General features: G+C 44.0%; 2 protein-coding genes across 3 annotated transcripts in view; both read left to right on the top strand.

The window, feature by feature from the left end:
* CLEC3A (C-type lectin domain family 3 member A) overlaps nucleotides 1-5,528 on the top strand; it is a 9,706-nt gene extending 4,178 nt beyond the window's left edge. Inside the window, exon 3 of the mRNA XM_006122433.4 lies at nucleotides 1-5,528. This exon is cut by the window's left edge and continues 732 nt beyond it. The gene's annotated coding sequence lies outside the window, so the exon portion shown is untranslated.
* Nucleotides 5,529-23,210: 17,682 nt separating this feature from the next.
* Nucleotides 23,211-66,819, top strand: LOC102445422 (uncharacterized). 2 transcript variants are annotated; one of them, XM_075940024.1, is made up of 5 exons: nucleotides 23,211-24,406; nucleotides 37,827-38,003; nucleotides 40,026-40,232; nucleotides 54,519-54,616; nucleotides 57,172-57,295. In XM_075940024.1, coding segments are annotated over exons 1-5 (948 nt in total). In that variant the 5' UTR covers nucleotides 23,211-23,941; the 3' UTR covers nucleotides 57,173-57,295. The 2 variants fall into 2 exon arrangements, with proteins under 2 accessions (XP_075796139.1, XP_006122502.1); XM_006122440.4 differs by lacking the exon at nucleotides 54,519-54,616 and adding an exon at nucleotides 62,139-66,819 and having other exon boundaries at nucleotides 23,221-24,406; nucleotides 57,172-57,385.
* The last annotated feature ends 5,270 nt before the right edge of the window (nucleotides 66,820-72,089 follow it).

Below are 72,089 nucleotides of genomic sequence, written 5' to 3'. Positions count from 1 at the left end.
AGTAAATATCTCTATAGATTAGTCTTTGCTTAAACTCCATGCAGCACTCTGGTCAATATATATGGAAGTTCCATACATAGAATGTTCACAAGCGCGTGAAGATTGCTAGCAAGAGGCTATGGAAGCTTAAATAGGACTTTAGTGCAGTGGAACTCAACAACGTGGCTCTGAAATGAGATGTTGATCTAAAGGAAGAACAAATGAATAAAAGCTAATGTTATTCTGAAAGATTATGGAGTTTAAAATGACACTTTTCTAGAAAATGGGGAAAATACTTCCACCAGTGAATGAGACATCAGCCTGACTAGAAATGTTTGCTTCCACTTAGATTGTTTGTATTCTTTTTAAATGTAATGCATGTTGTTTAGAATGTTCTTCTGCCCATTCTGAAATTTAATGTCAGGGCGAGAGTATGCTTTTAGCTTGCCCTCCATAATAAGGAGCAGAGAACAAGCATACCACCCAGAAGGAGCAGTTTGCTCAAAAACATATTGACTTCTGAGGCTCCGTGATTGCATTGCAGAGGAGTAATTTATAGCACCCTTTTGTAGGTAGGTTGATAGGAAACCAGTTCCATTGCTTGGCATATAGGGATGGAAGAGCCATGGATTCACCTGTAGGCCATGGATTCACCTGTATTACATGGAAATATCTAGGGCACAGCCTCTGCACCCACCCACGGATGAGCCTGGCAATTAACACAGCCCAAAGAGAGGGGGACTCTAAGGCTACGTCTACACTGTTGGCTTTTGCCAGCAGAGAGTATGCTAATGAAGTGCTCATTAGCAACTTTTTGCGCTTCATTTGTATAATCTCTGCCCAAAGCTTTTTGCGCAAGAGGTTTTTGCACAAAAACTAGCAGTGTAGATGGAACCATTTTGTGGGGAAAAAAACCCTTTTGCATAAGATCCTTATGCCTCAAAAAAGGAGATATGCAGATCTTGCGCAAAAGGGGTTGGGTTTTTTTTGCACAAAACTGATCCATCTACACTGTTAGCTTTTGTGCAAAAACCTCTTACACAAAAAGCCTCGGACAGAGATTATGCAAATGAAGCATGAGAAGTTGCTAATGAGCACTTCATTAGCATACTCTCTGCAGGCAAAAGCCAGCAGTGTAGATGTAGCCTAAGATCCTACCTACATCTCTGTGAGCCTCATTAGTCAGGGGACAATCTAGCCACATTAAATGCTAGCTGTGAAACTGTTTTGTATGTATTGGTCATTCAAAAGATATTGTCCTTGTGCTTCTGCTCTGACTTGCTTACATGCAAATTTCCAGTTAAAGCACCTGATGTTTTCAGCGTGGAAGAATTACACTTTTTTTTGGCTGTTCTTAATCTTTCAAAAGAGCTGTGAATAGTGAATAACTTCTATTCATTTAGAGAAATGCAAACCAAAGAAAAAAAGAAGACAGCCATATACTTTTCTTTGCAATCACGCAAATACTACAATCCAATGAAGTTTGCAAATCATCTCTTGCATCCTAAAATCTGTTACTTGGAAGTCAACTCTTAGTTTTCCTTTTAATTGTACAATACATCTTTAATTGCCAATAAATCAAACACTATCGGGTTTTTGTTTTTGAGAACACGCAGATGTACAATCAGCACTTCAAAAATATACAAGGTTACATGCATTGTGGTTCTGTAAACATTGCGTACACATCTTGTACAAGAGAGAATTCCATCAACATCTGTGAATTCCATCTCAAGAGGCATTGACAAGATGGTATTCAGACACAGATTAGATTTGGGACAGGGCTTAGATTCATGTTCAAAGCCAAATCTGGGCTAATGAGTTTGTCACCAAAATCTTGTAAGCCTCTGGCCCAAAATACTAGAAATCATGAGAGTTCAGCTCTTCTTGTGACATTTTTGTCATCTTGAGTTCAGTTTCTCATGTGACTTCAGCAGCATCAAATACAGAAAATAGGCCACTTCTGAATTCAGATCAACTCAAGAACTAAAAGCATTGTAGCAGATGTGGGGTCAGTGATCCAGGATAAAGAATCCATTTCCAGTTGTGCCACCATTAGCATTTGTAAGTGGAAGCTGATAGCTCTGGATAAATGTTTTGTTCATCCACAGATCTCTCTAGCCAGCAAGGGTCAAGGTCACATAATTACTCACAAAGTAATCACCATTAGGCTGATTTTTACCCGGCCAGGAGATCACCAAAGATAATGCATGGTACTGCAGGAAATGGTGCACCACTCTTTGATAGGTTCACTCTTCCCATTGATCTAGCACTCCAAATGGACACTAGAGGACATATCAGTGGGATCATATTCCAGGTAAAATGCTATGCCAAAACCCTGACCACATCTAATCATTTGCTGCCCATCACCCTTATCAGAAGAGTAACAAAAATCAATGTGAGTTCCACAGGCAGATTTCACTGTGGATCATTAGCTAATTAAACTCTCCCGCAGTATCAATCAAATAAGCTTTTTTCTTCTTCTTCCCCTGTTGTGTTGTGTTGTGTGTACTGTCAAACAACTGCCTGCTTCCATTCCAGTAGTGGCCAATGATGCCTGCACATATGGAACCATTTAATACATCTATAGTTATTCTGACTGCACCTTCATTGGTGAAATAATTATTTCTCTAGATGAGGAACCTTCAATAGATGCTTGATTGTCCACCTTGCTAGCCAGCCTCCAAATTAACTTGCTTTGCTCCCATAATTTATCAGGACACTCTACACTCTACTAGCATCTTAGAAGATGCTACAATCCTCATTTGGTTTTGTGATGTAAATAAATGGAGAGCCTGTCAGTAGTTTGATTTGGTCTTGTGAGTGCCTATTCATTGGGTTAGTTATTATAGTTTTTCCAGATATATTTATATAATTAAGTTCAACATGTAATTTCACCACAGTTTTAGAAACCTAGTCACATGTGCAGTAGCACAACTATCTACCAAATTCCAAGGGGTTATTCTTTATTTTGACTCAATTTCCATCCATTTACTTTTGATAGCAGCAATATAAACTGACTGTGGACACCACGGGGGACATTTTTCTACATATAGCCTGTTTATTTGTTTAACAAAGTGTGTGACATAAGTGCCAATTAATTACTTCAAAAAGTTAGAGCTTGTATGAAAGACTCACACTTAGATGATTTGTCTAATAACTGGAATGTCTGAAGTAGACCAGAAAGAGAGGGTGAAAAGGCAGGTCAAAGAGGATGGAATGGTTGGCAGGAAGTTGAGGGTGAGCAGCAGGAAGTGGGCAGGGGAAGGAGAGGAGCAGGACAAAGGAGGAATTGGAAAAGATGGAGAGGAGGAAACAGAGTGATGGTAAGAGTCAACTAGTGGTAACTGGATCAAATCAAAGACTATTCCTCTTCCCCTATTCATTCACATCCATGAATGGGTCACTTGCTGAGCTGCACAGAGCTTTGCAGATGTGGCTCTAGAGAGCAGTGACTACAGAGTCCTAGAAGGACCTTGTTAAGTAGCACAGAGGATCCTCTTCTATTGCCCCCAGCCTCACTCCTCCACCCAGACTACCGCATCCTGCAGACACTATTAAGCAAAGGCACAGAGATGAGTACCGTCCTATCTGCACAGAAAACAGAGCCAGAGTTCACCTCTTTGCTCCTCTCTCTCCAAGAGGGCTAGCGTGGCCTCAAGAAGGGTCTGAGAGCACTAACAAGACACAAGCTGCCACATTCCTCTGCCTTTCCTCTAACTGTGATCATGGAACATATTGCATGGAGCCAGAGTGACGTGATGGTAGGCGCTGAGTGTTTGATGCCTGATGAGGAAACAACCTGTCCCAGATGGTGTGAATGACTGAGAGCCCAAAAGGGGAATGTATTTCCTAACCAAGTAGCCTAAGCTCTATGCTGTAGCTGCAGAATTGAAGAAGACTCCACTTTTATCCCACAATGATGAGTGAAATGGAGAAAGCTCCCAAAGCAACACTCTGTGCTTGGGTTCAAGGTAAAAGGGACAAGATGGTGAGCAGCAGGAACAGCATTGAGCCACAGGCCTTGAGTAGTCATGGTACAGTGGGACTCACACTTGTCTTTATATAATCACAGCTTGGGGAACACTGACATAAATCCCACTCTCTTTGAAAGAGAGGGTAAAGCTCTTTTGAAGAATTCTTATCCCAAGTACTCAGATGCTACTGGGACGGAATCTGTAGAAGCATCTTGACAGACAAAATAACTAGCCATCACACATGTAACCATCAGCTTCATGTAGCATGGAGACTCTAATTGACTATTTCTTCCCCTTTTTCCCACTCCCTATCCCTTATTTATTTTGAAACTGGATCTTTAATAACTCCATTCATCTGAAGAAGTGGGTTGTGCCCACAAAAGCTCATGATACCATCTACATGTTTTGTTAGTCTTTAAGGTGATCCATGACTATTTGTTGTTTTTTAAGTTTAGCCACCAGACAGGCGGGGGAAATTATCCATTTACAAATTTCTTTTTTTCCAACTTTTCTATGCTTTAAATAGTTTGATTCTTCATCTATGGTTGCTAAGAATAATTAATTGCAAAGCATTAATTAACTTTTTATTTTACTTTGATTATTAGTGAAATAATTTAACACAAAAATAAAAACAAGGAAACTATTGATGCCTGGTTAAAGAAAATCAAAATGGGACAAATAGAATATCAGATTCAACACAATATAAAACTATTTCCAAGTCATGTAGTGATCATGCAACTTCTGTTCTTCATGTTCAAAAAATGAGACCAGCCTTTTAAGAATTTAGCTTTTGTTTTATCATACATATAATCACTTCAAAGTTATTTTCATTTCAAAATGTTGGAAATGGAACAATGAATAGTTTTTTTTAGTATTTTTTTAATGTTCACCATTTGTATTGCAAATGTTAATGAACTCATAGACATTTTGGCTACATCTACATTGCACTTTCTTGCACAAGAACGTATGAAATGAGGCATGGCGATGAATATTGCCGCACCTTATTTTCATACTTAATGAGCCTCCATTTTTGCTCAAGGGGCTTTTGCACAAGGAGGAGCAGTCTACAGTGCTCCTTCTTGCGCAAAAACCCTCTCTTCCGCAAGAGCCATTCTGCCTGGAAATAAGCGGCAAAATGGCTCTTGTGCAAAAGCCCCTTGCGCAAAAATGGCAGCTTATTAAGTATGCAAATGAGGTGTGGCGATATTCATCCCCGTGCCTCATTTGCATATTTTCTTACACAAGAGAGCTCAATGTAGACATAGCCTTTGTGTTTGCCCAAAACAACCATGGTCTCTGGTAAATGAGACATCTTAATAATTGTTTCGATAAAAATTGCAAAAATAGGCCCCCTTTTTATGAAAAAATTGACAGTCAACAATTATTAAATGTTATTTCTGAAAACAGGCCATTTTAAAATAAAACATGCTTTTGTTTGAAAAATGTTGGCTACCTATAATCTGTATCTATATTTGATTTTATATACAATATGAGTGTATGTCAAGATTCTCAGTATTTCTTTCATCCAGCAGAGGTCCATCTTTCCTTACTGAAACCCAGACAGAGTTTCAGACTAGTTACATACACACAGAGGGAGAGAACTACCAGTTCCCTCAGATGATTTTTTACTTCAATATAATCAAATGTAGATTTGGTTAACAGTACATGACAGAGACTGAAAACCGAACAAATGTAATAATTGAAAATGGCTTTGGGGGCCTGTGAAACCCATGACCACAGAGAACGTAAGTCTTGAATTTAAGATGGACTGTGGGTCTGTGATAGTCTGAACTCAGTGATTGGGGTGGGGAGGGGGCTGTCATCTTCATATGAATTATTAAAATTGCCTTGGTATCTCAGTCAGAGGCAGGACCCTATTGTGCCACTAAGGACAAAAACACCACTCCTGTGCCAAACAGCTTATACTCCCTCTTTCTTCTCCCTACTGGTTTCATAACCTCTGGATCTGGATTCATCCCCTAACCAGACCTTCCAATCATTAATAATTTGCTTTCTCACATCTCACCTGTAATCCCACTGCTGTTTTTCTTCCAGATTCCCCTTCTGCTGCCTTCCCCCTGATTCCAAACTCTGATGCTTCCTGCTCCCTTGCACACGGTTGTACAGCACCTTGCATAATGGGGCCCTGACCGTCTTTGCAGCTCCCAGGTGCTCCCATAATATAAACACAGACACGATCACTGTGTTTTGATCCCTGTCAGAGCAGCGCCTAATAGTTGGTTAAACAGTAATTTCCCAGTGATGATTTTCCTTAGATGGCAGACCTGGCAATTAGCTGTTTCCTTGGGTTGGCGGGCATTCAATATGGTACATATTTTGTAACTGTTAAGTAACTTACAATAAAAGTAATCAAGATCTGGAGTAGAAATTGCAGTAGTGACACCTAGTGGTCACTACAGAATAAGGTAGTTCATACCTTGTAAAAAATGCCACATGATCTCCGAAGTAACGCCAGTAACAAGCACTGCTAAAACAGCTTTTTCTCCCCCCTTTCTAATTGAATGCTAAAAAAAATCAGTTCTGTTTAATGCAGCGACCCACCTGTTATTACATTAAGAAGGAATCCATATTTTAGGAGTCTTCATTAACACCTAATTAAATGGTCCCGAAAGCAAATTGTTTGACTTATTTCTAGTTCATTTAACTGATGATGTCGCATGTTCAACCTATGTTATGAGACTTTGCTTAGACTGGACCCTTGTGTGGACAGCCAGGCCAATGCAAGAAACGCAGCATCAGGCATACTCTTGACAGGTCTATGAGCCCAGATACACGTGGCAGGTTCTCAAGAGGGCCAGTTCTGGGAAGAGATGGGAACTTCTCTTATCTGTTCTGCCAGCCAGTGTAATTTGAGGACACCACGTAGCCAAAGGGTTAGTTAGAGGTGCACAGGCTCTGAGTAACTATAAATAGCCCAGTTGTGGATATAGGGTTGTGTAGTGGCAGGACAGAACAGAAGCAGTGATATGGGGATGGGGTATATGGAGGAGCAATAACTAATTGTACAGCTCTTTAACAATGTGTTGTGCAGACCCTGGAATGGCAGCAAATAGAAGGGGCATGAGCCACAATCACTTTCTCACTGGACCGCAGCATTTAGTGCCAGGCCTGTGCTATGATCCTTCCTCAGCTTGTCCTCAGATAGGGAAAGCACTGCCTCTAAGTTCATGCATGGGACAGAGAGGAGGAAGCCTATGCTGCAGCCAACATCTGCCCCAGATACATTGAATTGGCTCATACTACACAGGCAGCTGGAGGCATTCTACAGACACAGATGCCCAAGACTGGCTAATTTGGTGCTCCAAGCGAAGATGGAATTTGGCTTCTTTCAGGCCCCTTCTCCCAAACACAACCCTAAATCCCTTACTCTGACTACATTAGTGCTCTGTGCTGCACCAGGTGGCACAAATTGTTATCTGCAGCTTTCCTACCTTAGGTTCTTCACACACACCCCTACCTTTCTCAGCAACCCATTTGTTTACTAGCTAGTCTTATCTTGTATCACCCGACTCTTTTATGTCTTGTGTCTTCTTCCTTGTTCTCCCTATTTCCCGCCTTTCTCTCATCCTTCTCCATAACCTTAATATGTGCCCAGCAGGCTGCTGAGAAGGGAACTTGACTGGAACCCAAATATGGTTCCTTTTGCAGCCAGATGCAGTACTGTCCCACCGTGCTAGCTAGGCACATGTAAACGCTGTTACATACAGGTGCTGGGAAGATTCTCTTTCACCTCCAGACTGCATCCCTCTGTTGGCAGAGGGATGCAGTCTGGATGTAGTCTTTGGGATATTTGCAGTTGGACTAAACAGAAAAGGACAGTACAAAAGTGAAAGGCATTGGGACTGGTGAAGAGTATCACAGAGTCCCCCCTTAGGACTAAGGGTTATTTTTTAACTCTCATCCTAAACTCAGCCAGCATCTTAAATCACCCTCCTCACTTAGAAATTCAGAATTCAGTGGGACATTCCACTAGGCTGGCTTTGGCTGCAGTAGCATCTGCTGGGTGGATGTCCAGATGTAATGGATTTCAGTACAAATAGTCTGCAAAGTAGAAAGGAGTCTAGGGGGTTCTAGTGAGAATGAACCTGGGAACCCAGAGTAGGAAGCCATTTTGCAAATTCTGAATTTCAGGATTCTTGCTTGTAATATTCAGTTTAAACTTTCCTCTGCAATAAAAAAAACAGCACTGTAGGCCACAGTAGCAGCTGTGCTAGGGTATATGGTCCTTCAGTGTCATCTGGAAGGGATGTGACAGCCCTCTTATGTCCCTCCCTGTTGGGGTCTGTAGAAAAAAAGGCCCACAAAGCAGTATGGGGCTTGGGATATTAATCCAAGGTTACTAGTTTGAAGCATGTCCCTGAGCTCTGTCAATCAGATACAGATGTGACTAGAAAGCCTCAAAGCCTTTAAAAGGAACTTTAGTCACATGACAGTAACTGGAGATAGGTGTTTGCTAGTGGGAGAGGGGAGCAATTGTGTGTGCTGAAGATGCCAGAATTGCTGTCTGCCTCAGGACAAACTGTTGAGTTGCATGAAGGGCATATGGCCTGAGGCTTAAACAGTTTGTGTTTTTTACTCTGAACAAGGAATCTGTGAGCAGCCCAGAAACTGGGGGTTATTTTGCATAATATGGGACTCCTTTGAACTGTCTCTTAACACATCTTGGCACAGACCCATCCTGCTCCTCATATGCTTCTCAAGGAATCTCTTGCTAAGATTTCATGAAGCCATCTCCTTACTTCACCACTAGCAATGAAATGAAAGCAAAGGGCAGCCAGTAATCAGCCATCTTCTCCACAGAGATTGCTCCAGCTGACATGATTCTGAAGATCAGATTTTTTAAATAAAAAGAAGAATGTGCTGACATGCAATCCTAAGGCTATTTATGCCCTCCCTGATTTCTATGCTGTTGCCTTTATATAGATGAATGCAGAATCTGGCCTATGGAAAATGGCTCAATCTGTGATTCTTCTGGAATTGGTCCCTGGGGGGAAGAAAAAGAGTAAAACTTAAATATTTATATTGTCTCTTTTAAAAGAGCTCTGCTAAGCTGTGCTGTTTATTTTTTTAAAATCCTTTGTGGCTTGCAATTATTCTTGAGGGTTTGGAACTGTTTCCTATTGACTGTCTATTTAGAAGACTGAGAGGTTTTTTTTTGTTTGTTTTTTTTTCCTGAGTTTCCTTCACAAAGCATTATCCCAATGTAGTTTCTTTTTTGTTAACTTCCTTGTCTGTGATCAGTTCAGTTAACAAGGCAAGTAATGTCAGACCTCAAATACTACACTGAAGAGTGCCCTAGAAACATTATATTGCATAATTGGGGGCTGGTTCCTTTCTCTCTTACAATGATGTAAATGGGGAAAGACTCCATGGATGCCAATGGGCCTGTCTCTTGGTTTCCTTTTCCTTACATTCAAAGCAGGCATTGAAGTGAGGAATAAAGGTGTATTTAAGCAACTTTGAACTCCCTATATTCTGAAGCAGTCTGGGTCAGCTCAGCTCCTGGTGTAAGTTAAAATAGCAGGTGGACTCTGAGAAGTAAGAGGACAGCTGTGCCAGAGTGAAGGCCAGCCAGTCCCCTCTCCCAGCCTCAATACACACCTGCATCAGTGACTGGGAGCAGGGTCAGCCCAGAGACCTTATGCTGCTCTTAGTACAAGGGTGCATTCAAAGGTTTGTTGTCTCGCCTTTGTGCTTCCATTAGGGATGCAAAGGTTTAACCGGTTAACTAGTAAGCACTGCCTTACCAGCACGCTTACCAGGGTAACCAAGTAACCGACACCTGGCCTGCTGGGGCAGTCCCCTGCCTGTGGCACGCTGTGTGTGGGGGAAGGGAGGGGGTAGCTGCTCCAGCCTTGCTGGCCCACTGTGCTGCAGCCGGGGGGGCTGCTCCAGCTACCCCCCTACAGCACAGTGGGGCTATGTCTACACTCTTGGCTTCTTGCGTGAGTAATATGCAAATGAGGCTAAGCATGGAATATCGCCGAGCCTCATTTGCATACCTAATGAGCCACCATTTTTTTCAGAAGAGGCTCTTGCGCAAAAAAAACCTCTTGTGCAATGCCATTACACCTATTACTTGACAGGAAGAACAGCATTGCGCAAGAGGGTTTTTCTTGCGCAAGAAGGGGCAGTGTAGAGGCTCCTTCTTGCACAAGAGCCTCTTCTGAAACAAAGGTGGCTCATTAGGTATGCAAATGAGGCTCAGCGATATTCCACGCTTAACCTCATTTGCATATTACTCGCGCAAGAAGCCGCGAGTGTAGACATAGCCTGGCTGTTTAACTGGTTAAGCCTATAGTTTAACTGGTGAGCGATTTGCATGGGATTTTATATCCTTAGCTGCCATTGCAGCATGAAGTGACCTTCAGGGTCAGAGAATCAGCACAATGAGGGTGTGGTTCTGAGCAACTTGGTAAAACGCTTGGTACATCTACACAGCAGTGCTATTTCGGAATAACTGACATTATTCCAAAATAACACAGTCTGCATGTACACTACAAGCAGTTACTTCGACATAATGTCAAAATAATGTTGAACTGGAGGACTTCTTACTCTGACTCCTGTAACCCTCATTGTACAAGGAGTAAGGGAAGTCGGAGGAAGGGTGTTCTTCCTTGGACTTCCTGCTGTGTAGGCAGCGCCAAAAGCCGAATTAAGCTATTTAGTCTTAGGCTAAGCAATTGACGCAGCTCAAGTTGCGTAGCTTACTTCGGCTTTAGCCCTGCAGTGTAGACGTGCCCTTTGTGTCTTCTTGTCAGAGGCCTGTGAGGTTCTGGTGCTGACATGAAACAAGGAGAAAACTGGCAGCTTTGAACAAGCTTTGCTCTGAGTTTTGGGGCTATGATCTCTTTGAAAGGCATGTTTGTAGAAGGGCCAGTGAATGGCCTGTGTTCAGTACTGGCTTAATGAACGGGATTGAATCATTGTAGTAGCAGTGGCTATTGTGGCATCTTATTGTTACCTCACAGCATCAAAGAGCAAGCTGCTGGTCTATTCAGGGTGTCCAATGGAAGAGAGGAAAGCTTCTGCCAAGCAGAGTATGTGCTAACAAAAGCAATTGACTTAGGTGTGATGGTCTGTGCCATAGGGAGAGGTAGGTATATAAGCCAGGGCCCCCTTCCCAAGAGCCTCCCACAAGAGAACAGTCCTTGCTCTCCTGGTGCTCTTGGGGTCTCTGCTCCTCACCTAGAACAAGGTGACAAACAGGTAATGGAGAGAGATGGGGAGTGGGTAGGGTTCAAAGAAAAGGATCAGCATGTATGCAGGAGCGTTCTGCTGCAGCCTAATGAAGAGACAACCTTCCACATGCATGGAGCAGTCCCCAGAGAGCAGAGACATACCTTCCAGTGGTTGTACCTACGCAATATAGCCCCATATAGTCCCCCTAAATAAGGCCATTTCCACAAGTCATGTGCTTCAGCCCACATCTAATCCGCAAAGCACCTTTGAGTACATGCTGGCTAAGGTGGGTTTGCTGAAATTGGGGGCAGAGTACTAAGAAAGAAAATAGCTTTATCCAGACCTGAAAACCAGTAAATGCTCTCTGCACAAGAGCCCTTCCAGGGAAATGCAGCATGGAAAATTCTGCACAAATAGATCAAGTTGTCCGGGTAGCAAAAGAATATAGGTAGCTCTGCTGTATAAATGTTTCCAAACAAAGCTGGCACCACCACTTGTAAAAGCAGAGTTTGAAAATCCCCTGCTGCTTCAAATAAATAATATGCTGTTGTGATGAGCTGGAGTCTCTCTATAAGGCCGCTGGATCACCAAGCTGTCAGTGATTAATAAACTCCTCAAACAAAACACTCTTCACTTAGCAACTGTAACATGAGTCATAGTTTTGAAAATATTTCCCAGGATATTTAAGCTTCTCTTCAGCTTCCCACTCATCCTTAAAAGGAATGAATTAAAGTAATGTTACCCGCAATTCCAGTTGGGCACCAAGTGATACGTTTTTGCACCCAGCATGTGCCTACCTGGTGCGTGTAGCTGTTTTTGTTTTGTGGAAAGAGGACCCCTTTTGCAACACAAGTAAATTTAATAAAAATAGCACAGTCTCAGAAGAGTAGGCATGTTAGTGTGCATCTGCAAGAACAACGAGGAGACCTGTGGCACGTTAAAAACTAACCCGTATTTGGACATAAGCTTTCATGGGTAAAACCCACTTTGTTCTATGCATCTGACAAAGTGTTTTTTAACCACTAAAACTTTTACCCAAACAAATCTGTTAATCTTTAAGGTGCCCTGGGACACCATTTATTTTTAAAAGTAGCTGAAATTTTCTTTATTGGTTAAAAATGTGCCCCTGAAATCAAGGAAAAGCCTCCCACGGACTTAAATGATCAGACCTCCTCTTCTCCCTGCCATTCCCACTAGCTTTTGACCACTTCTGAATAGAAAACCAGACAGAATGAATACAGCCATCCTTAAAAACTGGGATTTTCCAACGCACCCTAAGGAAATTAGGTGCCCAAATCATTTTGAAATTCAAAGAGGCGGGTGCCTACCTTTTTATGACTCCTCTGAAAATCCCAGCCTTAATGAAACCACTGGAAGTATCAAAATTCTGCTCACCAAATATGCAGAATTTGGCTAAATCTGGCTTAACATCCCCCATGTAAGTGCAGGGGAACCATATTGATTGCAATAGTGTTACTCTGGGTTTACATTGGTGGGGCTAAGGACAGAATTTGCCCTGTACATTTGAGTACAGCCACAAAATTAATTTTTGTTCATGAACTAAAGTAGGACTGGACCCTAATTCTCTGCAAATGAACAGCTGGTAAAAGTAGCCACAGTGTTACATGTTATACCCATAAGCTTCCTATGTTCAAAATTAATTTAGAAACCTAACTTCAGCATTTCTTTTTCTGTCCATTGTTAAGCCTTATTTTCAGTCCTTCTGCCTCCACCCCTCACATTCCCTCTGTAACTTATACATAGCTGAGCACACACACACACACACAAAATCTTTTACCCACAAGTGTAAAGTCTAACTGTGAGAATCAGGTTTTCTTGAATTCCAGCCCATTTTGTCTTCCAGATATCTTTATACAGAGGTTGAAAGTAACTAAGTAGAAATACTTCATTACATTACTCAAGTAAATTTTTTTGGTATTTGTCCTTTACTCAAGTAATTTATTTTTGTGATACTTTGACTTTTACTTAAGTAAGTTTGGTTTTTTTTAAAGAAAATAGTGTGCTTTTTACTCCACTTTAATTTCTGGAAGTGCTTAGTTACTCACTACTTCCAGCAACCCACTGACAGTTGTGCAAGCCAACATTCTGATTTGCTAAAACACAGCCACATGCGTATGGGTGCCATTTAGAGGGGGCTACATACCAAGTTTGAACCCTTGGATTTCATATTTGAGGTCTGCTTAAAGCTGCATGCCCTGGCTCCAAATAGAGTTTGAGGGCTTGCAGCTTTGCCTTTGGGGCAGGGAGTTTGTTATAAAAAGAGGGAGGCAGGTGAATAAGAATAATAAAAGACTGGTCATGCTAAAATTTGACACTTTGCGCGGGGGGGGGGGGAGGCTCAACTAAGACTCTAGTTATCTCACCCATACAAAGATAGCTTCCCCAATTATCACCTCTAATATCATTAGCTCACAGACATTTACCTTCCCCACCCCTGCATCCCCCTTCTGTTCTGAAATTTGATTTGTCCTTTTCATATGTGTTCTTTTTTTTTAATTGTATCCTTTGGTATATATGGTTGTGACTATTTTCTTCCACTATTTGATCTGAGGAAGTGGGTCTGGCCCACGAAAGCTCATCATCTAATAAACCATCTTGTTAGTCTTTAAAGTGCTACATAGTCCTGTATTTTGCTTCACAACACTAGGTAACTGAGCAACACAATAGCAGATAGAATTCAGTGTTAAGTGCAAAGTGGAAAAGTATATCCCAACTATGCACACAAAAAGGATGGGATCTAAAATAGCTGTTACCATTCAAGAAAGTGATAGAAATGTAGCCATGATCTGAGGAAGTGGGTCCGGCCCACGAAAGCTCATCACCTAATAAACCATCTTCTTAGTCTTTAAAGTGCTACATAGTCCTGTTTTTTGTTTCATTCAAGAAAGAGACCTTGGAATCATTGCAGATAGTTATCTGCTCGATGTGCAGTGCAGACTAAAAAGCTAACAGAATATTGAGAATCATTAGGAAAGGAATAGATAAGACAGAAAATAACATATTGCTTCTATATAAAGTCATGGTATGCCCACATCTTGAATAGAGCATGCAGATCTGGTCACCCCATCTAAAAAAAGATGTATTGGATTTGGAAAAGATACAGAAAAGGTAAGGAAAAGCTTCCATATGAGGATAGATTAACAAGACTGGACTTTTCAGTTTGGAAAAGAAATGACTAAAGGATGGAGGGGATATATTAGAGATGTAGAAAATCACAAATGATGTGGAAAAATAGAATAAAGAAATGTTATTTACTCCTTCACTAACATAACACAAGAACTAAATTAAATTTATAGACAGCAAATTTACACCAAAGTATTTCTTCACAGTCAACCTGTGGAGCTCTTTGCCAGGAGATGGTGGAAAGGTTCAAACAGTAACAGGGTTCCAATAAGAAGAAAATAAGTTCAAGGAGAGGGGCGGTCCATCAATGGCTACTAGCCAGAATGGGTAGGAATAGTGTCCCTAGCCTCTGTTTGCCAGAAGCTGGGACTGGTCAACGGGGGATGGATCATTTGATGATTGCCTCTTCTGTTGATGCCTTCTGAAGCATCTAGCATTGGCCACTGTTGGAAGAGAGGATACTGGGCTATTTGGATCATTGGTCTGACCCATTAGACTATTCTAATGTTCTTATATAACACTCAAATGTATCTGCACTCTGAGGTAACCCACTAGACCTACTCCCCTTTCAGAGCTGAGAACGCGCTCAGGAATCCCGACAGTCTCTCTCTCTCTCTCTCTCTCCCTCTGCAGTTAGTGAGAAAGTAAGACCACTTCACTGGTTAGCCTTAAAATTTTAATACATGAACTGCCACAAGATGTCAGAACATGTTAATATTAGAGCTGAGTGGATCTAATATTTATTTAAATTTTCTTTCTTTTATATAGGAATTTGATACAGGGTTCCTGTCAGCTAATTGCTAAGTAATCTGCCCCCCCCCCAAGAAAAACCTAGAATTTTCCAATGCATTCATACTCCTATAAAGAGGTGATATGTGTGGGTTGGGAGGACAAATGTAATCAGTCTCCCCTCTCCTCCCCCCCCCCACCCCCCGCATTTGCTGCTTGGCTTGTACTGAGCATGCTCAGTAAAACTGCTGAAGCTGCTATCCTCATCTGCTCCCCTCCATGATCTCATTCTGTCCCATCCCCCCCAATCAGGACATGCACAGGTGGCCCTCCCCAAAAAATCCGAAATGGCGCCTCTGCACATGTGCAAAGCATCCAATCGTTGTGCAGTAATTATTTTTTTTAAAGCCAATCAACAAGCACAATGACCCTGCCAACGAAGAAGCCTTTTAATAGCTGCATCAATAACTTTTCATTCAAAAACAGAATCTATGAAGCGGTGGAGAGCCCCGAGCCTCGTGGGTTAGATCCAGTGTGGGGGGGAGAAGAAGCGCAGCACTGCGTGCTGCTGCTCACTGTCCCCCTGGTGCTGGAAACTGCTCATGGGAGGGTTTCCCTGCTGCTCCTATTGGCCAGATTTCTGCCAAAGGGAGCAGTGGGGAGTGCAGTGCTAGGTAATCCCCCCCCACACTCCCCTCATAGCCAGTCCTTGCACCTGCATCCTTCTCCCACGCCCCCCTACTGCCCAGTTCTCCCAGTTGGCTCCTGAACCCTCCCATCCTTCCTGATACCGCACTCTCAGCTTTCTCCTGCACCTCCCTCCCAGCCCATTTGCTCCAGCACCCTCACCCCATCCCAATCCCACTCCTTGGTAGCCCCCTCCTGTACACTGAACCCTCATTTGGTTTCACCCCAGAGGCTGGGAGGGCTCACAAAATCTACTAACCCTGGGACCCAAAAAGAGTTAATCTGGCCTGTAGGAAGCCCTGAAGCTTGGCACTCCCTGCCTTCTCTCCCCTCCCTGTGGCAGGAGCTCCAGGGGAGTGAGGTATCTCAGTTGGGGGGGCATATCATTGATGGTTGGGGGGGGGGGCTCTGACTTGTTGGCCCTGACTGATTTTTCTGTAGATCTGATGAATTTTGCAAAATTGCAGATGTCCTGGACACAGATAATGGGCTTGAGTACCACCTACCAAAATACCACTGTTGTGCCTGGCTGATGTGGTACCAGCTGAATCAAATGACACCTACAAACAGCTGGCCAGGTCCACTTTTTCCAAATGCCAGGCCCTGTGGAATAAAACTGGAGGCTGAGCTATTGGAGCAGAAATGGTGGCAGCAGAATGCCAGCTACCATTCACTCGGCCAAGCCAGACAAGATGGAACTCTATGGTCATGGCTGTGGAGAGAATTCTGTGCATGCTGAATGAACAAGGAGAAGGGGCCATCAGAAATGTGTTTCCAGCACTCAAAATTGACATGTAAGTAGAGGTTCTTTGCTTTATACTTTTCTTTTTGTTAAAACCCCCCCTGATAATTCTCTATTTAACTTAATTAACAATGTCTATTAACTACTCTACAGGCTGAATCTGACAGAGATGGCCTCCTTGGCAGAATATTCCATGGTCATGGGCTTAGTGGTGAAGGCACTAAATATTCTCCAAGCAGAGACTAAGGCATAATGGCATGGCTGCTTCCTACACGATACCAGGTGGATTCAAAATTGCAAAGGCTCAAAATTCACACTTGTGAATATGGGCAAAATAAATACATTTCTGTAATTTGACTCCTGTATTCAATTTTGTCACTCTTCAGCTTTATAAATTAAGGCTGTGACTACATTTAAATTCCAGATTTGAAATATAAACATATAGGCTGTCTCTACACTGGGCCACTTATTCCGGAAAATCAGCCGCTTTTCCGGAATAAGCTGCGAGCTGTCTACACTGGCCCTTGAATTTCCGGAAAAGCAACGACGCTCTGCTGTACAAAATCAGCCACTATTCCGGAAAAACTATTCTGCTCCCGCTCGGGCATAACTCCTTATTCCGGAACACTGTTCCGGAAAAGGGCCAGTGTAGACAGCCCAGTAGTCTTTTCCAGAAAAGCGCGTCTACATTAGCCACAGACGCTTTTCCGGAAAAAGGGCTTTTCTGGAAAAGCAGCTTGCCAATGTAGACGCTCCTTTTCCAGAAAAACTGAAAACAGAATAGTATTCCGTTTTAAGCAGTTCCGGAAATTCTCCTCTAGGACAATCAGAAGCAGCCTGCTAGATCCTAGATCCAAAGGTTCACTGTCCCAGTCTGTAACTGCAACATAACGGCACCTAAACTGGGTCAAACTCCTTCACAGCAGCCTGGCTCCCTTACTGCTTCAAAAACAGAGGGAAGAGTCCACAGACTGCTGAGTCTTCCTCCACACATGTGGAGAGACTCAGATCACCAAAACAAAAAATCACTTCCTTCCTGGTTTCTTTCAGGTCCCATGGGAATTGTAGTCTCTGGGGGTATGTCTAGACTACATGCCTCAGTCGCCAGAGGCATGTAGATTAGGCTACCCGACATAGTAAAATGAAGCGGCGATTATTTAACTCGCCGCTTCATTTTACTATGTCGGGTAGCCTAATCTACATGCCTCTGGAGACAGAGGCATGTAGTCTAGACGTACCCTAAGGCTAGACTGCAGCACACAGGATCTTCCCCGAGAATAAGCAGACGCACCTTTAGTAATGGGGGAGGGGGGTGTGAGAGAGAGAGAAATAATGGTGCCCTACAATAACTTAGGTAGTTAACCATAGGACGGCTACTTTTTACTTCTAGATACTTAAGTACAATTAAGATGTGATACTTTTGTACTTTTACTCAAGTAGTTTTTCAGAAGGATACCTTGACTTTTATTTAGTTACTCTTTTTTTCAAAGTAGCAGTACTTTTACTCAAGTAACATTTGTGGGTACTTTGTCCACCATTGCCTCTATACCTTATCCTGATACAGAGTACTGTTTACATGGGTAAATCATAATATAAACTATTACCTAGCAAAGCTAAATCTTACCTACTCTTCCATTCCCCAGTGTAAATGCAATGTCACTTTGCTCTTTTCTTTTGCTCCTAGCTATTCTCATGAAAAGACCGCTTGAGGAGGGCATGAGCATAAGAGCACTTGGGGTCCATTTAAATAGGGACTTCCTCAGATGATTTCCTTAGGAATAAGAAGTTCACACTCCTTGGGGCAGGGACTCCCTTTTCATTTGTTGCATATAGTGCTTGGCACAATCCGGGCTTTGATACTTGCCTGCAGGGGCTACTGCAATATAAATGAATGAATATAAGAACCCACAACTGTTTGTTTGGAATTGGATTTCACTTCCCTGACTTAGTCTGCTGTGAGAAATCTCAGTAAGCCAGTCTTACTTGTATATCAGCATAGCCTTGTGAATCCAGTGCCTTCTAGCATGTGAACAGGGCTAGCAATGGGGATGAGGGAGATAAAGGGGGCAATTGCCCCAGACTCCGGTGATTTTAAAAGGGCCCTCCACCCTTTAAATTGCCGCCAGAGCCCTGTGCCCTTTTAAAATCACCAGGCTCTCGGACAACTGCCCCCTTTATCTCTCTCATCCCCATTGGCTGGCTTGGGGAGGCTAATTCCTAGCCCCATCCAGGCCCATCAACACACAGGTGGCAAAGGGAGGGGGTGTTGATTCAAAAGGGCCCAATGCTCCTGGTCACCACAGCTACTGTGGCAGTGGCCAGAGTGCCAGACCTTTAAATCACTGCCAGAGCAAGGCACTTTTGGGGGCCACCCTTCTGGCAGCAGCACTTAAGCATAGGGGCCGAGGGGTCTCCACTTGCCACTGCCCACAGTCCCTGACCCCATAGCTCCTTTTAGTTCTGTTGGGAATAGCAGCCAGATTCCCCTGGGCATTTCCCTCCTATCTCTGTCTACCAGCCAGTGGGCCTGAGGATGTATTAAAGGCTACTGTGGCACCAGAAGGAATCAAATTCTTGAATGGGTCTTGACCCCGGAGGTCAGGCCAGAATAGGCCACAAAACACAAGAAGGGAAAGTGGGACACAGCTACTGTCATCCTATATCCACCCACCTGAGAGTGTGATATAGCAGCAACTCAGCTGCATTTCCCTAGAAAATATTGCTGGTATAAAGCTTCAGGACTCCCCCAATCATGGACAGTTATATCAGTATAAAAGTACGTACAATCAGTATTGCTTATCGTACTCCAATACAAGGAACTCTTATGCCACTATCACTGCATCTGCCTGGCTTAACAGTATCATAAAAGCATGCCTCTAGCTGACAGTTACATCAGTATACATTTTCTAATGTAGAGCAGGCTCCGTAGCCAAGGTTGGGGAAAATGAAAAAAGATACCATAGATCAGGTTGCATCATGCAATTATAAATAGTTATAGACTTTTGAGACCTCATATTAATTTGCAAATTAATTTGGAACAATTAATGCTGGAACAAGTCCCTGAAAACCTAAATAACAGATCAATTGAAATCCCGTTGAATACAGCTTACCCTCTTTGCAATCTGAACCTGCCCTACCAAGATTAATAAACATTTTGCCAGTGACTTCAGTGGGAGCAGGATTGGGCCCTTAGCATTCTGGAAATCTAGTAAGTGCTTTACATCAATGGGACTGTGGCAATGGAAAGATTCCTACTGACTTAATAGATCAGATCTTTAATGGAGGCTGCTTATTGCAGCTGATATGATACCAACAGCCAAATAAGGGCTTCTTGTGAATTCTGGAAAGTGCTTGCTTGTATGGACAATAACTTTCCTGCCAATTTTATGCGGGGCTTTTGTCAGGAACTGGTATTAGGCAATATCTTATCACCACACTGGCTACAGAGACCTAGCCAAGGGCCCCGTATAGAAACACAGTTTTCATGGAGTTGAACAAAGCTGATCAGTTTCAAATAACATTTTAAACAACATTTGCAGATTTGGTAAAAAAAAAAAAATAAGGGAAGGGGGGGGACAAAATCTGAAAAAAATCATTGAAATGTTTCTACTTTTTTTTACCCTCCATAGAGCTAGTTTGGATATCTGAAATGTTAAAATATCAGGGAAAATGTTGATCAAAATGGAAAAAAGATGAGGAAAAATGTGCTTTATCTTCTGATTTTTTTCCCCTTCAACTACAGTTTGAACCTCTGTGGTTCAGCAACATCCGTGGTTCTGTTGCTAGACCAGAGAGGCCCTGGACCAGAGAGTCCGGAAACCCAGCGGCAGGCAGGGAGCCAGGAGCCCAGTGTCCCAGGGCTGGCCGCAGACTAGCAGTCTCAGAGGCAGGGAAGCTCCAGTGACCTTGGTAGTCCTGGGACAGTGAGGCTGCAGAGCCCTGGCCGCATTGGAAGCATGGAGCCCTACCTGCACTGGGACAGTAGAGCCCCATCCGCCCTGGAGGCACAGAGCCCCGGCTGTACCAGGGCACTGGAGTGCCCTGGAGGTGCAGAGCCCCAGCAGCAGAGCCAAGTGGGGAACCCATTAGGGTATGCTGATGGACCGAGGGTGCTGGATCAGGGAGGTCCAGCCTGTACTCTGCTCACAACTCTGAGGCTGAAGGCTGCTTTGATTAGATTCTATCCTAAGCCTATGGTGCAGTGACTAAAAACAACCCAATTGACAAGAGAAGCCAAAGGTAAAAATCCCATCCTTATTCATAGACTTTAAGGCCAGAGAGAATCATTGGGCTCTTCTATTCTGACATCCTACATGTAGCAAGTGACACAAGCTGCAAAAATTTCCAGGGTCTCTGCCAGTTAACACTGGGGAAAATTCATTCCTGACCCAAAACGTTCTGCAATAAGGAGCCGTGGAAAAGCCTGCCCCAACTGGGCCAAGTACAACTGCTATGATAACGATCTTCCATTATCCATTCTTGTGCTTGTGCTTGCTGGAAGAGTTCTCAAGAGAGACATGTCCGGAAGCAGTGAGGGCTGTACCACAATGAGTTTCAAATTGGAACTAGGGGGCTCATCGGGAGTCTATAGTAAGCAGTTTGCTCAGAGGTGAGGGGAAAACGGTTTTGTTGCCATCTCATCTAAATGCTTTTGGCCTCAGTCCCCAGCTTGGATGCTTGCTCATGTGCAGCTAAGCCTGTGCATACAGCAAATGCCATGCTGGCTTGGAGAGAGAGATTTGTCTTGCTTTGCTCTCCCAGGCATGTTTTATGGGCAGGGGTGGCCCATCTATATAGGCAAACTAGGCAGTCACCTAGGGCGCCAAGTTAAATGGGGCGCCAAATGGTGGCACAATATCATTGAGGGGTTTGGAGGTGGGGGTGCCAATTGCATGGGTAGCCTAGGGTGCCAGTTGCTGGCAGCTAATCTAGGGTCGCTCCTGTTTGTGGGGCAAAGCTGGGTCCACTTGGAGCCTGCCAGACTCTTGAGGTCTCATCACAATGGAGAAGCTGTCCCTAACGCTAAGTCTAAATAATTAACTTGGCAGGGCAGGTTAAAAAAAACCAGTGAACCTAGAAAGTAGTTGGATCCCACCGCCGGCTGCTGTGTGTGTACGTTTGTGTGCTGCTGCTGCAACAGCTTGCAATCAACATGTACTGTAGACCCTGGAGCACCCCTCTAGCTGCTCCACACTGTTTCTCTGTTTAGATAGTACAATGTTGGTGGATCCAGATCAAAAGTGTCTTCATCAAGCAGGGTTCCCAGATTAACAAGATTTGCCATTACCATGAGCAGCAGGTTTAAGATGCCTCCCCTGGATTTTAGTGATTAACCACCCTCCTCATCCTATCACTATTCTGATTGTTCCTGAAGGCTCCCACAGCAAGCTGTTGCAACGTGCAGACTGGTGACTCTCCCAAAGAGTTTTTTCCATTCCAGTTCATCCAAAGAAGTGGGTTTTACCTACAAAAGCTCGTGATACTGTATATATATTGTTAGTCTTTAAGGTGCCACAGGACTACTCATTGTTTTTAAAGTTGCAGATTAGCATGGCTACCCCTCTGAGACCTCTTCCCCTGAAGTGAACCTTAACTTTAAAATGAAAAATCTTTCAGCTTGCTTGATCTATTAGCATAACATTAAACCTATGAAAGAGCCATTAAGTGGTAATGAAGCCTTTTAACAGGCATGTGCCTACCCTGAATTTACTGCCAAAAACAGTTGAGTATTGCTATGTCTACAGAACCTTAGTTTAAAATGTGTTTAAATATTTCATTAGTTTGTTGCTGAATCACAGCTCTAAAAAAATCTGTGCATAGATATTTAAATGCACAATCTGAGTATTCAGCTTTAGCTTTAAATGCTTAGATCCTCACACAGTTTTTAAAATAAATTCTTCAAAAGACCTACCTTATCTAAAATATACATTTTAATTCCTTTATAGTACAAAAACTTGCTTCCAAAATTTTCCTGTCCTTCCTATCATCCCCACTCCCATTTCACTCTCCTGTTGAAGACAGCTGGTAAAGGGACAACATTCCTTTTCTTCTAGATAGCTGGACAAATGAGTTTCCTTTTTACTTCTGACCCACCACCAAAATCAGTACCTTACTAAGAGATAAAATCCTTTGATATGCCTAAAATCTTTGGAAACATTTTAAGATAAACATGTAGTGAAATTTCATAAACATGTCTTGTTATGAAAATCACACAAAATAAATTAGTGTTCCCTTTTTCTAAAAGTCATGAACTTTGTTATGAACAAACTAAGCTGCTCAGATTAGTTTAAAATAATGTTTTTGTTTCACTGAGTTAATATCTAGTTATCTGGCATGATTACTTAATGAAGGCTTAAGAGTTTATTTAAAACCTAAAATAAGCTTAGAAATACTAATGAAAAAAATGTAAAACAGAGAAGAGCTGCATCATGGATTCCATAATATTGCATTCAGCAGGACAACTGACTTGCCTTAAAGTTTATGCAAATAAATCTGAGTCCCAAATTTAGTGCTTTTAATTAAGTACCTTCTGCATGTTCAGTCTTCACAATCTGGCATGCAGTGAAAAACGTGTTCCATTTTCTTTAGAAAGAAATTTTAGAAGTGTGGGTTCCCCCCCCCCAAAAAAAAAATTGGTACATTTGGGTTTAGGGATTTGACTGGAAAAGGTGAGAAGAGGGAGATAGTGGGGAAGGGGTAGCGTGGTGGGGAGGGAAGGGGCGCGGGCGGAGCAGGGGTGGAGTCTGGTCGGGGCCACAGGCTGGGGAGCCTACCTCCCCACGCAGCAGCTTCACCCGCTCCTCATGGTCACTCCTGCAGGACGAAGGAAGAGCAGCTGGCGGAGCGGGGGGGGGGGAGGGTGTTTTATTTGGAGTGCACATTTTTGGAGCCAGGGGTGGGCTTGGAGCTTCCCAACGTTAAATGTGCAGGGATGTGGCAGGATCTAGAACTGCGGAAGAAGGGGGGTGAAGTGGGGGACCCCTTTAAACTTTCTCTTTAAACTTTCCCAGAATGTGAGGGCTGGGAATCGACACTTGGCCACCTCCCGCGGCTGGCTCCGCTTCGCTTTTGAAGCCTCCTCCCCCAGCTCCGGGCTGGAGTTTTCTGGCGCCTTGATCTCTGGTTCGGGCTGGTCCAATAGCAGGGTTTGGCCGCCACAAATCGGCAGGAGCCGGGTAGATCCAGCGGGACCCAGCCTCCCCTGCCGCCCTGAGAAACTTTCCTGGGGGTGGGGATACCAGGCGAGTGGTGCCATCCAAGTCAAAAGGGAACGGGGGGGGGCGGACCTCCGCTGTTGATTCCCCGGGCTCCCTAGTGGAGGAGGGAGGGCCCTTGACTTTGCCAGGCGACGGGGCGGGGGTCATGCTGGAAGCCGCAGGGAGCGAGGAGTAGAGGCGGTGCAGGGCGGGGGTGCTGCAGGCTCCGCAGCTGCCGGGGCCGGAGCTCAGGGACTGGTGCTGCCCGGAGCGCAGCCCCGGGGAGCATGGAGGAGGCGGGCGGCCGCCTGCGCGCCCTGGAGGCGCAGTACGAGAGCCTGGCGCTGGACACGGCGCTGAGCACCCTGCTGGCCGTGCTGCTCTACGTGGCGGTGAAGGTGAGCGTGGACCGGCTCCGCCGCTGGCGGGCCCGGGTCTCGGTGTTGATCGTAGGGGCGGGCCCGGTGGGGCTGACGGCTGCGCTGGTCGCTGTCCGCTCGGGCAAGGTGCTGAAGCTGACGCTGCTGGACGAGCGCTCGCGGGCCGCTCTGCTCTGCAGACCCCAGCAGATCGCCCTGCAGCCGCGCAGCGTCGGGTTCCTGCTGGCGCTGGGGGTGGATTTCGATAACCTGGAAGGCTGCTGGGACAACGAGCACTTCTTCACCCGCATCGGCGTCTTCCAGGAGCACCTGCTCAGCATCCTGGAGCAGCACAAGCACAGGCAGGAGATCCGCATCCTGCTGGGCACCAAGGCAAGTACCCGGCAGCCCGGGCTGCACTGGCTCCGCCTGCGGATTAATTTAGCCCTGCAACTTCTCCTCGGGTTCCCGGGAAGGGAAGAAGAACAAGACGTGGGCGGGAAGGAGGGCCCAATCCAGCAGCACCCACTAGGTTCAATGGGAGCTGTTTGCCATTGATTTAATTGAGCCCCCTGTGAGCTGGTAAGTGAAGTTATGCCCCCCTCCAACTTTCTTCCTGTTCTTTATTCTCCTCCCCCACCCTTCCTTCAGCTAGGGTCTGATCCTTTGCATCGCTCCCCCTGGACTTGGGTGGCTTTACAAACCATGGTGTCCAATATGTTAGCCACTAGCCACATGCGGCTATTTGGCCGATTGAGTGTAGCTAGTTCACTAAAGCAGTAACCAGAATAATAGCCACTTCCGAACTGGTTGGACACCATGGCTTTTATAAGGCTTGGCCCACTGCTTGGGGGAGATACCTCCCCTGGAGACCTGTGTCCCCGCGGTCTGGAAGGAACCCCTGCTAAGGCTGGAAGGAAAGGGAGAGAGCAACCAGCAGTTCCTCTCCTTTATCAGATGAAAACATCTGGAAAGAAGAAAATGCAGAAAGAGGGAGGAAAGATATTCTGGGTTCAGAGTGTTCCCTTCCCTTTGCTTAAGTGAGGGGTGGCTTACCCAGAAGAGTTCATTGAGGAATGGTTCTGTCTCTTGCAAACACTTTTTTTAGGGGGGAGGCAATCTTTTCTCCCCCTTAAAACTTCACTTTGCCACATTTCAAGGTTTTCACAAGTTTGTTTAAAAAAAATGTGGCTTCCAGATTTTTTGAGGGGGGTGGTTGGGTTTTGGGAGGAGGTGTTTTTGACATCCCCTCTCCCCAACTATTTTATTAAAAATTGACTTTGATGGGAATTTCCATTTGACACCCCTTTTCAATTTAAAAACTTTTGACCTACTTTAGTAATCATATAATTATGATTTATGCTTCCTGGGGGAAGAGTTTTGGGGCACCAAGGTTGCAAGGCCCTAGAAAGAGAAAAGGGGAGAGTCAACATTGTTGGCAGGGCAGGCTTAAATGTAGCACTAGCCAGAGGCACCCAGCCTTTGGCAGGATTACTTCTTTTAAATAAAAGGAGGACTTCTTACATCTTGTGCTATAGGCTGTATATAGTTAGAGTTTCTGCCCCAGTGCTTTACAAATGAAATAGACAAAGGAAAGTTTATTAGCCCCATTTTACAGATGAGGACCAGAGTCACAGAAAGATCAGGGATTAAACGAGTATCACACATGAAATTTGTGACAAAGCAGTGATCAGGAATTTACATCTTGTGGGTCACAGACCACACCTTTAGGCATCAGATTGTCCTTAATGCTAGACCTGTAATGTTTGACCAGAACTGCAATTAATGGACAGTAACTGGCAATCTGAAACTTGAACTGTATCTTCCTTTGTAGGATGGAAATAGGTCAACATAATTTATTTTATTACAAGCAACCTTTATTTTTGTTATATGTTATTTTTAGATTTCAGGCAGCATATGTTTTCTTGAGTCCAGAGTACTGAATCAGATGACATTATGTTAAGGGTAAAATATTGACACACTGCCATTTTGTGTTTACTTCAGAATGTATGAAATAATTAAATTAGTGTACATTACAGAATTAGCCTAGCCAATAATGAGTTGTTATTTGAACAGATCTATAAATCTAACATGCTGTTAAACTAATTACCATCTTACATATTTAGTAGGCTAATCCATCTCAGCCAGCTAAAGTAAACAGGGTAAAAAATATCAAGACTGAAGGCACTGAACAAACTGTAACCAGCATCTAATTAAGCAGATATGCCGGAGGGTGACCTCAGAAGGTTCAATGTGGATGTGAGCATAATTCAGAAAGACTGTCCAGATTTAACTTTGGTTAAATCCATCATATCCAAATGAAAATTAAGATATTCAGCTCCAGGGACCTAAGTTCAAACAAGCTTGGTCTTCTCTTTTATCCCCAGTGGGCAAATAAAACTCAACACATGCACAACCCACCCCTACACAAACATTTAGGAATCTGTGCTGAAAATGAGCCCTAGGCTATGTCTAGACTGCAAGCCTCTTTCAAAAGAGGCTTTTTCGAAAGATACTTTCGAAAAAGCCTCTTTCAAAAGAGAGCGTCTAGACTGCACGCGGAACTTTCGAAAAAGCAAGCCGCTTTTTCGAAAGAAAGCAGCAAGTGAGTCTGGATGCTCTCTTTCTAAAAAGCCCTGTTTGCTTTCAAGAACGCCTTTTTTCGAAAGAGCACTTTCGAAAAAAGGCGTTCTTCCTCGTGCAATGAGGTTTACCGCCGTCGAAAGAAAAGCCGCGTTCTTTTGATTTAATTTCGAAAGAACGCGGCTGCAGTCTAGACGCAGGTGAAGATTTTTCGAAAAAAGGCTACTTTTTTCGAAAAAAACCCTGAGTCTGGACACAGCCCTAGACATGAAACAGCAGGGAGTGCTGATGGTCAAAATTCTATTGCAGTGACAAAGCTATGTGGGGAATGCTTGCATTGCACTAGCCTATACTCGTATTAGTCCCTCACTAAGGCCGTGTCCACACTCAGGGGTTCTTTCGAAAAAAGTAGCCTTTTTTTGAAAGAACTTCCCCTGCGTCCAGACTCAAGCCGCGTTCTTTCGAAATTATTTCGAAAGAACACGGCTTTTCTTTCGATGGCGGTAAACCTCGTTTCACGAGGAAGAACGCCTTCTTTCGAAAGTTCCTCTTTCGAAAGAAGGCGTTCTACAATGTAAAGAGGCCGTCTTCGAAAGAGAGCATCCAGACTCGCTGGGTGCTCTCTTTCGAAAAAGTGGATTTCCTCTATCGAAAGATCCGCCTGCTGTCTAGACGCGATCTTTCGAAAGAGGCTCTTTCGAAAGAAGCCTGCAGTCTAGACACAGCCTAAGGCCTTAATCAAGCAGTGCGTTGAAACATGTGAGTAGTATCATTGCATTCATTGAGTTTTTTTCTCTGTTGAGGACTGCTTGTGTGCTAAAGTTTAAAGCTACATCTACACTACAGCCCAGACCAATGCTCTGAGATCGAACCAACGGTGGTCAATTTAGTGGGTCTACTGAAGACCTGCCAAATCAACCACAGATCACTCTCCAATCAACTTTGTTATTCTTTCCCAAATGAAAAGGATAAGCGAAGTCAACAGGAGAGTTTCTCCTGTTTACCTGCATCCCATGGTGTGGACCTCATGGTAATTTGACTTAAGGTACATCAATTCCAGCTACGTTATTCATGTAGGTGGAGTTGGGTAGCTTAAGCCAACTTTCTGTTATAGTGTACATCCGTGGTCTCCAACCTTTTTAAGCATGAGATCACTTTTTGAATTTAATTGCAATCAAAGATCTTCCTCAAACCCAAATACCCTTGCTCCACCTCCCTTATACCCCTTCTCTGAGGCCCTACCCCTGCTCACTCCATCCTCCCTTCCTCCCTCCCTTCCCTCCTCCCCCATCCTCCCTTACTTTCACCAGGCAGAGGCAAAGGTCTGGGGTGCAGGCTCTGGTCTTGGATTAAGGGATTTGGAATGTGAGAGGGCCTCTGAGCTGAGCCTGGGGCAGCCAGTTGGGGTGTCAGAGGGGGTTCTAGGAGCAGTCTCTGAGAGGGCATTTAGATTCAGGGGTGCTTGGGGCTGGGGCAGGGACTTGTGGTGTAGGAGCGGGTTCATGACTGGGGTAAGGTTTCAGGATGTGGGCACCAGCTGGGCCCTGCTTACTTCAGGTGGATCCTGGGTGGTGGTCCAGTGAGGCTAAGGCAGGCTCACCCCTGCCCTGGCCCTGCACCATTCCTAAAAGCAGCCAGCAAACTCCATCCCAAGTCCAATTGTGCCCCCTCTCTGTTCTGTGGAGAAAGGATACAGGGTGGGAGAGGGGGGCATCTTGTCATGAGCACATCTACTCTCCCTTCCCTGCCCTGCACAGAAAGCAGGAGGTTCCCTGTGGGAAGTGGAAGCTCCAAGGCAAAGGGCAGGAGATCCACAGCAGTGAGGGGAGGAGCAGTTGAAGTGCCAGCACTTGGTAGCCTCTTGGCCAAACCAGTCAGAATCCCCTGTCAGAGGCTCCAAGATCTACCAGTAGATCACAATCTACAGGTTGGTGACCACTGGTGTAGATGTAACCTAAGCAAATACCTTGCTGGATCAAATCCTGTGCATTTGATTGAAATCTCACTGACATTAATCCTGTTGCTGGATCTGCCCCAATCTTCCACTATTCATATCTTGGAGGGAAAAATATCACCCCAGTTCTTTTTCAATTTAATTGGCACAGATGCAAAATTATGAGCCAGTTTCAAAACAGCAGAAAAAAGTGTTCTTCCTGACATCTTCAAACATTGCCATTTAATTTCTTAACTTTTAACTTAACGTTCTATATCTAATAGGAACTGAACTGACAGCTCTGGAAAGTGAAGTGTCCTAGTTAACCCAGAAGTGGGACTGCATTGATAGTGTGAGCTTCTCCCATAGAAGCACTGCATCCACTATAGGGGTGAACCACCTATAGTGATGGAGGGCATCACCAGGTAGAAATGTGCTCAACATGTTCCAGTGCATGAGGGGCTCCAGACTCCTAAATGTCACATGGGTGATCAAATGATAGGGAAACAAAGATAGAGGGGTTGTAGTTGCGACAGCAGCAAGCTAATGGGAAGAATGTGTCCTCCCTTCCTAGCTGGCTAAGAAGCCGGACAGATCATTGACCCCAACTGTTGTGAGTGGCTTGTTTTTGTTTGGCATCCTTTTGTTTAAGAATCGGTAAAATAAAGCCCTGAAGAAAGTGATTTAAGCTGCCACTGGTTATTATTCATCTTCTCTGAATAGGAGGTCTTTCCACTAGCCTTTAAGGAGCTGTGTCATTCTCTGTGTCCATTCAAACCTTGGCCATTGTTAGACTGTAAACAAGGGTAGCAATAGTGAAAATGGCTTTGTGATATCGATACCCATCTAGGAACTGGGCTTGAGAACAAAATTGCTATCAGATCATGCTAAGTCAGCTCAACACTGACCTCGCTGTGAATATAGCTCTGGGATATACATTCCCTTACCAATCTGTCATCATCCAATCCTGACTGCAAAACATAACCTGTGGTTAACTAAAGAAAGGACGGTGCAATTCATTAGATGTGTTTACGCAGTGTATCAAAATATTTTATCTCAGCACAAGGCTTCATGCTGAGACCTTATGAAAACAGAGTACAGATTGAAAAGATAATTGGCTGGTGTAAATCAGTGTAGCTCCAGTGAAGTCAGCAGAGCTATGCATCAGCTGAGGCTGTGGCCCAGTATTTCATATTCTTTAATTTAAAAAAACAGGAAGGCTCTGTGTTTGTTAGATGTAGGATAATTTCCAGCTAATGGGGACAAATTAAAGCATGATTAATGTTCATTTCTTGTAGTATAACAGAGGAGTTTGACATGAAACAGGACATTTTCCAAATCCTGTCCTACACTGAGCAAATTCAACTCCCCCTGAAGTCAGTGCCTCTCAGTCTTGCCCCTTGCAAACCAAGTCTTCTCTTGTGCAATTCGTTTTGTCTGAAATAGATTCCCCATATTATTATTCCATCTAACTAAAAGTCTCAGATGGAGAAAAACTTTTGTCTCTTATACATCTCTCCTTCTCCATTCTGGAACTGTATTGATTACTCTGTAGATCTTTCAGACATTTGTATGAAAATTGGCATATACATCACTAATGTACCCATGGAAAAAACCCTGGCCACAGACAAACATGCATGGAAGAACTCATAAAGGGAGAACGCTTTTAGATGTGAGAAAGAAATACCAGAGCTGGGAGAATAGACTCATAAAGCTTGAAGGAACCTTAAGAGATCATCAAGTGCAGCCCCCTGCATTTGTGGCAGGACCAAGCACAATTCAGACCATCCCTGACAAGAGTTTGTCTAACCTGCTCTTATAAATCTCCAGTGAGGGTGCATCTACACGGCAGCATTTTTCCCGAAAAACAGCCATTTTCCTGGAAAAACAATACTTGCATCCACACTGCCATTGAGTTCTTTTGACAGAAAGTTGAAAGAATGGAAAGGTTCTTCTGATGGCAGTACACCTCATTCTACGAGGAAGCAGCCTATTTCCGGAAAGCTTTTTCAGAAAACGGTGTGCGTGGATGCAGAAGAGGAAGTTCTTTCAAAAGAAGAGAACTCCAGGAAATAAAACAGGTACCCTTGTGGCCACTCCATCCAGACTAATTACAACTTAAATGCAAGATAGCGTCCAATGAATGTATATGCTATCTTTCAAAAAAGCACACCACTTTTTTGTTGAGCTTTTGCTCTGTGGACGCTTTCTTTTGAAATAAGTGTTTCCAGAAGATCTTTTCTGGAAAAGCTCCTTCCAAAAAAAGCTTGCAGTCTAGATGTACCTGAGAAAGATACCACAACCTCCCTAGGCAGTTTAATCCAGTGCTTATGCATCCCGGCAACTAGGAATTTTTCCTAGTATCCAACTTAAACTTCCCTTGCTGCAATTTTAAGCCCATTGCTTCTTCTCCTATAATCAGGATATTAAGAGAATAATTTTTCTCCCTCCTCCTTGAAACAACCTTTTAAGGTACTTCAAAGCTGTTATGTCCCCCCTCACTCTTCCAGACTAAACAAACCAAATTCTTTCTATCTTCCCTCAAAGTTCATGTTTTCTAGGCCTTTAATCATTTTTATTGCTCTTCTCGGGTTCAGGTGTTGAAAGAGGATACACAAATTCTGCAGGATATGAAAGAGGATATGCAAGCTCCGCTTTCAAAAGTGAAAGTAGTCTAGATGTGGTTTTTTTTGGCAATGCCCCCCCTTTTTCAAAAAGCTGCTTTTCCTCAAAAAATGAGGTTTACACAGCTTTTCGAAAAAGGGAGGAGTTTACCAAAAAAAACCACATCTAGACTACTTTCACTTTCGAAAGCGAGATTGGAAGAAGATATGCAAATCAGAATTTGCATATCCTCTTTCAACACTTTAGCATACTCTAGATGAGACGCTCTGGATCTTCTCCAGTTTGTCCACATCTTTCCTGAAATGTGGAGCCCAGAGCTGGACAGAATACTCTAGTTGATGTCTAATCAGCTCAGAGTAGAGCAGAACTGCTTCTCGTGTCTTCCTTATAACACGCCTGTTAATGCATCCCAGAATGATATTTTGGGGGTTTTTTGTAACAGTGTTACACTGTTTACTCACATGTAACTTGTGGCTCACTATGACCCCAAGATCTCTTTCTACAGTACTCTTTTCTAAGCAATCATTTCCCATTTTGTAGGTGTGAAACTGATTGTTCCTTCCTAAGTGGAATACTTTGCATTTTTCCTTGGAGAATTTCATCCTATTTACCTCAGATCATTTCTCCAGTTTGTCCAGATCATTTTGAATTATAATCCTATCTCTCAAAGCACTTGCAACACCTCTCAGCTTGGTATCATGCACAAATTTTATAAGAGTACTCTTTATCTAAGTAATTGATGAAGTCATTGAACCAAACTAGTCCAAAAACTGATCCCTGTGGAACCCCACTTGCTATGCCCTTCCAGCATGAGTATGAACCATTGATAACTACTCCCTGGGAATGGTTATCCAACCAGTTATGCACCCACCTTATAGCAGCCCCATCTAGGTTATATGTCCATAGTTTATTAATGAGAAGGTCATGGGAGACTCTATCAAATGCTTTACTAAAGTCTAGATATACCATATCTACCTCTTCCCTCTTATTCACAAGGCTTGTTATCAAAGAAAGCTCTCAGGTTGGTTTGACATGATTTGTTCCTGACAAATCCATGCTGACTAATACTTATCACTTTATTATCTTCCAAATGTTTGCAAATGGATTGCTTAATTATTTGCTCCATTATCTCTGACTTGTCTGTAATTCCCTGGGTTGTCCTTATTTCTCTTTTTATCAATAGGCACCATATTTGCCTTTTTACACATGCTCAGTTGGTTTTAGCAACTAATTCCTATTGCTGTAAAAATTTCCATGATGAAATTTAGCACATACACAAAATTATAGCTAAGAGACTTTAAGGAATGAAATATTTCAGAATGTATTCTGGTAGATCTTGCACTATTGCTCATTTTAGACAGTTAGTTTTAGAAAGCTACGATATGGCCAGTGGGATAAAAAAAAACTGAGTCTATTATTGACTTTACCAGTGACTTGCTTTGTGACTTGGGGCAAGTGACTTTCCCTCTCTGTATCTCTTGCTGTGTTTGTATAGTAACTAGCACAATGGAGCCTCTAGGCCCTTTCACATCATATTAATATGTTTAGAATGTTTTATCTTTATTAGGGTGGTAGAAGAAAGAAAGAAAGAAAGAAAGAAAGAAAGAAAGAAAGAAAGAAAGAAAGAAAGAAAGAAAGAAAGAAAGAAAGAAAGAAAGAAAGAAAGAAAGAAAGAAAGAAAGAAAGAAAGAAAGAAAGAAAGAAGAGCAAACATCTAGCCCCTGGTGCCAATCAGTGTTCCCTCTAAACTGTGGGGCAGCACAGACTGGGCGGGGCTGATTAATCACCTGTGAAACTGTGCTGCCCCACAGCTTAGAGGGAACACTGGGGCCAATGTATGTGTATCATGAATAAGATTAAGCTTTTGTCACAGTTACTTGTGGTAAAAATCACAGGCAGGATGTGGACAATAAACAAAAAATCACAGAAGCCCTCAACCTGTCTGACTTTTTACTAAAAGTAAGAGTGGTGGAGGAGGAAAGGCTGATTGCTGGGGGAATGGAAGTATGACCCTCATGAAGGGGGTTGTGGCAGGGTCTAAAGACAAAGAAGTCACATAAGTACATTTAAGTCACAAAATCTGTGACCCCTGTGACTAAATCACATCCTTAATTGTTCAGAGTGCGGCAAAGGTAGAAATTGAGAGTTAAATGTTGCTTCATAATTCAGAGCAGAAACAAAGCTAATGGGAACATTTAAGGTTATATAAGCAATAACTCCACTGTTGCAGTAGTAGTGCTAAGCAATAAATGTCTCCAACTCATAAAAACCAAAGATGCAGGCTCACATTTTACGATCTTCTGAGATATTTATTCATGGATAGCTGGCTCTGTTTCTCTAGAGTTGTTGGGTTTATTTGGCCATTTTCATAGGTAATGCAAATAGGTCATTTTAAATGTGAGCTTTACGGTCAACGAAAGGTCAAATATGGTAAACACAAAGATAAGACCAGTGGGTTAATAACTAGGAACAGTCAAGCAAAGATTCTTTTGCTACTTTCTTCATATCTGATTAGGAATTCTGTACATATCAGATCTAGGAAAGCAAGTACCAATACCATATAAATAACCAACAGTTCAAGCCAAACTGGCATTTCCAGTTGGTAAGTTTTTTGCATTATCACCAATAAAAAGCAAAATCAAACCATACAAGTGTTTTAACAAACATTTGGTAGGTAGGGTTATTGTTCTGGAATCTCTAACGTGAAATATTCAATAATTATAAGATACTGCCAGTGTCATAGGCTTTCGATAAGCCAGAGTACAAATTAGGAGAGGAGGGGAGCTAAACAAAATGTAAAAATAACTGAAAACCCTACTAAAACAAGATACTTCACAGCATATACTTCTCCTGGTAGGAAGGGATGAGAGGACAAACACATGATGTGTGTTATTCATGTGGCTTAATGAGTTACTGGAAGGTGATGAGTGCAATATAAGAATCCATAGAGAATAGAACAGTCCATCTGAAGCCAATGGAACTATTTTTACAGATAGGTACTCTGAAGAATGAATAGTGATTATGCCATCTAGCGCTATGTGAACAGAAAGATGTGATGCAGCAGTATCAATCTAGATATATATTTTAGAGATTTGTGTGTCTGTCTATGAATCTGTTTGTTCAAGAACTCCTAAGTGGTAAGAGGTAGGACTACCAACTATGGCATGCAGCTTCCTCTTATCCCAACTTAAAGCCAGGCCAGGGTCTGGTTGTTCCAGGAAAACAGGATGTGCCTAGAATTCAGTTATTTTCCATAACATGGAAAGGTGAGGGCCGGAGAGAGGATGGACGTGATACTCAAGGGTGCTGTTTCGGGAGAATGCGGGGAGAAGGAGAGGGCAGAAGCCATGCATACTGGGGTGTGGCTTGCTTTTTATCCTGTTCCCCTGAGTATCAGGGAGCAAGGGGAAAGTACTTGGATTCCATGATTTACTCCTCTGCCCCCCTTCCTTTCACCAGCCAGGTGTGAGAGGCACACACAGAATCCAAATACTTTCCCCGTGCTCCCTGACAGCAAGAAGGGGGGAAGTGGGAGCCGGTGCCCCTGGGGAGTCGGCTTAAAAGCCAGCTCCCCATGAGCACCGGATCCCACAGAGCAGTCTGTCCATCCCTGCACTGCTGCCTCTGAGGGATTAAATAGGTGAGGGGGGCAGGCGGGAGCCAGTATATGCAAGAAGCCAGCTTTCAAGCCAGCTCCTCATGCATACTGGGTCCTGTGAAGCTGCTTGCCTCTCCTTCACCCCCGCTCTGCTCTCTTTCTATCAGAGGCAGCAGCACAGAAAAGGGGGCAGATGGGAGCCAATTCATGTGGGGAGCCAGTTTTTAAGCCGGGTCTCTGCACATGCCAGCTCCACAGAGCCATCTGCCCTCTCTTGCTGCCTACCCACGAGGCAGTGGGGGCAGCCCCCAGAGCACTGGCTTTGTGGAGTCCCTTTCTATGAGAGGCAGCAGCATGTGGTGGCAGGGGGCTCCCCTAGAGTGAGGCTGGGGGTGCTCTAGCTGCCAGCCTTGCCTATGGGGACCATCGAATAATCCTGTAACTGATAAGATTTGGTGCGGTGACACAATTATTAAATTAAATATCTAACCTCCCTACTCTCCATCTTGCCTGCAGCAGCCCAAGTAACTGGCCACCTTGCTCCAAACCCATCTCCCCTGGCCTTCTGGCCCACTGGTCTCATAACAGCAGTCCTTCCCCCCCCCCCCCCCCAACACACAAAAAAGCCACAGGCACCCCATCAGTACCACAGGGACACCACAGGGTCCACCAACAGGGGAAGCTTGTGCTATGCTCAGCCCCATCCTCAGCCCCAGGCTAGTCCTCCAGCACCCCTCCCCTCCACCCTGGTTCATCCCCATCTCCATCCCTGGGTTTCCCTGGCATCAGGCTGGCCCCTTTCCGAAATCCCACCCACCCAACCAGGTACACTGGGAGGAGGCCTGCACGACCTCCCCTCCTCCCCCCTACACACATTCCTGGACCAGACCCAGGAAATGCTGGGTAAGTCTTCTAGAAAAGTATAGTAATTGAATATGTTCCCTTTCGGCGATAGATTGGTGTGAGGGGTACTCCAGGGATTCTGAAGTTATGCCAAGGCGGAATGTTTTGCCATTGTATTGTAAACGTTCCTCCATTTTATTCATGATTATGTGATTAAAGTGTAAATCAGAATCAGTTCTGTAGGTTTTATTGGTGTAAATTGGTTCTGCTAATTTTTACACCGAGGATCTGGCCGAGAGGTCCAAAGGCCAGAAGAACTGTTATGATGATCTAATCCAACCTCCTGCATAACACAGGCTATTTTTACTTCATTTCCATCTCACGAGTATAAATCTTTCAAAATAGTTTTTTTTTCTTTTCACAACATTCTAAAAAAGATTTTTGCCCTGTTGTTGATCTCTTGAAGTACTAACTTGCAGTTTCAAATAAGAACCATGACGCAACAGGTAAAACTGCTAATGTTATTATATCAGATGTTTCTACAGATGCCTTATATTGAAGTTTGTTCATACGTGAGTTATCTGACAATCCATACAGAAATGCTTAGCAATTGCAGGTGAACTAGAGCAATGAGTGATCAGAAATAGTCTCAAACCCATCAGACACATTAATTCTACCATGTAGAGTGTACTTTGCCATTTACAATCTGTTTGATGAGAATATTGCCTGGGAACAACTGTTGCAGCTATGTTTGATTTGTACAGAAGTTGTTTAAAGGGCAGCACTAAAAAAAACCCTTAGGTCATAATACTTCCAATCCTACATTCCATTTAATCTGCCATGCAAAGAGAATAACATAAACACTATTTAGACATCAGTAACAAGAATCCCACTGTAATCCTGCACAAGGTTCTCATTATAATTATTCCGGATTTAAATGCTGTAAACAGTGGCATGGGAACATTTTGAAACATGGGATGCTGATCCCCCTTACTCCTGTCAAACTGGGACCCCTACATTTGGGACTGGCAGCACAGATTCTGGTGCATGGGGCCAGCAGCTGGAACCCAGGGCACTCAGCCAGGTGACTAGGAATGTTGCCCCTATCCCTCTACCCCTGCCGCCCCATCCCTACTTCAGCCTATGGCTGAAAATGAGATCGGATTCTGGCTCCTTATCTTTCTGTGATTGTTTTTTCAACTGTTCCCCAAGTGTGTTAGAGATGCTAAATTTCATGAATGGTGTTGAGCTTTGAAAATCTCTGATGGAAGTCTCTCAAGAAATGTGAAGTTTTAATATTTTGCAGTTATATTTCCAGGGTCAAATTCAGGGAATGTAATATGCTTCTCTGCTCCATATAACAGTAGACCTGAATAAGGTTCTGTCTACATTTTTTACTTAGCTGTTTCAGCCTGTCTACACTGGCTGCGAGTTCTTGCGCAAGAACACTGACGTTCTAATGTAAGAAATCAGTGCTTCTTGCACAAGAACTATGACGCTCCCGCTCAGGAATAAGCCCTCTTGTGCAAGTGTTCTTGCGCAAGAGGCCAGTGTAGACAGGCAACATGAATTTCTTGTGCAAGAAAGCCCGATGGCTAAAATGGCCATCGGAGCTTTCTTGTGCAAGAGAGCGTCTACACTGGCACAGATGCTTTTGCGCAAAAGCACATCTCTTGTGCAAAAGCACATGCCAGTGTAGACGCTCTCTTGCGCAAATATTTTAACACAAAAACTCTTGCGTTAAAAGTGTTTGTGCAAAATCTTGCCAATCTAGACGTAGCCTTAGAGATCACTTTATTAGATGCTGGAGGTAAACCACTGGTGCTAAAGTTGAAACAAAACCACATGTGAGTAAAATCCCCAGATTTGGGAAATTTGATTGCTGCAGATAGCACCCCATGCCAGAGATGTGTCTCACTGATCATTTATCTTTGATGATGGAAGAGGTGCTGCTGGGCTAGATGAAGACCAGTATTTTGCTCACATTTATCCAAGCATATCTCTGGAGTAATAAGTCTTGAATAAATGGACTAGGTCTTGGGACAAGTCCTCGGGGCTGGCCTGTCTATATTCAGAATAACTCAGGGTGGAAACTGTGAAGCAGATCAACTGAATGAAGTGGGGCTTTTTTACATTTGTTGCTTTTCAGAGGAGATCCATGTTCTAACATTTGTGTTTTACTGTAACCAGTAGACGTGCAACACTCATGGTCGACTCTCCATTTCCTTCAGTTCTCAGATGACTTTATAAGGAAGAATATAGCCGTAGAGTGGCCAAAAATAATTGTGATAGCAGATGGATCTTGTGGAGAATCAAGCTCAGTCCTCGGAATCAGTTCAGATTACATTGTGGAATCCTGTAATGCTTATGGAGCAAATGCTGCTATTGAGAGGCCTGATCAGAGACAGGTAATAAAGAGAACACTCTTTGCTATCAGTTGTTTACTCTTCTCTGCGGTATCATGGCAGTTTGCTTGCAAACTTTTTTTCCCACTGAGTGAAACAGGTCATGCATTATAGTCTGGGGTACATTTTAGAAGACTTTATAAAGGCTAATAAATGATTTGCAGATGTCCTAAAGATGTTACAGACATGAGGTGAATGTGTTGTAGATACTTCTCTGTACATCAGTAGAAGATCTTACGTTTATAAGCAACTTAGTGACCAGTTAAGCCCTGTCAAAACAGAATAGATTTCTTGCCTCATAAATATCTCACATAAGATTATTAATGTTATATAACAGATATAATTTTTTTTGCTATTATTGTGTTGCTTCTGTTCAAATTCATTTGTTCTCACTATTAAGAAAAACTGATAACCCCCACAGCTTCCTATTAAACTTTCTTAGCCACTTCAGTAAATAGGATGGAACAAGATTACATAAAAACCCCAACCAATTAGAGGAAATGATTACCATGTTGTCACGTGTTGTCTAGTCCGTGCGTCCCGCTTTCACAGGCCCCTCCAGGCAACGCGGGGCAACACTAAGTTCTGGGCCTCCTGGGCGGAGTGGGGGGTCCGGGCCCACCCTCTCTCTGAACCCCGACCCAGGGCCCTAACACCAAGAGTGAGACTCTCAGTGGCAGCAGGGGGAGCACAGACCCCAAACACGCTGCACTTGGGGTTCACGGCCCACCCTGGGTCTGGTCCACTCCGCCGCCGGTTACCACCCGGCGTAGTTACCCTCCGCTCCTGTTAGCCCTTCGCCTTCCGTGTTTCCCTTCCACTCACCTCCCTTGCGGCCCCCTCCGGGTTCACGCCGTTTTTCCCCTTCCGCGCTCCACCTCCTTTCCCCTGGTGCCCCCGTGCCCTTTATACTGTCTCCCCCGTGGTCGCTCTCCTCTCCCCCGCACTTCCGGGTTCCCGCCCCGGCGCTCCCCGGCGCGCCCGTGACGTCATCAGCACGTCTGGGCATTTGCTGATGACGCACTCCGTCCCCGTCTCTCAGCGTTCCCGGGGCTGCTCGGCCCGAGGCACCTGCTCCCGTCTCCCCGTCCGCCCCTTGCGCCATCGGCGGGTGACGGGGTTGCTCCACCCCGTCACACATGTGCAGTGGATAGTTTGACTGCTAGAATATTAAGGGAAGATGACAAGAATAGATGCATTGCCCACTGTGCCAGTTGCCTTTTCCATGCATAGCTAATTAGTACTGCTATGCTAATCCATTCATCCTTTGAAAGGAAAGAAACAAGGTGTAAATGAATAGGAAGGGAAATGTCAAGCTTTATGCCACTCTCAGGAATACTGTTCAATATCCTGGGGACAAAGGCTCTGAGAAGAGAGTTTATAAGTAGGCTGGGCATAATTTATTTTTTATAATTGCAATAGCTAATACCAGTGTTTATTTTTAAGCATTTTTAAATTTTTATCTCTTCGTGTTTTCACACTTGTGGAAAATTCTTGGGGGGATCAAACAATGTGGGGAGTGAGTCATAATTTAATGACAGACATTTAGATTTAAACAAAATTAAAGCTTTATAAAGATCAAAACACAAATTGTCAATGTTAATGTGAAACTATCCAAAGTAAATATCCATAAATCAAATTCTTAAGTTCTCAAGCAGCATCTTTTATATTTTGCCTATCTGTAAACTTCAGCTATTATCAGTGAATACATTTTTGAGTAATTTGTGTAGGTTTAGTGAAATGAACATTTACCAACTAACAAAAAAATCTAATCCTTCCAAGCCTACTCATAAATCATAAGAATTTTAACCCTTAGAGGCATTTTTGTTCCTCTTCTGTAACTTTTTGGATATTGTATGGACCTGACTTTGGTACTCTACCAGTGCTGTGTCAAACATTAACTACTAAAAAATAAAGGGAAAGCAGCATTTTTCTCCTGAAGAGTAAATGTCCATTCCCAATGTGTTCTTAACTCTGAGATTCACTGTACCTCTTAATTATTTTCCCCTTTCTTGCACTTTATAGGTGCCAACTCCAGAGATCCGTGCTCATAGTCTATATTTTGATCTCTCTGCTTATGGAATGGATATATCTTCCGCGGGTAAGGAATCTCTGAAGCCTGGATTTCATCTGAAAATCTATGGGACATTCCGTAATCGATACATGGCTTTGGCATGCCCAGCTTCTGATTCCAAAGTTGTAAGATTTCTTCGGCATACGCTCAATTCATCAGTGAGTATTCAGTACTGTTACTTTCCAAGGGTACAGGCAACTGCGTAAGAAGGGCATTGTATTTCAATATTTTAAATTTGGTAACACCAGGAAAAAATTATGTAGCCATTCTTCAAGGAAGACTTTCATTTATGTCAACTGGAGTTTTGCTCAGTTGAAGAAAATTGGCTCAAAACATGACTGGATGTACAAGTTCTTGGTTTGAGCCACTATGTAAAGAGTTGAGAGTTCAGTCACCAAGACTGGACATAGAGTTAAAGCTGCTTCTTTCTCATTAGCAGGATAGGAAACATTCTTTATCTAGGTACCTAAGATATGCCTACACTGCAGCAGGGAATGCACCTCCTAGCCAAGGTAGACAGACACACACCACCAGCTGTACTATAACATCCATACCACTATGTTTAACATGCTAGCTCAAGTAGAGCTAGTATGTCTGTCTACATGAGTCAGGAGGGAGGAGCTCCGAGCTGCAGTGTATACATACCCTAATCCAGCTAAGGTTCAGGGCATGTCTTCACTACTTGCTGGATCAACAGGTAGTGATCAATCCAGCAGTGGCTTATTTATTGCCGCTTGTATAGATGTGAGAAATCGACTGCTGAGCCACTCTCCTGTTGACTCTGGTACTCCACCGGAACGAGACACGTAGATGGAGTCAACGGGAAAGCATCAGTTGTCAGCCTACCATGGTGAAGCTATGCAATAAGTATATCTATATACGTTGATTTCAGCTACATCATTCACATAGCTGAAGTGGCGGCTCGCACTAGTGTACCCTAGGCCTCAGAATCCATAGAGCTGCTTCTCTGTGAGGCCGGGAGAGATTTAGCATGTCAGAAATATTCAGCTTGTTTTGATATGTTCATGTGCTGTAAGCTGGCATTGGAGCCCCTACTTTGATCATTTAGGCACCAGTCAGCTCCCCAGCAGAAGGCTGACTGTGGGGATATGTGAATTAATTAACTCAACAGGCTGGGAGGGCTGGTAAACCAATTAGTTCATCAGTAATGGGGAATAAAAGACACAGGAAGGAAGAGGGAGGAGTGAGGACCCGGGCTACTGTGTGGATTGTGTTCTACTTTGGCTCTATGGGAAATGGCTAATGGTAGAGAAGGACTATAAATATTACTGCGTGGAACTGTGGTGGTGAGGGGAATGTAAATCACACAAAGTTGTCCCTTACCCCAGATACTTCTGTAGCTCCGCCAAGAATGGAGCCTGCCCAATGAACTTCTAATAGCAGAGCTTGTGAGAACGCTTTTATCAGTGGAGTTTTTGTTGTTGAAAAGTCATTTGATCAAAGCTGAAATGGTTTGTCAGGATACATCCATTTTTGAGTGAGTTTGTGTTGAGAAGCTTTCACATAGCAAAGCTTCTGGTCACTTCTCTGGAGATACCTTTTCAGCCCCGTGCCATTTCACCACTGTAAAAAAACAACAAATGTCAAAGCCCCAAAAAGTTGTCCAAATTACACTTCCAATTCGCTGGATAGCTCCCCCTGTTCGCATGAATGAGGTTTAGCCATGTGAATCCCACAGCAGCTGATGGGAACATACCTGCTAAGGGCAAGACTGAGCCATTAGGTTCAGTCCTGAGTAACGAGTAGCACATAGTAGCTCTGCCAGGGCAGTGCAGCTGTGAAGTTATACTGCAGAGTCACAATTCCTCCCCCGCTACCACTTTTGTTCTGGTGGTGATGAGGGTAACTACATTCATTCTTTTCCAGGCTGAAGCATATGCTTACTGCACTGCCAGTATTTCTGCTGCAGTCAGCCAGGTCTGCCAGCTAGTGCACTGGGGAAGATGGAATATTGGCTTTTCCATTACAATCTCAACTTGTTGCTCAGAGGAGTTTATCAGGTACTTAACTCCTGCTCTCCAACTTGGGCCCAGAGCCACAATGAAAAAAAGTCTTATATGGATACACGAAAGTGTGTGGGCTCATCCACATAGCTGCATAGGGTCAGGACTGAATCAAACCATTAACAAAGAGGAACTAATGTTGTCAAACTGAGCTCACAAAAAGTCACCCTTGTTTTCAGAGTCCAACATATTTGTGCAGAACATGCTGCAACGTGGCCTTTGAGACGCTGGAGCTCAAGCAATTTTTTTTCTACTTTCAAAATTGGTGCAACAAGCCCAAAAGTGCCAGGGCTCAGTCCTGGCACAAATTATTCACTGCCTTCAGAGAGTCGGAATGAGCTTTGTTTTTAATCGTTGCCATACCCAATTGTTTCTAAGCCTTTAGACCAGGGCTCAGCAACCTTTTCAAACCAAAGAGCCAAACTACATCAAAATTCAGAACAAGTGGTCAACAAAGAGCCAGTATAAGAATGCTCATTTGCATGACTGAAATAGACTAATATTATTGATAACTGACATTATTAATAATGGCATACATGAAATATTGTACTCACAGACTTTATTTAATGGGACATATGCTGCTGCTGCTGGGGGAGCAGTTCATGGATGTGGGGGTGCAGGAGTCCGGGTTGGGGTGTGTGAGGGGCTCGGGGCAGGAGGTCGGGGTGTGTAGGAGGTGCAGGAGGCGGGGCAGGGCACTGCGGGTGGGAAATACAGTATGTGAGGACTCCCTGGAGCTGAATTAACTTACTTGGCCAGGGCTGGGCTGTTGCACCTGGGCTCCAGTGGCTGGATAAGGGGCCAGGCTAGGATCACTGCAGCCGGATCATGACCTCCCCTTCTACATGCCACAGCAGGAGGGACTAAAAGGGGTCTGGATCATGGGGCCTGCCCCAGGATAAGGAACAGGGCTCTGTGGCAAAATGGGATTTGGGCCCCAACTAAGGCCTTGTGGACCTGGAGCTAGGGTTACCAGGTGTCTGGTATTGACCTGGAGGGTCTGGCATTTTTGCCTCTTGTCCAGAAAAAAAATTCAGAAAATACAGGACACCTAAAATATCTGGTATTTTATGGGGGGGTTTCCCTGCCAGGAGGTAAAAATACCAGACACCAAGCAACCCTACAACTCACTCATCAACCAGGCCCAGCCCCTGTCCCCACCTCCGCTTACCTGGTTCCACAGGGGCTTGTCTTGTGGCTGGAATAGAAAAACAACATGGCCACTGGCAAAAAAGCCTCGTCTTAAAGGGGCCATGCTGATTTTTTATTTTAATTTTTTTTTAATTTTTTTTTGCTTAATAAAAATTTTTTTTGCTGTCAGATGGGGACTGGATCTGAGCCGCCACAGTCAGATAGAGGCATCCGTCACCACCAGACCCTCTTATTATCCCGGCTGGGAGTGTGCATGTGTCCCCTACAGTGTACCTTCAGCTGCCCCTTCAAATTATCAGAGTCCCCCCCCCCAGCTCTCGCCACAGTGCAGCCGGTTCTTACCAGGGCACACCACCTTACTTTCACCTCTGGTTAAAGGTGAAATAGACAAAAAAAAGACTATCTTGACATGAGCAATTATGCATTTTTACATTTTTTATTCATTTTTCATTTTAATATAAAAAGTTGCATATATTTTTGGAATGACAAAAAAGCCATATTTGGTTCCGTACTGAGTCATAAGAGCCATGGGTTGCTGACCCCTGCTTTAGAACATGAAGTGGATGTGTATTGCAGAAGAATTCGGTGTGAGTACCATGCCTAGTGCAGGAACATAAGTATGTATTGAGGCTTTATTAACAGGATTTCAGAACTCATACCAATAAACATGAAGTTTTTATGAGCTTAATCACAGATTTAAAATGCTGGATTCCATTCAACTAGAGAATGCAGGTCCTTGTAGATATATACACTGTGCCAAGAAAAGCAAATGAAATGTGAGTAACAAGAGCACATTGTTAACCATTATTCTTCAAAGATCTATTTTTCATTTTAAAAGGCTGGAAAACTGTAGCCTTTTTTGGGTGTACTTTTCCCCTTCAGCCTCTCTTGAAAAACAAATTAAGGTTCAGAGTCAGTGAAACAAATTAAAACATCACTGCAAACACCTTGTGCAGCCTGGGCTAGATTTCTCAATAAAATCATTACTAGAGTTAGGTGGAATTTTCAGTAAAAAAAAAATGCTGTAAGTGACACCAACATATTTTGTTGACTTCACCAAATGTTTCTAGATATAAAAAAATCCCCCCAAATTGTTTAGTTTTTCTTTTTAAATGCCTTTTTCTGTCAAAATATTCTTAATGTTATTAAATAATCACATGTTTAAAATGGGAAAAATCAAAAGGAAATTGTGTGAGGGTCAGTTTGAGCTTGAGCCATTCCTGCGCCCCGGGCAGCGGGCGCTCCGCCCCGGGTGACAGCGCATACGCTGCCCCGGGTGACAGCGCATACGCTACCCCACCCCCCGGCACGCTGTGCACCTTACAGCTGCCATCAGGCGCCCCCCATAGGTTGGCGCCCTGGGCAGCTGCCCGGCTAGCCCCCCTTAATCCGGCCCTGGTGGGGGTGCAGGGTTTTTTGGAGCTGCAAACAAGCCAACAAATCTGGTTTGTCCAGCTCTACTTAAGACTAGATTTTTCAATTGCCAGCACCCACAATTAGAGTTTCAAAAACTCCGTACCCACAATCTTGAGTTTCTCTGAAAATCTGGTCTTAGGTGGACACATCATTCAGTAAAAAGTTTGAAATATGCTTTTCAGGCCCCAGTATTAGATCTGAAATTAAACACAATTTAACTTTTAACTTACATTTCCATAACTTCTTGTGGTCTCACTGGATCAACTTAACACTCTCTTAGCAGGCTGAGCAAATGCAACTGCTTTTTACATGTGTTGATCTAGATTTTACTAACGTGTTTGGGAGAGTGTGTCTTGAAGCTTTATGTGACACTAACTCAAATTGTTCTTGAAACAGAATCAAAACTGACTAGAAGACCATAAACAAGAGGTAATACACAACTGAGAAGTATCTGGAGGAATGCGTCAGGGATAGGTGCTAGGACTAGTGATATTAAATATTTTTTTGTTCAAGTGGCAATTTAAGGTTATGGCTGAGCCTCTGGGCTGTGTTTCCAGTTCTGCAAGGGTGAATCCCACTGACCTTACAAGAACGTGGTTGATATCTTACACAACTCTTGACAATATAAGAGCCTCGAATTAACCTCCTGTTGCATGATTAAAGGCTAAGAACATGAGTGGTGGGCGGCCTCCTCCCCCCCGACTCTGGCCATTGCTGGCCCCTGCCCAGACTTCCCTCCCTTGCAACATGACTGCTGACCCTTGCCCCCTCCCTACTCCAGGGTAGCATCCCCAGTTTCCCCTGTCCCATGAGCTCCGAAGAACCAGTGGGCAGCATGGCCACAGTCAGCCCCAGAGAGACAGCAAGCAGTGCAGTCGCAGCCTCCCACAGACCCACAGCTCCAGAAAGCCGGCATGGCCACAGCCTCCCCTGACCCAACAGAGCTGGCTGGCTTTGCAGCTGCAGCCTGCCCCAGTTCTGAAAGTCTAGAGAGCCAGCCAGCAGGCATGGCACTGCCCACATCCCTGACTGGCAAGGTCCCTCCCCGCAGCTGAGCCGCCAGCCCCAGTGCTGCATGGCCAGAGTGGCCCCAGTGCCATGGGGACATGTGGAGCACCCCCCCCCCCCCCGCTTGTCTGTCCCAGCTTCTGCATCCCAACAGCAGACTCGGGAAGAGATTCTGGGGGACTCCAGCGGAGCATGGGAGGGAGCCAGGTGAGGCCGTTTGGGAAGACACTGCCTTCCCCTGACTACAATATCCACTGCCCCTGGCTAGCAAGCTAATCTATCTAGGTCATTGGTGGGTAACCTGCCCATCAGGATTCTATGTTAGACCATTACCCGTGCACAGGGTTGCCAGATTCTGCTGATTTCCATTTGTGTAATTTTTTTCCTACTGATATTACTGAAGTGACTTGCATGTAAACAAAGGGCACATGAAGTGAGGGGCATGCTGATTGCACACCGCATTGACAGTGAGAGCCGTGCACTCCCTCTGCATCCAGTCAAAGCTCTGCTACAGCTCAGGCAGCACATCCCGCAAATTCTAGGTACACGAGCACAGTTAGCAAAACTTCCCTATCCCAGGAGACCGTGTTGGTAACAATCTTGTGGCCCACTGAGATGAAGGAGGGCCACTCCGCTCACTAGCCTATTTAGGTTCTAATAAGACACCCAGCCCCATGATATCTGGGCACCAGCTGAGGATGGTTTGGCCACCACATGGTTACAAATGGCAATTGGTGTACATTCAGTCAGAAGTTCAAGGATTATATGAATGACTGTACGTTAATTTTAACAGCTGGTCCCTTTTTTTTTTAGTTTATCACCTTTTCTACATGCTGTGAGACTCTTCTAAAATGCTCAGCACTGTCAGATGTCCCAAGCATCTGATCATTCTGCTCTCATTAATAAAGCATCTTTAAAACAAGTTTTATTTAAAGAGGTTCCTAAGCTGTTATGCAAGTGAGTGTTTGTTCATAACATGTGCGCCCAGGGTCTTGCTAGTCAGAGAAGGATAGAATTGCAGTCGAAAGACATGACATGCATCACTCAGATGACTTATGAAACAGTAGGTTAGAGTCAGAGATGGAGGAAAAGAGAGGCATGGGGTTTTAGTTCAGCTTTTTTTAAAGCCCTACTCAATGTACAGTCAGCTTTTCCGCCAAAAGAATCTCCATTGGGCACTTCACAAAAGGACTTAAGATCCTTTATTTAATGTATTACATGCCCAAATTACTTAACACAAAAGGCTTGATTCTCATCTCACTTTTGGAAGAACAGTTTACAAATGGATTGGCAGAGATTCCAGCTTGTTTTTTTGTTGTTCTTATTGGGGTTTGGGGTTTTTTTTAAATTTTGTTCGCCTTCCTCCATGGCATTGGGTCACAGTTCACTTGGGGTATGTCTACACTGCACACTTATTTTGAAATAAGCTATTCTGCGATAGTTATTCCAAAATAGCTTATTTTGAAACAGCACATATACACTGCAGGGAAGCCTTAAAATTAGGCTGAGGCAGGCTTCCCTAATGTAGACAGGCTATATTGATTTAGCGCACCGGGAAGCACGGAGGAGGAATAACTTAGAATAGTCTTGGTGAGGGGATATTTCAAAATAGCAGCAGTGGAGCATCTACACACACCTTATTTTGGAATAACATTATTATTCTGAAAACATTATTTTGAAATAATGGAATGGCTGTGTGGATGCTCACATTGTTATTTCACAATAATGCTAGTTATCACGAAATAATGGTGCAGTGTAGACATACCCTTGAAGATTTAAAGCAGTGTCAGTCATGAATTCTCAGTAATTTGACAGCTGTAAGTCATGATTTGAGGACTTTAATAACTCAGTAAGAAGTTATGGGTGTAATACTGGGCTACGTCTAGACTGGCCCCTTCTCCGGAAGAGGCATGCAAAGCAGGCAAGTCAGAATAGGGAAATCCGCGGGGGATATTTAAATATCCCCCGCGGGATTTAAATAAACATGGCCGCCGCTTCTTTTCCAGCTTGGGGAAAAGCGGGAAAAGAGCGTCTAGACTGGCATGATCCTCCGGAATAAAGCCCTTTTCCGGAGGCTCTCTTATTCCTACTTGCAAGAGATCCTATGGAAAAGGGCTTTATTCCAGAGGATTGCGCCAGTCTAGACGCTCTTTTCCGGCTTTTCCCCAAGCCGGAAAAAAAGCGGCGGCCATGTTTATTTAAATCCCGTGGGGGATATTTAAATCCCCCACGGATTTCCCTATTCTGACTTGCCTGCTTTGCATGCCTCTTCCGGAGAAGGGGCCAGTCTAGACGTAGCCCTGGTGTGGGTGAGTGAGGTACTGTGGCTTGCAGTGTGGAAGAGGTCTGACTAGATGATTGTGATGGTCCCTTCTGGCCTTGGAGTTTTAGGGTATGTCTAGACTACATGGCTCTATCGATGGAGTCATGTAGATGAGTTTACTAGACACAGGAAAATGAAGTGGCGATTTAAATAAACAGGGCTCGACAAATGATTCAATCTACTCGCCCGAGCAAGTAGATTTTAAGCCGGAGGGGCTGTGCAGCATGGTCAGCGCATACTCAGCGTGTGCTTCCTTGCGGCTGGTGAGCAGGGCTCGCCACCGCTTGGTGAGCCCTATAAATAATTGCCGCTTCATTTACATCAAAATGGCCACCGCGCTGTTTGGCGGTACAGCACGATAGTCTGGACGCTTTGTGGTCGACAAGGGTTTCCCATGTCGACCGCTCTGGTAAACCTCATTTCATGAGGCATAATGGAGCGGTTGACAAGGGTTTTCCTTGTCGACCGCGGAGCGTTCAGACTACCGCGCTGTGCTGCCAAACAGCTGATCGGCACAGCGCGGCGGCCATTTTGCCGCTTCGTTTTCCTATGTCTAGTAAACTCCTCTACATGGCTCCATCAACAGAGCCTTGTACTCTAGACATACCCTCAGAGTCTCACTACTTTGAGTAGGCATACCTAACCCTACTGGGTTGCAGGCTCTGGTAATTTCAGCATCTGTTACTGGAGAATGGAAAGATACAGCAGGTGGGTGAAAGGAGGAGTAGAATGAGTACTGTAAATACATACTGCAATTTGAAATGCCTTCCTTGCAGTTTTGGTTTCTGCCATGAACAATGACAGTGTTCTGTATTTTTTCCTGTTTCTGCTGCCCTAGGTTTTATAAGCCCTGTTACTGCATGACTTATCACAGCAGAATGAGTGACAACAAACAACACCACCTTGTATAATAAATACATTAGAAGTAGTTGTCTTCACTATAGTTTGGCAATGATTTTTCCTCCTCTCTTTCCCCATTCACAATGACAATTTCAAATGCACAGAACAGGGGTTTATTTTTATTTTGCAGAAATATTGTGCTTTCCTTTTGACATTTTTTTCTATAGCTGAATAATACCTTTTCTTCTGCATATCATCAGTGTTTTAGTAGCCATGCAGGTGAGTCATCTTCATAAATAACCTTGTGCTAGGTTACTAACCTGCCAGATCAAGGAAATGAGCATGTAGTTACTTAGTTACCACTTAAGTGGCAATGGTCTGTTGTGCTGAGTGGATCTTAGGATAGAATGAGCCTTTTCAGAGAAGAATGCTGGAGATTATTCTCAAAAGCAAACAACTTTGTTTTGCAAAAGGTTACACAGATACAGTTGCGAAGAAGATAAGATTTTTGCAACCAGGAAGAGATTAGAACAAGTTCTAAGCTAGTTATCTTTTGTAACTGAATAATATGTTTTATCTGAACAAAATGAATATCATGTACAGGATGGAATCATTGTTAAAGGTTAACAGGAAAAAGCAATTCTGTAGACTTACCATCTTCTAAGTAATCTCTTATCATTCTTTGTTTACTGAACTCCAGAATTTTTAAAAATAAAATCACTGTATTCTATGTGAGTGATGCAAGCATCTATTACAAAAAGTCAGCCATTGGTTTCTATCACTTATTCATTTAGAGTGGCTTGGTATGATCTTAAAAACAAAACAAATCTGGCATTTAGCCTTACAGCTTATCCAGATACATTGGATGTATGGGCTGAATACTGTGACACGTTAGCCTATTGTTGTAACATAAATTGTTTGGTTTGATACCTTCATTTTCTAAGGTAATTGCTTTTCTATGACAATTATTAAAATACAAGTGTTGATGATTGAACTATTTATTAACCATAAATTATATATATAGGACATCAGAGGTAATTTTAGCCATAGAAATTATGTGTGTGTCTAATTTTGTTTTGATACATATTGATCAGAGCGGTACATAGAACGGTGTTCATCTATGTCCTGAAACATGTAATATTAAGGAATACAAGTCCAGGTTGCACCTCTCAAATCTGGGACTCTCTGGTCTAGTAACATCTGTGATCTGGCATGACCATGGTTGTTCCTCAATGAGAGAGTCCCAGAGCAGGAGGGCCAGCAGCTGGGAGCCTGGAGCAGCCTTGCGAGTCTGCTAGTAGCAGGGCTGCAGCAGCCTGTGCAGAGTGTGATCCGGGCAGTCTGACACCTGGCATAGCAGCCCTTGAGGGGAAGCCTGCCTGGGTGTCGGCGGGACCACAGCAGCTCGGATGGCTGTGGCTGCAGTGTGATTGGGGCTGCCTGCCATCTGTCAGTGAGGCCGGGGCTGCAGGCACAGCTGCTCAGGAGGGGAAGCTGGCCAGGGCCATGGCAACCCTGCAGAATCAGCGTAGCCAGGGCTATGTGCTGCCCAGAAGTGGGGCTGGGATCGCAAGAGACCGATTGGGGCAGGATGCTGTTCAGCAGCAGAGCTGGGGCTGGTTGGCAGACAGCCCATCTGGGCCAAAAGAGTTTACAGCGGTCTGACGGGCTGGTGTCGGGGGACCTCCCGTTGTCCGGCAAATTGTCGAGGAAGCTGGACCAGGGAGATTCAACCTGTACTCTCTAGTCTTTCCAGGATATCTGACCATTTTGGCTTATTTACCATGGTATAGAGTAATTATCCTTGGTCAGTTGCCTTTCTTTTTCAGTAACACTACTTTATGAAGAGGATGAGGGTTTATAGACTTCATCAAAGAAATGTGGTTTAAGGAGGTGAATCTGGATGCATGTCAGAACAGGCCAGGAAAGGATTTCCAGGCATAGTAGGTCACATGGAAGAAAACAAAAATGAGATTAGGAGAAGGAAACAATGAGGCCTGTTAGGCTTGCATATTGGATGGTATGGCACATAAGGGTGGGTATTACTCCATGCCATGCTAATATTAAGCCATGTGATCACATTGCTTCAGTTCGGACATGAAAATTGCCATTCTTAAGCCGAAATACCCCTTCAAAAACAAAATTGACACCCTGAACCAATGTCTAAACAAGCACATGGAGTGATTCTCACATTATAATAGGTAATTTCAAATACAGCTGGTCCCCGAGTTACGAACGAGTTATGGACCAAAGTGTTGGCCGTAACTCGAAGTGTTCGTAACTCAGATCCCATTGAGTTACATAGCGACCATGCTATTCGTAAGCATGGATCGCGTTCGTAACTCAGGGACCGAATTTATGACCGCTTTGGTCGTAAGTGGAAGTGGTCGTAAGTCGGAGACTGGCTGTACTCTCGACTTCTCACCACTATTGGAGATCAGCTACATCCACTCTGATTTAATTAGCACTGACATCATGCTCCCATCTCTGTATCTTTCTTTCAGACTTTCTTTTCTCTTCTGCATCTTTGGAAGTGAGTTGTAGCTTATGTCCTAATACCGAAATAAATGTGTTCGTCCATAAAGTGGCACTGGATGTTATTTAGACTGCAATGAAAAACTGCTGAGTTGGAATTCATATGCACATTTGATACCCTCAGCATGGGCCTGGATAGAGACTGAGAATGGCTCGCTCATTTTAATAAATACTTTTCCCCCTTTAAGTATTCTCACCTTTTTATCATTGTTGGTAATGGGCCACCCTGATTAAATAAACGCTGCTATAGCACTTCCATCTCTCTCCTTGCCAGCTGATCTTTCACTTCATGCATCTGACAAAAGCTCTCTGAAACCCAATACAGGCAATGTTACCCACTGCATTACCACCTTTTCCTCTTCCCTCCAAGATGACACAGTTTCTCCAAGTGCAGTCTGAATAATTTTAGCATTCTGGCACTAGAGAGTCATCTGGAAATTAAATTATCCAAGGAACTGGTGATCAGCAGGCCAGCAAACAGCATCAATCTCTGTATGCAAATAATCAGGTATGTGAACAGGCTCTATAAAAACTGCAAGGGAAACAGTACATTCCTGACTAAAGCTGTTAGTTTCTCACTGGAAAGGATAGGGTAATGAGGCAACACCCCTGATTGATAGCTGAATCAGGAGCTGGGAGCCTGAACACACAGGCTTTATATACAGGCCTAATTTTCAAGTGGGACTAGTGATTACGGGTTCCTGACTTTTTGGATGCCCAAGTTTAAGACATTTTCAGGTGGCAGGTGATCAAATTGTTCTTTGTAACACTGGCAGCAACAAACCCACAAGCAGTATTGGGCAAGGGGCAATGCCTACCAGCCCTGTCCACATCTTGTTTTCTCGCTGCTTTGCTCTGTATGAGCTGTGCAAAGTGACCCTACCAAGGATCAAGATTTGAGCCAACACCTTCAATAAACAATGCTTCTGGAAAAGTTAAACAGACAAAGAAAAGTATTGCCAATCTCATTAGAAAACTTACAGCCCTAGAGCAATAACATTCCACCTGTTCTGCTCCTCCCTCCTGAAAACGAGCTTGGTTTCTTTATTTAAAATAGGAAATTGGGGTTGGCCAATGGAATTTATTGTAGGGAGGAAGTCTTCAGAGTAGTTTCACAATTAAAACATGTTACAGTAGCAATAAACTTGTGATGAACATCCTCAATCTCAAGTGAGCCTTGAAAGGACCAAAGTCTTGTCTGCATTTATCCAGTAACTTCTGTTCTTTCTCTGCTGGAAAGGACAGAAAAAAAATCTCCATTACTGCAGGTGAAGATATGCATGTTTATTTAGCATGCTGCATTGAGGCATGAAGAAGGACATTAACCAGGCAGTTGAGTAATTATTTATTCTGGATGTCAAATTTAAGAAGTTATGAACGAGTCTTAAATAAGGCATTTTTGAGTCCAGCTGTTTAGTTTTCTCTTTGATCCAGTGTTTCACTTTGGAATGGAAACAATTAAACTAACCTAATCTGAATTCCAGTTTTCATTCCTACTCTGCGCTACCTGCAGGACTGTTGAAATCTGGAAAGAATGGTTGGCTCATCATAAAAACAAAAGAAAAACAAAAGAAAGGGCGAGAAATTCCGACTCCACTCCAGGAAGAGTTTCCAGTGCTCCTGTTGCAGTCAATAGTAGCTGACGGAACTTAGTACACTACATGAAGTACTACTGTGCTTAGGGAAAATAAGTTAATGAAATAAATTGGCTCCTAATAGAATTACTTTATGCCCTTTGCTTAAGCTATTAGGTAAATGCAGACAATTCATTGTACTTTATTAAAATGCAGTTGTTTTCTTATTGGTAGGTATGTTTAAAGCAAACATGATATACACATACAGATAAATACAAATCCATGCCCACTATAACTGGTATCTGCTACTAATTAGTATTTTTCTACTCGTTTGTACATAATTAGCTTTTGGGTTGTTGCTTAATTTTTAAATCGGTTTTATATGCATGAAGGCATGGAGCTAGATTCACAGAGAAACTTGGGCATGGTTACTGCGAGTGTGACTGTGCCCAGGAAATCATAGGGATTCACATAGCCTGGGTCAAGTTCCTCACATTATAGAATGAATGGGGAGAAATTCAGAACAGCTATGCTGCCCCCTACCTCTGATAGCCAATGGAAGATGCCATTGTAAGGTTTTGGTGCTAAGCTCTGCCCCCTCTCTCAGGCTATGTCTAGACTGCAGGCTTTTTGCACAAGAAGCTTTTGTTGAAAGAGATCTTCCGCAAAAACTTCTTGTGCAAGAGAACGTCTACCCTGCAAAAGCTCATCAAAAAAGCAATAGGCATTGTGAAAGAGAGCATCCAGAATATCTGGATGCTCTCTTGCAAGTATGCAGTGTTTGCTATGGACAGAATGGCCACCAGGGGACCTGTGCTTTTTCCTCTTTCCTCTTCTTGCACGAAAACCCCCTCCTCCCCGCTCCCACACATCTTTTTGTGCAAGAGCTCTTGAGCAAAAAGGCATTCCCCTCTGATCTTGTGATTTACTTGTGCAAAAACGCGCTTGAGGTGTGGACACTCCACAAATTTTTGTGGAAAAATGGCTGTTTTTCCGCAAAAACTCTGTAGTATAGACATGGGCAGAGATGGGCGCCTATGTTTAGGTGCAGGGAGACATCTTCCTCTGCTTGGAGGGTATCTTTTTGTTTTGTTCATAAAATCACCTTTTTTAAGGATATGAGTGGATTGTTGTGTCCTGGAAAGTAACATGAGGTCTGTGTAAGCTCATGAGTCTGCAGGCATGTGCTACTTCCTTTCAAAGCTTTGGAAAGTGTCTGACAGCTGAGTGAACTGCTCTGTTTGGGGAATAAACAAAGAACTAGTCATCAGAGTGCTCCCATTCTGCCCTGCTCGGAACACAGCGGCAGGAAGATGGCTGCTGAAGGGAGGCCTGTAGAGACTGCTTTGCTGCTTTCACATTCCTCAGCATGGAGAGATCACAGAGCTACAAGGGAATTCCCAAAAATGCAAGGATCATCTCTGCCTTCCCATAACACTGCATTGTGGGATGCTTGCCCCATTGGTTTGCTCTTACCTGTTGACAGGGTGCTAGCAAGGTAGCCGTGAAATGTCGACAATGGAAGGCAGAAAAACAGGTGTGACTAGTGTTCATTTTTGACGACTTTTGCAGGTTGACAGCACGTTGGTCACCAAAGCTTCCCAGTGGAGAACTAGCCTTAGACACAGAGGAGAGGGAGGGACTCTCATCTGCCTGAGATCACCTGCCTGGTACTGCTTGAATCACCTTATTAATTGTTTAATCAATCATCCAACACTTAAACAATTATTTCCTCAGTTTGTCCCATATGTGGACACTTGCCAAGTGCACAGAGCAGTGAGTGAGCCATAGACTCTGTCACAAATGCACAGTTGTGGTTTAAGGAGCTTGGGTATAAATGACCCTTACTATGGAAAAAAAAAATTCAGCATTTATCTACACATGCTACAGTGAAGTGGACATCTCATCTTTGGCACACGTACACTACAAAAAATAAACCAAAATAATCCCCATAACAGTGAGTTTCTGAGCCAACAGACCCAGGTTCATCTCACGGTGCTAAAAATAGCTGTGATCTACTGTGCATAGGCTGGCGTTCAGTCTGTGAAGCCTACCCTGCCTCCCAGGCATAGGCGCCAACTTCATGGTGTTCACGCTCTGGAAGGGAGTGGGAGGAGTGGGGTGCAGGACTCCAGTGCCCCAGTGCCTGAGAGGGGCATGAGGGAAAGAGGTAGACAGGAGGTGACTGGGCCATGGGTGGAACACCTATGGGCCACCTGCAGCCCATAAGCCACAAGTTGCTCTCCACTGGTTTATAGGGTTGGGTTTTTACCCTGCTCCCACTGAAAATCATGACAAAACTATTGTTGGCATTACTGGTAAGGAATCAGACCAAGGTATTGACAGAAAGTGCTAAGTGTTGAGAATTATAATGCTATCTTCTGGTGTTAGCATTCCTTTTTTCCTCTCTGTCGTCAACAATAACCATAATTTAGCTTTCCTGCTTTTGTGTTCTAGTCATGACTTCATGTTGCTCATATAATGATAGCCTATTTTCTTGCTATTCATTTTTTCCTGAGTCACAATTTTTGTGCTGAGAAATTTGCTTGTTTAGAAAAGCCAGCTGATGATCATCTCTGTGTGTGTGTTGGTGACAGGAGGTGGGGAGAATTGGAGGGCATGAAGCCTCTTACAAGTGAATTTATTATTTTCAGTCAAGCTTGTACTCATTACTGAACATAATCCAGGGGGTTTTTTTGGAGAGGGAGGGGAATTATAGTGATATTATTCCATATCATGAAATTTCCTAAATTCCCTCCTCATTATAGTAATAACGGTACATTGCGTGCAATCTATGGGAATGTGGACTTTGCATACGATAGCTGCAAAAAGTAAAGTTTCTTCTGATATCTTTTTCCTTACATAGCAGACAGTTTAAGCAACCAAGTAAGACCAGATCAAATTTTTGACTCAACATTCTTTGAACGCACATTCTGCTTTCTTTTAAGAGACACATTCAGGCTGTGTCTAGACTACATGCCTCTGTCGGCAGAGGCATGTAGATTAGACAGATCAGCAAAGGCAAATGAAGCCGCGATTTAAGTGATCGCGGCTTCATTTACATTTACATGGCTGCCGCGCTGAGCCGACAAACAGCTGATCAGCTGTTTGTCGGCTCACCGCTAGTCTGGACGTTCCCCCTGTCGACATCAAAGCCCTTTGTCAGCAGCCCCATTATTCCTCGTGGAATGAGGTTTACCGGGGCTGCCGACAAAGGGCTTTGATGTCGACAGGGGGAACGTCCAGACTAGCGGCGAGCCGACAAACAGCTGATCAGCTGCTTGTCGGCTCAGCGCGGCAGCCATGTAAATGTAAATGAAGCCGCAATCATTTAAATCGCGGCTTCATTTACCTTTGCTGAACAAACAAATCTACATGCCTCTGCCGACAGAGGCATGTAGTGTAGACGTACCCTCAGATCTTAGACTTAAAAGAGCAATATCATACATGAGGGTTGTTTGTATTGTTATCAGTATAAAGAAACTAAAGATGGCATTAATCAGAAGCAAGGATTGATGCTAGTGGTGGCTGATTTGATGAAGAAAGAGTACTTGTGGTTAATATTAAAAAACAATATTAATGTTTTTTTATCTTCTTTTTAGTTATGCTCCATCTCCTTGATTTGTCTTCTGTAATTAATTAATGATTTAACCTCAGTTTTAAAGCCTTCACAGTGAAAGCTTCATTTGTTTCCATTTTTGTAGTTAGTATTCAACTCCACACTCCTCTGTAAAGAGGCTGGTAATCACCCTTCCTGTCCCATTTTTAGTAGTATTACACGTGTTTGTTACAAGAGAGCTCAAAGGCCCAATCAGAATCAAATCCCCAAAGGCCAGAGGTTAGACAGAAGTAAAAATGATGCGGTCCCTTCTCTTAGGAATCTCAGGGGCCCCCAACCTGAAAACTCCTCCCTATGGTCTTGACATTTTTGAAGTCATTTGGGCTATTCATGTGTAAAATTAAGTATATGAATAAGTCTTTGCTGCATTGAGCGAGGTGGCACTAATTTTCTTCCACTCACTTTTCACTCCTAACCTTTTCTTGCCTGGTACAAGACATTTATTTCTCACGTTTAGCCTACGTTCACCCAATATTGTGTGTCTGTGTAGATGCACAATTGCCTAATATGTATGTACACATGTTTGTTGACTGTGCAAATGTGGAGTTTGCAATTAAGATGGTTACCTTTGACAAGTCCCTTTGTTGGGTTGTTTGTTTGTTTTAGATAATGAAGAACATATTCCACCAATCCTTCAATGCCTACAAGATGGATATTGAACCCAGGGTCAATGAATTGACTCTACATCACGTCCAATGTAGTAGAAGACTCTTTGAGATCATGCTGTCTCACAGGAGGGTTACAGCAGCCTTCATTGAAGGGGACAATGTAGTGGTCACTGTGGAAGGAGAAGCAGCCAGAGTGCTGAATTTTGACACTGGTGAGCTGGAATTTACAGGACAGATTTGTAAGCGTAACATCAGAACAGAAGAAAAAACACCCTGTGTACAGAAAATGAGATAGTTATTAGTATTATTCAGTGCTAGTGATTGAGCAATCTGGTTGCTCCTCTGAAGATAGGCAGGGATAGAATTATACTGGTTTTAGAACAATCAAACAATATCTCAGTTAGCTGAAGTAACAAACACATTATTATCAGATTGTTTTCCATGCAGTAACAGTGAAGGTAATTTGGAACAATTTACCCAGGGTTAGGGTGGATTCTCAATCACTGTCAGTTTTTAAATCAGGATTGCATGTCTGTCTAAAAGATGTGTGCTAGTTGAAACAGGAATTAATTCAGGGAAATGTTATGGTCCATGGTATACAGAAGGTAAATCTGGATGAGCACAGTAATCGCTTCTGGGTTTATAATCTAGGAAGCTATGAAGAAATCTCTGTTGCTCCTCAACAGCCTTCCACTTGGAATATACCTTAAAAGTAACAAGTAGTCCTGTGGTACTTTAGGGTATGTCTACACAGCAAAGTTATTTCGAAATAACAGCCCTTATTTTGAAATAATTTTCCTAACATCTACACAGCCAAACTGCTTTTTCGAAATAAATTCGAAATAGAGGAGCACTTATTTCGAATTTGGTAAACCTCATTCTATGAGGAATAACGCTAAATTCGAAATAGCTATTTCGAAATAAGTGCTGTGTAGACACTTATTTTGAAATAGGGGGCCTCCAGCCTTCCCAGCGTGCCCTGGTGGCCACTCCAACCTCAACCAAGAACACTCCTCTACCCCCCGCCCCTCCCTGGAGTCCTTAGAGGGGTAGACTCTGGCCACAGTGCCTGTGCCAGCTCCAAGCCTGCCAGCCCAGAGCCAGCAGTCACTGCCCCTGACCCAGTCACCCCAGATCATAAACCAGTAAGCCACTGGGAGCCAGCCCTCCACCACTCCCCAGGTGCAGTCTGCCAGCTCCCTGGAGCCTGCCAGGGCCCGGAGAAGGCAGGTGCCTTCCTGGTCCAGGGTGGAGATCATGGACCTTATTCAGGTTTGGGAGAGATGTCCCCAACAACCATGATCTCCACACTAGATGGAGGAACGCGGCCATCTATGACAGGATAGCTGACAGCCTGGCCACCAAAGGCTACATGCGAACCCAGGAGCAGGTTTGCCTGAAAATCAAGTTGGTCCAGCAAGACACCCCCACCCCTGAGCTTCTCCTCCCCCTTCTTTCCCTTGCTTCCCCCTTTCAGCTCCCTCCTCCCAGGTTTCCCCCTTTCCTTTCCCACCCTCTGTCCTCCCCTCTCACCAGAGTCTCACCGGAGTTTCATTCCCCCCACCCCCAGTTTTGTTAAATAAAGAGAGTTTGTGTTCCTGAAAATACGTGTATTTTATTTGACATCAGGAAGGGGGGTTAGGGAGGGGTAAGTGGAAGGACATGAGGGAGGAATGAGCCACAAGCCCCCAGTGGGGCAGACCAGGGAGACTGTTAGTGATCCTCAGGGTGGATCTTGGATACTGAAGCTCTCCCACAGGGCCTCCTGAATACTGACAGCCCCCCGATGGACCTCCCAGATGGCAGCCTGCAGAAAGTGCAGCCAGGTGCGCAGCAACGCATCCAAGAGAAGCACCAGAGTGCCCAGGGGCAGCTCCGGCTCCATGTTGCAGAGTGTCCCGAGTGAGGGCAACCAGAGCATGCAGAGACAAAATGCTTTGGTGTCCCTCATCGAGGTAGGCAAGCAAGCAGGGAAAGCTGAGAACCGGCTGTCCAAGGGGGTCCCTTTAAGCACAGGCCTCAGATAGCCTCAGGCAGCAGCCACACAAAGTAAATCTTGACCTGATGCCCTTCCGGACCTGGTTCCGGCCGGCCTTAAATGAGATTCAGAGTCCACTTAGTATGGACGCGCTATTTTAAAATAGCAAAATGCTATTTTGAAATGTATTTTGTGTGTAGATGAGTTATTTCGAAATAAGCTATTTCAAATGAACTATTTCAAAATAGCTTATTTCAAAATAACGCTGTAGTGTAGACATACCCTTAGAGACTAACAAAAATATGTAGGATCATGAGTTTTTGTGGGTAAAACCCACTTCATCAGGTGTGTGTGTGTGTGTGTGTGTGTGTGTGTGTGTATAAACTGCTTTTTTTATAAGAAAAAAGGTGCTGGTACTCCAGGCTCAAAGTTGTTGAGCATATAAAGAAAAGGGGAAGGGGGCAAAATGCAGTCACAGTCCCTTTAAGAGCTGCATTGCATGACCCAAGCAGCTTTCCGTCGGGAGCCAAGCTGCCTCAGGAAATAGGTGCCGGTATGCCAGAGGGGAGTGACATTCAATTAAACTATGATGTGAAAATAGGTGCCAATTCACCATCCCGGGGCATACCGTCACAAAAAAAGTGCTTATATACCACAGCGAGCCCCGCTCGCCAGCCGCGTTGTCCGGCGATCTGCGCCTGCGTAGATCACCCAAACCCTGTAAATATATATATACAGGGCTCGACAAATAACCTGGAAGAGCCGGGTTTGGGCAATCTGTGCATGCGCAGATCGCCAGACAGCACGGCTGGCGAGTGGGGCTCGCCGTAGTTCGGTGAGCCCTGTATATATATATAAAGCCCTGGGCTACACTTGGGAGTTATCATATATATAGTAGCCCAATGTCTGTGACTCTGTAATGCTGAAATGCTGGCTGTTCCCTCTGGGCGGCGCTGTTGCCTCCCTGGCTGTTCCCTCTGGGCAGCGCTGTTGCCTCCCTGGCTGTTCCCTCTGAGTGGCGCTGTTGCCTCCCTGGCTGTTCCCTCTGGGCGGTGCTGTTGCCTCCCTGGCTGTTCCCTCTGGGTGGCGCTGTTGCCTGAGTCACGTCCTTCGCCTCCCACTGTGGTGCTCGGCTGACTTGTGCACCACTCAGCTGGGCCGCTACGGGGGAGCAAGTGGCGCAAGCAGCCATTTGGGTGCCGCAGTCCCCATGGAGCACGGAGAGCGCAGAGCCCAAACGGCCATTTGGGCTGCACGGTCCCCCGAGTGAGAGGCAGGAGGGGGAGGAGAAGAGAAAGAGAGAGACAGAGAGAGAGGCAGGAGGCAGAGGAGAGCTGGGGGGGGGGAGGGAAGCAGGAGGAGGAGGAGAGAGAGGAAGAGAGAGAGACAGAGCGAGACGGAGCAAGAGATCGGAGGCTCAGGAGAGAAGACTGACATGGAGGAGAGACCTGAAAATCCTGTCTTATGACGGGCTAATTGGCTAGTTTTGAAATAATTCCCCTTATTTCAAAATAACAAGTGGAGCATCTACACAACCAGGCCAGTTATTTCAAAATAAGGGCCTGGTTACTTCGAAATAACAACTCCTGCTTTCCATGAGGAATAACGCTTATTTTGAAATAGCGGTAGTGTGGATGTTCCACTGCTGTTATTTCGAAATTATTCAAAGTGATTACTCCCCAAGTCAAGGTAACGTGTCCACATTAAGAGAGCCTGCCTCAGACTAATTTTGATTCTTCCCCGTTGTGTGAACATTCTATTTTGAAATAACTTATTTTGAAATAATAACTCCTGAAATAACTATTTCAAAGTAATTTCCAAGTTTAGACATGCCCTATGGCGCCATAGAACTAGAACAAACCCATCTGTGTTGACTAGAGCCGGAGTGACTCATATAAGAAATTATCCATGCTTTTCTTCTATTTGTTTTCTATTTGACTATGATTCCAACCATTCAGAATCCTATGGATGTTTCATTTTCACTTTTTGTTTCTCAGTTGCTTTAAAATATATCCCCATGTACAATGCCGTGTGTAGTCTAATCTTGGGGCATGAATCAGGGAGGCAAGATTTGTATCTGGAAGAAACAGCTGCAATCTTTATAGATTTTGCCTCACTGCTGCTGATAGTTGATCATATGAGAGCAGCTGGGAATTCTGACAAATTAACACATCTTCTATCCAAGGGGCAAACAAACTCTTTGCCATATCATTGGGTTGCTTTCTGCAACATATCAGCATCTGCAACATGTGCAATATATCCAGACACTCCATCCCCAAATCTCTGACAGACAATACAGGCTCCAATCCAGTAAAACACCTGCTTAAAGTGAAGATATTTGACTGCTTTGCTGGATCAGGGTTACCAACAGATTGGCTGTGTCTACATTGGCAAGATTTAGCACAAAAGAGGCTGCTTTTGCGCAAAATCTTGCTGCCTGTCTACACTGGCCATGAGTATTTGCACAAGAACACTGACGTTCTACTGTATGAAATCAGTGCTTCTTGTGCAAATACTCTGATGCTCCCGCTCAGGGATAAGTCCTCTTGCGCAAGTGTTCTTGTGCAAGAGGCCAGTGTAGACAAGTAACATCAATTTCTTGCGCAAGAAAGCCCAGTGGCTAAAATGGCCATCGGAGCTTTCTTGTGCAAGAGAGCGTTTACACTGGCACGGATGCTTTTGCGCAAAAGCAAATCTTTTACGCAAAGGCACATGCCAGTATAGATGCTCTCTTACTCAAATACTCTAACGCAAAAACTCTTGCGTTTAGAGTATTTGCACTAAGTCTTGCCTGTCTAGATGTAGCCATTATGTATAACCAAATGTAAATCAGTATTTCTAGCAGTAAAACCTACCAGACACTGGATATTGATTGCTTAAAGCAAAGGAGATCAACAACTCTACTCCATGTGCTAGTTGTCATCTATTTCATTGTGACATTAACCACCATTTCTAAATGCCTTTTTATTTTATCCACTTTCTTGCAGGCTGTGGAGTTAATCTTGGACTGAGAGGCTTGGAATCATTGGAAGAATTCATTTATAGGGTTGCTACAGCTGTGGATCAGAATGATCTCTTTGAAGCACTGTCTGCCAAAATTCGACACTCAAAGCAAGTGTCAGAGGATTTTAAGCAGAATGGTTTATCTACCACAGTTTTTGAATAAACAGTTGGAGTGAACATACTGCAGCACTGTGGTGGTCTGTTCCGATTTATACGACAAACAACATGGGGGGGTAACTCTGCCTAATTCTGACTGTAAAAAAATCCAGGAACTCAAAATCTACACAGTTATCTAAAACTTAAACAGGCCTGCTCAACTTTTTCAGGATCTGAAGTCACTTTTTCCCCCATTGGAGAACTGATGTTCCTTTTGCTGATTCTATTAAGGGGTGGGGAACCTTTTTGGGGTTAGAGGCTGCTGACCCACAAAAAAATCAGTCAAGGGCCCACAAAAGTGAGAAGCTAAAAGAAAAAAAACCCCTCACTGATGTGGCCCTCAACTGAGAAGGAGAAAGATGCTCCTCACTTTCCCCTCATACACTAAGGCCTAGAAAGACTCAGGCTAGTAGATTTTGTGGGCCTCCCCATGTTCTGAGGTGGGGCCAAAAATGAGGGGTTCAGTGTGTAGACTTGGATTGTTGGGAAGCAGGCCTTGGGATGTGGGATCTGAATGGGAGTGAGAGCACTGACTAGACTGGGAGGGGAGCCCTGAGCTTCGGGAGTCAGATTTAGGCAAGCTGGGGCTGCATCCGGCCCCTGGGCCTTAGGTTCCTCACCCCTGGGTCCTTGCTCCATGAAGTAGTCTGAGTGATTCCAATGGGCATGCCAATGTGAAACTGGGCTGCAGGATCAAGTCCTTAATAGGAGGAAAAATTAAGTGGCCTCATCTTTGTCCTCTGAGGTCATGGTCCAACTAGAACCTATTGGTAAAATTATTTTATTGGCAAACTTGCCACTGGTTCCAGTGGTGCAAGCCTCAGTTCTGCAATGTCATGCACATGGGCAGATCCTTGGGCCCATATGGTGCCCCACTGAAGCCACACCTTCCTCTCAGATACCCGTTTGAAGCCTCATGTATCTATTTCCTACTCGGGGGAGTGGGGAGAGGGGAGATGAGATGAGAGTGAGGCTGTTAGACTGGGAAATAAATCCTGAGTGAAGTAGCACAAGGCTTGGCTGCTCTTCTGATAGATGATGTGTCCCCCACTTGTGAGAATTTGCAGTTTAAGCGTGGGGTTAAATTCCCAGCTGCTCTAAGAGAATAAGCAGGTGTAATGGTCAAAACATCACTATAAAGATCATAACTGATTCCTTCGGGTGTAAATTTTGTTGTCATGGTTCCAACTAGAACTGGTCAAATAATGGAAAATAAAATTGTGAAAATTATTTGCCTCATATAATTTTTGTTCTACAGTTTTTTAAGAAAAAGCATTTTTGTCTAATTATTTTTTCACAGAAATTTTCAGAAAACATGTTCAGTTTAGAAAATGTGGAGTTTCTCTCCCTCTTTTACCCTCCTTTTATCCTTTTTCCATTTTACTACTCAAAAAGTGTTTGTTTTGAAAGTTAATCTAGTATGATCTGTACCAACTTGAGTTAGGAACAAGTGTTTGAGACATCTACTTACCACTGCAACAGGCAAATTGGTGAAAACCTACAGTCAAAGGAATTCAGGAATGTTCTTGTACGGATAACTAAATATTCACATGTATCCTCATTTTTCAGAAAACCCGCCTTCATTAAATTACAGTTTTAAGGTGAAACTATTATTTATTGCATCTGGTAGTAATATTTGGATAGTGTTTTAACTAGATAAACCATTGTCAGAAGGGCAAATAACTACTGTATGTGTTTTCACATATAAACTTAAATTCTTGAAATTCTTGTTTCAAACTAATTTTTAAAAACATTATAGATATAGATTATATATATTGATATACATGTTTTTTTTCCTTTTTACATTCTATCATCATTTATTTTTATGTATCTTTATCATTTTTTAAAAACTGTAGTTTGAAACAGGAGTTTCAAGAGTTTGTCGGACCAGGGGTGGGCAGGAAGCCGGAGGCAGTTTGCGACGGTTAGCTCTTAGTGGGCCACCTCCTCTTTATTTACCTGCGCCTCTGCAGGTACAGCCTCTTGAAACTCCCATTGGCTGCAGATTAATATTTCTGATGAATTGGAGCTATGAGAAGTGGTGTGGATTGGAACAGCACTTCCTGGAGCTCCCATTGGCTATAAGCGGCAATCCGCTGCCAACAGGAGTTTCAAGCAGCCATACTCACGGAGGCACAGGCAAATAAAGCAGTAGCATTCACAGGCTGGTTATTGCCCTCTGCTGGCCTGGACCTCTAAAGAGACTTATGCTGCAATGCCTAACTTCTAGGTGCCTTGAAAATCACCAAAATCCACAAACCCTGAGATTGGCACCTAGGCACCATATACCATGACTTGGGAGAGACAAGCAAAAATAATGGGCTCTATAAAACCTGGCATGCTAGACAAGGCAACATGTAAGCTAGCCAATAGCAGATGCCAAAGAGGTAATTTCTTAAGCGTCTCTCCTCTTAGGGAGATAGGTGACTAATTACAGGCTGGCAGGAGTTACATGCTATCCTCGCTTAAGCCACATACCCAGGGCCCTTCTTGTGGAATCAGGTGTCTTGTGGTGTCACAGTCAAAGTCTCTATTGTAGAGTAAGTGACATACAAAAGCTTTGGGAGGCCATTTTATCCACCTGGCTACCTTTTAGCCCAGAGTTAGGGACCTCATGTGGGATGTGGGAGCCCTCAGTTCAATTCCCCCCTCTGCCTGATGAAGAGAAGGGAATTGAGCTGGGGTTTCCCATTTCTGAAGTGAGTTTCCTAGTCACTGGATTATGGGATATGCTGATATGATTCTTTTAGTCCTGTTGCCATTTTATTATGTACACAATATACAGTGGGTCAGAGAAAGTGAAAGTGAATGACTTTGTAATCCAAATGAGCAAGAATGTTGTGGATCAACCTAAATCTGGGCTTTAGGCACTGCAGTCCTTTATGGATCGGGGTCTTTGTTGAAATCTTTACAGTGAATATATGTAACTTGGGAAACAAACTTTTCTAATACCAAATATTATTTTCATTGTGGTTATACTGTATAGAGGGGAATAGCTATTAGAGAAGATATTGGTCCACAGAATATTCTTGTTTGTAAGGTTCTACATTTTTGGAGGAGAAAACATGCAGCATTCTATATAAATGTAATTGTCTGAGTAAAATATTAATCTGCCCTAATATATAGTGGGCCAAATTATCCTTCTGTACCCCAATTTACAACAGCAGCATTTGCATGATTTGCTGATTCATAGTCCATCTATATTTTGGGAGAAATTACTCTTAAATGTTTTATTAATGGTAAGTATTCCTACCTGGGGTGGTAAAATTGGCCCTTTTTTGTTTTAGTTGGATGACATATGCATTTATAAGAGCATAATAGTTTAATTTTAACTTGGAGATATGTTTTCCTTACAATATCACTTTGGGATGATTTATATATATTCTATAAAAGTTCAGGATTTATAAAAGTCAGTGTCATTGTGATTATCCACACATTTTATTGTAGATGTTCATTTTAATAAAATGTGAGAGGCTTGAAGGTTAGATCCAAGAAGTTTTATAAAAGTTAGTTTTATAATTGCAGCAAAGAAGTACTAGTGTTTGGTGAGTTGTCCAAACAAAGACAAGAGAAGAGATTTTACCTTGGTGATTTTAAAGAGTAGCTATCTTGGGGAGGTAGTGGGAGAGATGTAAAAATAACATTGATATATGTATATTAAAAATAAATATTTGATTTTCAAAACCAAAATAGTACAGATTTTTATGCAGTAGATGATTCATTACAGGACTTCATTACATTAGAATAACTCAGATCAGTGGTTTTGGACTCATGAATCCTCTGAATTCTCATTAACCCTGAGATGACTGAATGTTATAAAGGAATCTGTGCTTTAGGGTAGGATTTTGAGCAGTGCCTAAGGGTATGTCTACACTACCCCACTAGTTCGAACTAGCGGGGTAATGTATGCATACCGAATGTGCAAATGAAGCCCGGGATTTGAATTTCCCGGGCTTTATTTGCATAAGCCAGCCGGCGCCATTTTTAAATGCCAGCTTGTTCGAACCCCGTGCCGCGCGGCTACACGCGGCACGGGCTAGATAGTTCGAACTAGCAAGCCTTTCCGAACTATCTGTACACCTCGTTCCACGATGCATCATAACTATCTGACATCATGAATACTGTCTATGTATCAAAAGCTTCAGAGGGCTAGGTGTGTTAGTATGTAACTGGAAAAAATTTAAAAACAACAATTAGTCTAGCAGCACCTTAAAGACTAACAAAACATGTAGACAGTATTGTGAGCTTTCATGAGCACAACCCACTTCTTCAGCTAATAAAGGTCCAGTTCCAAAATAAATAGGGGTTGGGGGGAGGGGAAGGAAAAAGTGGGAAAGAAATACTCAGAGTGTTCATGCCACATGAAACTGATAGAGAAGGTGCAAATTGTTCTTAAGTACACATTGTTTGTTTTTTAAGTCATTAGGATGTGGAATGTAGTGCGCTAGACAGGTAATGTCTTTGTTCATATCTCTGTGATGGGTCCCAAACCTGTAAATAAAGTTAAGTTCCAAGGCTTCCCTGTGTATTTGGCTGGTGGAATTGTCCTGATACAACACGGTGACTTTGAGATCCATTAATGATTGCTCGGGCAAGTTAAAATATTCTCCAACAGGTTTCTATGTGTTGCCTTTATCTCATTGTGATGGGGTGGACTAATCTCCAATGCCCCCTACAAGAGGCCAGAAGCCTTGCCACACCCCAAACCAGCGGGAGGAGCAGAAAAGAGGTCCTCCAGGCAGGATAGAGTGGCTGCTGTAGAGGTAGCCAATCAGGACCCAGCAGACCGGTATAAAAGAAGCTGCTGGGCTAGTGGGGCCTGGCAGTTCCTTCCTGGAGCTCGACCCAGTCCCAGGCGGACCTAAGGACTGACTGGGAAAACAACAGCACTAGAGACAGCTCTGAGTGGGAGCTAGACTTCAGACCTGGTCAAAACCACATCCAGCGGCTGAAGACTAGCCAGTAAGCCAATCGCAACCCTTGAAGAACCCTGGACAGGGAGGACTTGACCACGAGGCCCAAGAGAAAGGGCTGGACAGAACAGCGTCCCAGAAAAGTAGCCCAGGGTACGTGACTGCAACCAATGTCTTTGAGACTTAGCAGGTAACTGCTACTTATAGGGTCCCTGGGCCAGGACCCAGAGGAGTGGGTGGACCTGGGTCTTCACCCTCCTCCACACCCCCACCCCCTCCAGCAGCCACAATAGGGGGTAAGAAGCCTGGTCCCAGTCTACATACCTGACACTTCCTCTCCCGCAGACAACCGGATAGAGACTATAAGACTCCCCATAGCCACTGAGGGGCACTCACAAGAAGGGCGGAGCCCTTTACACTCATATATGTTTGTTCCTGGGGCAAAACCCACAGTTTCACCAGCCCATTGTGAATGGACTATTCAGGCTTGATGGGCCATTAAGAAGAATCAACTCTCCAAATAGTTCTTCCTCTAGACATCTCAGCAAGAATATGGATGATAACTGTGAGTCATCAAACTATGTAAGGCCATGTGAGGTGACCTAGACTCCATCTTGGGCTACTAACTTACCACAAAGACCATGAGCTTTGAATCAGTAAATTTCCAGACATATGGCAAGAGTATAAAAGATGCCTTAGCTCCATTTTGCCTCTTTCCTGACTTCATTATCTGGACTATGGATTTACAGCTAGAAGGATCATTTTGAACTATAGATTGAGGAATCCTTTGGTAGCCAGGCTGTTCTTAGGATTTATGGGGCCCTGTACAGCACTATTAAACTGCTGCCCCAGTGCCGAATGGCAGCTGAAGGGGCAGTTTTTAGGGATGCGATTTTATAATCTTCAGCAACACACTAATGGAATATATTTAAAGCAAATTTTAAACTAAGGCCCAGCTGACTAACACAGTGAATTCAGACACTGGCAATATAAACCTGGCAAATTCCTGTTAAATGGCTTCATTACCACTTGAATGACTTTTATGGGTTTAATGTTCTGCCAACAGGTCTGGGCAGGCTTTTTCACTTTTAAGTTAACTAGATCTTCTCCAGAGGAAGCAGAACAGGGATAGAAAAAGGGGAATAGATAGACATTATGATTCAGTAATGTCCCAAATTTTCAGGTGTACTATGCAACTGTGTATTTTATGTATGGGTAAGGATGGCCCAGTTTGGAAGATTCCTTTAAAATTTTACATGTTTGCAATTTATTCCATCACTGCTACAAACCTGATATGAAGACTTTGCAATTATTTGCATGTGATTGATTAACTGTATAATTTTCTTTTAATAACTTAAATCTAAAGGATTGTAGTAGCATGATTATTGGGTTATCTGACAAATATGTTGAGGTGACTACAGGGCTGATCTCTTGTGATTACAAGGACCCTAAATTTGATCAGAGTCCAGTGTTTAGGGATACATCTAGACTACAGGCTTCTGTTGACAAAGAGCGTCTAGACTAGTTCTGTCGACAAAGGAAGCCGCTTTGTCGACATGACAGTGTAGACACAAAGGATAGTGTAGCTGTAATAACACCTTCTGTCGACAGAACTCTGTCGACAAAAGGCATTATTCCTCGTAGAACGAGGTTTACCGCCGTCGACAAAACTGCTGAGTTCTGTTGACGTTACGTCGACAGAACTCAGCGGCAGTGTATACACAGATATAGTTTTGTTGACAAAAGTCCACTTTTGTCAACAAAACCCTGTAGTCTAGACACACCCTAGGTGAAGAGACAAGGGTTGGAATGCCTAAGGAGAGTGCATCTTTGATTTCCTGTTAGCTAATGTAATGAGACAGAAGTTTACTTTTGTTACTGGCTTGATGTCATCTAATGATAGACTAACCCCCACTTTGGAGTGAGTCTGCTCTAATTCTCATCAGTTTGTCCTGAATCTGGTATTATCAACTGTGACCCACTGAGGCAAGATGACACCCATTAACACTGAGTGACTAATTGCTACAAGTTTAAATCTAGCACACTGTTATAATTTTAGGATATCTAAATCCCCAGGATAGATATCTTAGGGTGAGGCTACACAGCAGGGCTTAACTCGAAATAAGCTATGCAAATTGATCTATGGAACCTGGAAATACTCAAGTCAGCTGCTCTGATGGCTGCGCTGCTGTGAGCCGCATGAGTGCTCATAGCCTGTGCCATTCCGCTCACAGACCCCAGCGCACTGCATCATATCCTGCACATGCAGGCCGGATCGCATACAGCGTCCCAGCCTGTGCGTGCTAGCAGCCGGTAGCTGAGCGCAGGCAGTCGCAGCAGTGAGGGCTCCGGGTGCAGCAGCAGCATCAGTGGCGGCTCCAGCTCTGGGACCTGGGCATAAGGTTGGAGAGGAGGGGAATTGGGGTAGAGTGGGAGCTTGGGGTGGGGGGGAGATGCCTGGATCTGGAGAAGGGGAGGGAAGGGGAGAGGAAGGTGATCAGGTGTGGAGGAGGTGCGCATGGTGTCCTGGATGCGCATGGCGGTAGCAGCGGCAGCAGCTCTGGCTCCGTGACCCAAGCATAAGGTTGGGGGGGAGGGGGATTGGGTTAGAGCAGGGAGGGGAGGTGTCTGGCTCTGGGGAGGGGGATTGGGTTAGAGCGGGGGGAGGGGAGAGGGCCTGGCTCTAGTCTGGGAGAAGGGAGGGGAGGAGGATTGGGTTGGGGTGGGGTGTGCATGGCGTCCCAACCAGCACATCTCAAAGCTGGCTGCTCAGCACATGTGCCCCTGCGCCTGGCAGGAGATGCATGTGGCTGAAGTGGTGGCGGCTCCGCTTCCAGGACATGAGAATTAGGTTAGAAAGGGTGCGGTGCCTGGCTCTGGGGAAGGTTAGGGGTAGAGAGGGGGGTTGCGTGGGGGAGGAAAGGGAAAAAGCAGCCAGCGCACCTCCTGAAACCCAGGATCCTCAGGTACTGACCCCAGCAGTCTCTGTCCTCTCCCCCGGCCAACCCCTCCCACCCTCCTCCCCGAGCACTCTGCCCCAACACCCACCAGCACCCTGACCCAACACCCTGTGCCCTGCCCCAACCAGCACAGTTGGGGCCACATCAGTGAGGCTTGGGGGGTTTTGGAGGGTTGGGTTTTTTTTTTTTACATCTCACTTGTGTGGTCCTGACTCAAAACTTGTTCCCCGCCCCCTCATAAATAAAGATGATGAAACATTCTGTGTTTGACATAATATTTTATTTCAAAATGAAACCTGGCCAACAAGCTCCTAATTGGGGCCAAGCCCCCATCTGGCCACAGCATCATAACACTCCAGCATCATAACCCCCCCACCCCCCAGACTCCAAACCTGAGCCTTTCATATACTGGAACCCCCTGTCCTGAGCTTCTCATATCCCCAAACTCCTGCACCCCCACATCCCCAATCTTTTGACACACATTCCTGCACCATCTACACGTGCAAATTTGTTTCCTGAGCCCATCATACTCTCAGCCTCCCTACCCTGAGCCCCTTATGCACCCCAGCCCAAAGTCCTGCACCCTCACAGCCACAAGCCTGCAGCTTGCTCAGCACCCCAACCATCCACCTGACCCCAGCACTCTCCAGCCTGGAGCCCTCTCCCTGAACCGGCATCCTCTTCTCTACTTCCTTCTGTACTCAAATTCTCTCCCGGAGCTTGCTCCTCTCACCCCTTCCCAGTGGTTTTTTTGTGATGGTATGCCCCAGGACGGTGTACCGGCAGCTATTCTCCCCCGGCGCGGCTTTTTTTTTTCTCAACAACTCCCTCCCTCCCATCCCCATCCTGGATATGTGGCTCTTCGCACTTTACCCACTGCTATTTTGGCTCTTTGTCTCTAACAGGTTGGCCGGGGTGGCTTAGATGCTTGGAAGATGGATGGCTGACACAACTAATTTCCATATTCCCATTAACCTAGCAGCAAACTTCAGGTACTGACTTTTGGGAGGAGGTCACTTTGTTTTTGCCAGTGGTCACTAATAAGTTAATAGCTTTATCCATTTCAAACCTTGGAGCTACAATCTTGAAACAAAAGACATTTTTAACTATTATATTGATTTGGCGCACACTTCTGTTGTAGCTCACCTGTGCAGGTACTTCTAGGGCTACCAGGTCAGAGGTGAGCCTGAAGCCTTCGTTCCTTTTTGGATGCCTTCACCTGGCAGGGAACTGTTGCAATGATTTTCAGTATTCCCAGCCCTGTTACTATAAGTTCTCTGCAGTGAAAATTGGTCCATCCATAGCCAATTTTTCTTCTGACATGAGCTGCTTTAGTGTCTCTTCTTAAAGAGATCTTCAAAGTGATGGAAGCAGCAGGACAGGAAACAAGTAAAGTCTTTGCAGGCATATAGGTATTTGTATACCGTTATTGGGGAGCAGGTGAGCTGTATAGTGCCACTAGTGCATATGCAGCTTTATTTCTTTGTTTACAGTGCCATCTGCTGCAATCTCCAATAGTTACATTTGCAGCCCAGCAGTCTGCATTGCTCTCTAGTCCAAGGAATGACTAGGATGAAAGAGTTGAAAAACAATAGATTACGGTTAGCAGAAGAATGAAGACATTTTGTTTTAATTACTGTATGGATTCTGATAGACATACTGTATATGAGAGAGGTATGTGTGTCAGACTTATACTCACTCTCACTTTATGACAATCCTATATCCCAAGTAGCCTATGCTCCATCAGTACTTTCTAGCACACAGTCCTGAGTTCTACTGATGACACATACCACTACAATTGATCATAGGCAGCAGGTCTGGTTACCATACATAGTTATCAGGATTTCAGATTCTACTGATCTGGAAAAGGGGCCTATGGAGACTCCTCAGTGGCTTTAGGTTGTCT

This window comes from Pelodiscus sinensis, chromosome 12 (assembly GCF_049634645.1).
Source record: "Pelodiscus sinensis isolate JC-2024 chromosome 12, ASM4963464v1, whole genome shotgun sequence".
Lineage (NCBI taxonomy): Eukaryota > Metazoa > Chordata > Testudines > Trionychidae > Pelodiscus > Pelodiscus sinensis.
The sequence above is the reverse complement of the archived record's forward strand: the minus strand, read 5'-3'. Positions and strand labels throughout refer to the sequence as shown.

Excerpts from the sequence above, each read along its gene's own strand:
- LOC102445422 (XM_006122440.4), top strand. The coding sequence starts at position 23,942 with ATGGAGGAGGCGGGCGGCCGCCTGCGCGCCCTGGAGGCGCAGTACGAG. Across the intron at positions 40,233-57,171 it reads GGCATACGCTCAATTCATCA|ATAATGAAGAACATATTCCA; the intron begins GTGAGTATTCAG and ends TGTTTGTTTTAG. Across the intron at positions 57,386-62,138 it reads AGTGCTGAATTTTGACACTG|GCTGTGGAGTTAATCTTGGA; the intron begins GTGAGCTGGAAT and ends ACTTTCTTGCAG.